Source organism: Dreissena polymorpha, chromosome 8, assembly GCF_020536995.1.
Source record: "Dreissena polymorpha isolate Duluth1 chromosome 8, UMN_Dpol_1.0, whole genome shotgun sequence".
NCBI lineage: Eukaryota > Metazoa > Mollusca > Bivalvia > Myida > Dreissenidae > Dreissena > Dreissena polymorpha.
In genome coordinates, this window is record NC_068362.1 from 33,666,081 (window position 1) to 33,729,982 (window position 63,902).

Sequence of the window (63,902 nt, forward strand, 5' to 3'; positions counted from 1 at the left end):
CATCTGTTGCTTTTAAAGATATTTGACATTGAACATTATTATTATTTATACCGAATTATGCGACTATCGACTGCTTACTCATAGATATTGTGCGTATTTATTAAACATAATTATTATTATAATTTATACCAAATTATGCGACTATCGACCGCTAACTCATAGATATTGTGCGTATTTATTGACCTGGCGTGGCGGAATTAACCTCTGACTTATGCAAGTTATGGTTATTACAAAATACGACCAACGGTGAGGTTATAATACATTATTTATCCCGTTAATGCTTGGTTACCGTTGGGAATTTCCTACACAGTAATGCGCTGGACGGTCGTGATACTCCGCCCCGCATGATCAATAAATACTCACAATACGCTGAATAATTTTAATTTTAAAAAGGTTACAATTGAATCTTCTTCAAATTTGTATATAATCTATTTCAATGCATTAAATACTTGAAACTTCTGTGTGTGTTTTTTTTTGCCATTCTGATATTTTTATTCATTTTGTCCTCAATTAAAAAAGAGATTTTAAACATTTATTATGAATAAATCTGAAGGAAAAGCCGCTCAAGAGACTAGTGTTTTGATTGGCTGTTCAGAAAATGTGTACATAGAAGTACAAACATGTATGTCGAAGTACAAATTGTACTTTGACGTACAAATATATACTTGGAAGTGTATTTTATATTTATGTTGACGTACAATTATTGTACTTCGACGTACATTTCTCTTTTTAACTTGTAGGTCTTCTTGACTTTTAACCCAAATGGTACGCCATAGTATGTCGTTAGGGTTATCTAAAGAATGCTCCCACTTAAGGGATCAATACAGAGAACTCCCAGTGACTAAGCCAGTTAGCAGACACCCCATCCACTATACCACAGACACCGAACCAGCTATAAATTCCTGTGGCTAGAAAAAAAAATAAGATGCTAGATCTTAAAGCTTGGAACATGTAACTTGTTTTAAGATTGATTTTGTTTGATGCGTTACTTTATTATTGCAACAATTATAATATTTTGAACACAATCATGTCCATATATTTATTAAAAATGCATGGTTATAAAAAAAAAACTTAAAAGCTTTTGCCCGTAAATTAGGTTAGCACCTATAACCATATTATCCTTAGTTAAGAAAAACAAATAAGATAAGATTATTTCTTTTATCCCATTTTCACCGCGACATTGACGGTATAACACGTTGTGGAATATACTTGCTTGTATTCAACACTGGAATATACCTGTCGCGTGCACGGACTACTTTTTAAATGACGTCATGCGATATGCGCTAAAATTAGGTCGATATTGTTTGGTTCATTGATCGAATTTTAAGGTCACCCATTGGAAAAAAATGTGCATTTTTTGCAGAAAAATATATATATGACATATTCACCAAAAGAAATGTTGAAATAAAATGTAAAATTACACGATTTTTGTTTTGTTATTTTTTATTTATATTTACTTTACCACTGAATGATTTTTCATTAGAAACAAAGTCGACAAAACTTAAGCTTCAAAATTATACGACCTTCAACCTTTAAATCTATTCATATGACATAATTTTTCGCCATCCGTATAATGAATCAGCTGATTGATGGCGTCATAAAATGACATACTTATTGCGTCATTTTCCCCATTTTTTTGACGATTTATTATAAGCGCGACTTATTTCACATGTTTTCTACATGTACTGTATGTCGACATATCTCAATTTATCACATTTTCCTTATTTCGTGTAATGTGCATTGTTTATAACCAAAGCATATACTTTTGACATTTAACTTAAATATTAAGAATGTACAACAAGCCATACACATATCGCACAGTACATGAATAATCTGCTATGTTTGCTTTCCTATTTAGTTCACGTTAGGCATAGAGCTGTGTAAAGTATAAGATGGTAAAAATAGCACCACACTGGAATTGGGAACGTCCCATTTTGTACACGGGTATTTTCTACTCATTTATCTGTTGTGTACTGTAATGTTTTCCATTCTTTGTGTATTTATATATTAAATTATTTTCTCGTACAATAAGGGCATTTACCATAGATAAGTAAAACATTGTGCAAGTTTAAACATAATTATGTTTGTATGCAGAAATCTGCAAATGCAACCGAGTTTACCAACGGCTATTATTAGATAAACTGCTCCGGTTCATTTGAACAGCAGTTATGTAGAGTACATGACGTAGCGTGTGACGAAGAAGAAAGTTTATCGCGTTAAACTCATTTGAATAAAGTGATAGAATGGCATAAGGGTCTTTATTTAACTATGCTAAAATAATTATTAAAGACCCTAGATGCAAAATCGTCAATTATTGAGTAAAATGGATTATTAGATGGATTTTAAAGGATAATTAAAGGTAACGATACTAGTTCTTACGTGTTTTGATTTTTGTTTGTACTTTTGTCGTTCCCTGACAGGGTCCATGTTCTCGGGGAAATGATTTTAACATGGGCGCCATTGATGCATCGGATCACACACGACATACCCATAGACATTATATAAAAAAACACGTTCTGCGCGTCCTTAAATTCGTCGTCCGAAGTCGGAAAACGTATTGCCCTGTATATTTTGTCAAATAAAGTGTCAGTCGCTGCAATTGTCTGTTTACTCGTCAAAATTGTCAAGGTCTTCGATAGCTAAAGAAACTTCAGCGTACAGTTTATTTAGAATTGACAGACCTGTACAAAGTCGCGCTAGTCAAAAATCTTAAAATCTTAAAAAGCGACATTTAAAGTTATGGTAGCCAGAACTAGGTCGTCGATGGTGTACATGTATGTTGACATCGACAGCATTTTGTCAGGAGCAATCGCCGCCATATTGGATTTTGATCATTTTCTTTCGAAAAAAAAATGAATTATAGTAAAATAAAATCTTCTTTTCGCGGTCGTAATGTGTTAAAATTCGCATACTGCGTAAAATTGAATGTAGGCATATGGTGATATTTTTACTTGTTTAACAGTTTGTGTGTGAATTTTTTAAAGACTATTTTGCGTACCAACTTTGTAACTATATAAAAAAATAATCCATACAATTGTAAGAAACCCAGTTTGGTGAAGATCGGATGAAAACTACTTGAATTAGAGAGCAGGCACGAAAAGTGTGAGGGACTGACCGACCCACGGACAGTGCGAAAACTATGTCGCCAATTGGGGGCATACAAATGAAGAATACTGTGTTTTAAATATAAAATGCCCATAATTAAAAATTCCGTTCGAGTTTTAAGTCTTATGCGTCACTGTTTTGCTGCACGAGTAACAGCTATAGCCTTTCTTTTTTTGTGCTGAAGGTCATGGAGAAGGGCCAGTTTCGATGTGAAACACCCAGTTTTTGATTTACCTGAAACAGATTGCAGTAAATGACAGAACAGTTGACAATGCACAATGCTAGAATATGCTTATGCGGAATAAAATAATATGAAATAATGTCACTAATTTACAAGTTACAACATTTTATAAGACCTAGTGATCTACATACACACAAATAATAATTAATTCAAGCCCGTTATTTTCAAAACCAATACGTATTTGACAAATTGAGAATATTTATGTTTTGTAAACTTGTAAAATTTCATATTTATTACCGGTATTAATAACTAGGACTGCAGGAAGAAAATAAACTTATGTCACTTTAAAATATACATGTTTAACTAAGGACAACCATTCACATTCTACTGTAATTGTGTTTACTGGCAGTAAATCAGACAAAATATGAACGAAAAATAGCAAGTACAATATAAAAAATGTATGCATGTAGACTACACGCGAATTACTTAGAGATAACTATCTGAATGTATTCAAAAGTATCAGTAATTTAGACAATAAATCATGATATAATGCACCAATGTACCAAAAAGACAAAGAAGTCTTACCCAAATGCAAGCTTTGTGATCATGTCATAAACTCTGCCATGTTTCCGTCCAGTAGCCACATTATTTACTGCACCACAATTGCTAAACTGTATGTCCAAAACACATGCCTGTCCGAAATCCCTGCTTTCTACAGTGTTAAGTAAATTCATGGGCACTTGACAAGCACTGCATGCTAAAAGCGATTCGGTCAATGTGTCGAGTTCAACGACACGTCTACCAATTTTATATCCAACTAGCATCGCTGTTGTCACATGTGGTCACGCTTACCGACGAACCGATAGAAAAATCGTCAAAATAACAGTGGTCATACCGGAAATCCTGATTGTCGGTGGAAATAGTCTTTCTATTGAAATCCACATTGTTCTTTTAAACGTTGTTGTTTTCAATACCTTTTAAGTTTCGTTTTGTATTCCGAATTATATCCAAATTAGACATTTTAAATGAAAATTATTAAACCAAAATCTGATTCACATTGTTGACAAATTATCGTTTCGTTATCAATAGACGCTTGTATTTGCACAGAAAATAACATCTACAGCGTTTCATCGATGTCGATCACGAAGTGACGTCAAGCAATCGAACGCTTGGTTTCAATGCAGTATATCTCGAAAATATGTAAATGCCGAAAATTTAAAGGCGCATAATCAAAACAGTAAAACTAGAATTTACACTCGTTTATTCCAACCTAATATTTGAAACCGTGAAAATATATAAAGGTTTTTAATTTTCACGATATAGTGAATCAATTACCATAAAGTGGAAACGATCGAACATCCTTAAGAAGCTACTGGAATACCACCCCTGCGGTGTTAAACTACCTTAGGTTCCTTTCAATGAAAGTGACGTCATTTGCAAAATATTCATGAATGAAAACGACGTCATATGTTTGTACAATTCAATGACGTCACTAAATAGTGAACTTTGTACTAAGAAGGGCGGAGTATTGAAAAATATAGTTCACGTCCTAAAGCTTGAACCAAATCAATCAGAATCGTGTTAGAATCGAAATAATAGTTTTCTATGATGGTTTGTTGTCGAATAACCCACAGTAAGTTGTATAGATGCGTGTTATCAAATCACTTGGCATCGCACTCGTGGTTTAATTCCTACGCATATATACTCCTTACTGTGGGTTATTCGACAACAAACCATGATAGAAAAATATTATTTCTTAAATATACCAAAATATATCCTTAACAAATTCAATGTAAAACCAACAACTTCAACGAAAAATAAAGTCAAACTTATGCGCGTAGACACCCTAATAACCATACATTTTCTTCAAGAGCATTCCAAGCCGAATTGATTTAAACAATACAAAAGATAGGTCATGTGGTATGTAAGAAATAACTTGACGCGAATCAACGATCGCTGTTTAAGGCCATTTTTTTACGGCTTTTCTCCAGTTGATGATGGTTTCCCGCCATCTGTCAAAGTCTCAAGTAGTCTTCAACCTAAAAGCAAAACACTGAATTTGTAGTGTACAGCAATGTTTTCCCTACCACATGCACACAGAAATATTCAAAAATAAAGTCATGGCAAGTGCCCATAGAGAGAATTGTGTCTTCAAATAAATGACGTTCCATTTTTTAGAGGGTATAGCATTGAACACCAAACGTATTTAGTATACTGTTACCTTAAATTACCGAAAAGTTGTAGACTGGGTTCCGGTATTATTGTTTATTCTGTCGCGTGATTTCCGGTAACTCGTAAACCCGTCAAAAACAATATGTCATCGCGCAAGGGGAGGCCGGCTTAACCGAAAGCGGATAAAAAACACTTTGTTGTCATATAAAGTCGTATAACCATCCTGACATTCAATCTGTAAACCCAGAAAAAGAAATTGTCACCCCGATATTAATGATTTGATTGCATCGGTGGCTAAAAACTTTAGAAAACACGATGGGAAACGGATCCCAAACAAAAACTGTGGAAGATTGGAAAACCAAATATGATTTGACAGTTAAATGCTAAAGCAATGATTCTTTTGAGATAGACAGAGACATTAGTGTTCATTTTCTTAGCTGACTAGTTGGCTTGTGTTATCTTGTCAAGAAAAATTAAGAAGTAGGATTTAGTCACTTGTTTTAATGTGTTGTTGTATTTGCATCATATTTCAGAATGGAAAATCTAATTAAGTAACTGTTTAAGAAGCTAAATATATTTATTATAATTGCTGCAAATGTTTCTGTAAAGTCAGTTATACACCCTTCAATATCCAAGAACACGGATAGTACAATACTACCTATACACCACGACACGAACGTTATTGCCTTTGTTGTAACGAATTTATTATTGAAGATGATTCACGTGTTCTTTGTAAATGTCCTTTATACGTTGATATAATAAGAAACTATCTAAAGAAATCGTATAAGAAACGGTCTTCAGTTTATAAATTCCACCATTTGCTTAATACAACGAATATAGTTTAACTTAAACAGTTAACCACATTTGTAAAAAGAAGCTTCTGTCTTGTCTTTATGAACCTTTTCGTTATTTTTATATACAGTTGCTTAGACTTAACACTTCTCGAGGTAAAGAATTCGCCAAAACACTAAGTAATGTATGTAAAGAAAGCAAATTCATGAATACATTAATGTACACATTATAATATAGGGAAATAACTGCTGAATCATTAAACTTCTGTCTTTTTAGAGTTCGCCCCCTTTGACTGTATTCGTAAATACATGCATTTATTAAAATGGTTACAGTACACTAAACAACCGTTTCATGTAAAAAAAATACCATAGTTGACAGGAAGGCATGTTTTACACTTTTATCTATTATTCGGGTGTTATCTTTCGGAGATAATGGTAGGGAATGAATAGGTGTTCACTACTGAATCCCTGAAATATTATAAACTTGAAGACTATAGTAAACCATCACACTAAAAAAGGTTACTTTCCACTAAGAAACGGCCGAAAAAAAAGTTGCAAAAACAGTCGATTTTGATTTGTGTCAAGTTCTTTCTTGCATTGAACATGCCATATATTTTTTATTGCATAAATCGATTCCGCTTAGAATGGCCTTTAAGAAAGGGTATGGTTATGGGGGTCTCTATGTGCAAAATGTTGCATTTATTTTGGCCTAAAGTTGTCGCTTTCACATTGAATTATATAGGGAAACTATTTAGTGTATTCTGACCAAAAGACACTATGTGAGTTGCTCGGCCCAGCTCCTGAGTTAATCCCCCTACTTTCATCTAAAACATTGACTGCCATACACACATTTGTTCAATTTATGCTTCAAAAATACGAAATAACTTATAAATTAATTTCCATAAAAAACTGCACTACATCAAACGTTTTCAAGAAATTCAATACAAAATTATTACAAGGCGTTGTATGTTATGCATGGTGATAAATATCAGAGACATCCAGTCCCGATTTGCCCTACTGGTCTTAATAATAAACGATTACATTATTTCATTTTTTGAATGAGTAATTTGTCTATAAACGTTAGTTATACATATTATACTGAAATCTGGTAATAACGAGGTTAAGATTATCTTCTCATAACATACTTACAAATTGTTAAAAAATCGGGGCATGTTTTTGAGAAATCGGTCTCATCTACAGTCCTCGACAAAATAGAATAATAGTTATTAGTGTTATAAAGTGAATCTATAAGTATGCAAACGTCATCCCAGTGTTGGGTGGTTTTCTATAGAGTTAATTAAGAAACGCGACAATGATAAACTAAGGAAAACGCACACATGATCTTCTATGGTTCTTTCATTCTTCAAAATGGGCCGTGCTTTGTGAAAAGGGGGTTTAATGCATGTGTGTACAGTGTCGTCCCAGATTAGCCTGTGTAGTCCGCACAGGCTAATCAGAGACGACACTTTCCGCTTTTATGATATTTTTCGTTTTAAAAAACCTCTTCTTAGCAAAAATCCAGTTTAGGCGGAAAGTGTCACTTTACGCACATGCATTAAACCCCCTTTTCGTAGAGCACGGCTAAAAATGTCATTTCACATTGATTTTACAAAATATTGAGACGGTAAGTATATAATTTTGGATTTCTTATTTAAACTTAAATGTGCATAGAAAATCTACTTTACTTACTGCAATATTTATAATAAGTATGCTCCTGTAACTGTTCTACTGCTTTATGTTTGACTCTTTAAATAGTGGTGTTTTGCATGTCCATAATTGCAATGCTCAATTAGAATCACTACATTTAAACATATATCACGAAGATTTGCCCAGATACTTATTTAACAGAGATAAGAAAACGAATAAAGCATTCCAAACAGAAGTTAAAATAGGGTCCGCGTCATTTAATTTGTACACATTACTTCTAGTTAGTATCTACCGAACTGAGCTATCATTACTTTGAGGACATTAGTAATTTATATCAATAACAGTTACAAATATGTTTCTCCTTCATAAATGCGGTGTAAAATCTATTGATAGAGCACAAAATCAATGTTCCATACCGTATTGTCAGAGCTTTAAAGCGAAATCAAACGGGGACAATATACAACCGAAATGACTCATCCAAAAAAACATCGCTTTGCGACTTTCACAAAGATGTCAATTTTTGGATACACCCCATTAACAAGGAATGCGAATGCCTATTGAACAAGTATTAAAACTGCAATGAAACTGTAAATGACTTTGTATTTTGGTAAATAAAATATGATAAATTCACCAGATTCGCCTTTGATATTTGAAAATCATGATCTACGTTTAACGCTCTAGGATGTCGATAATTAAACGAGATAAATTTTGGGATACGAAAACGCCCCACATAGAAATGAATTATGGATTATTTTAATCATTTGTAAAAAACATTTATCGAAATGAAATTTGTTTTATTTTAAAGTTAAATCATTAACTAATGCGTTTCTTAGGTTCAGTGGTTTCGACCCATTTGCGAAATCCATAATTGTTTAATTTGACCACCTATTGGCCGTTTAGATTTGCAAGAACATTAGGGAAAAAATAACCACCAGTTTAATAGCTATTCTGTTATCTACTTTCCCTTATCTAGAGAAATGTTAAGTTTAAAATGGCCACAGGTGATGGAAAACAAAAATCACCGTTCTTTGAGGGTTATTGCAGCACAGGCAGCGGTATCATACAAAATCGACCCCAACCCTCGGGACCTCCGTCCCCGCCCCGCTCAATTGGATTACCCTCAGAAGTTTTGGATGGTTGGTTAATGCTTATACATGTTAGGACCAATGGTCCTTATGATATTGACAACAAATTACAACGCGTAAAAAATCCCAGTGTATATTGATAATATACTAGTATCACAATATAACATACGCAGTATATGCCTGGTGCTGACAGCTTGTGGAACACCAAAATAACCTGTTGTTTTGTCGAATTTACACACAATCATTGTTGTCGCCATGCAAAAAGTATGTAAAAAACTTTAAACAAACAAGATGTGACATTTCCCCACTGTCCTGTCGATCACAACAAATAATGACACTTCTCACTGTTAGCGGAATTGTAATGTAAAATATGACTCGCATGTAGTGTGTTTTTTTTTCAAAAACGTACCGTAACCTATATTTTTAATCTTGTATAAAGACGAGAAAATGAGAGTTATAGATTTCAGAAGTTTTCCTATGTTCTATTAGGTTGAGTTTTTTTAAACTCCAATGGCTGACATAGTACGATCTTTATCATTTTAATCGGTTGTATATAATTAAAAAAAAACTCCAAATTGTAACGTGTATTTAATGTTATACATGTGATGTTTGTTTTGGTTCAGTGATAATAGTAAGGATGAAGACAGTGGGCATAAAGCCGGATTAATGCAAAAGCACATGTTGTGTAATTGCAAATAAAATCAAAACAAGACCGATTACTCTATTTTGTTTATTCCATTGCCCACATATAACTCGTATATATTATCTGTCGACATATTACATGTGTAATATTTATCCACATTTCAGAGATAAATTCACCAAAACTGGCGCAATACCCCTTTAAACAAACGTTTACAAAGCTCATGGTTCCACCGAGACTATTGTCCGCTTGTCTGGAATACTCACCAGGTCTCAAACGATAGTTGTTTTCTCTTACCAGCCCGACCCTCATATTTGGTCCAGAACCTTAATTTTTGGCTGTCCAAATGTTGGTCATGTTTGCAACATTCGATCTTATTGGCAAAAAAATAACTTTGCATAAAATAAAGGTATGCTACATTGATATTTAGATCTTTTCTGGGAATTAATTTGTGTAAAGTAACAATTAACACAAAAATATATGGCCGACCAATACCTACTTCATTTTTATTTTTTTGTGAATGATAATGGAAACTAATGGAAGCATGCGACACATTTTGGCCAAATGTGACTCGAATGCAACAGCATCAGTTTCTTATGTCCGCACATGAATCGGTGTCGATAGACATTGGACGAAGAAACCTAAAGAAGACAGCGCATATCTCATAAGAAAATCACAACGTATTTTAAACTTTTCAATTCAAGTTCAACTGCAGATAATATCAAATATATGAAGTATAATGATGTTACAAATCTTTTTTTCCGAATAAATATAACAAAAATAAGCCTCACTAGGCTAAGAAAACAATAATTCAAAGATGTGAGATTAGCTCCCTTAACGTCATCTTTGTGCTCTTAGCAAGTTTAAGCAAGGTTAGAATGATTACAACATCAATTACAAGTACAACCTTACCAAACGGAGTCTTTCACATAGGCCAATTGAATGACAATGACTTGACAAAACATATTTCATGACAATCTACGGATGGACTCAAACCAGGCATGTTGTTTGCATGATTTTATGCAATGTAATTTAAAAGGTGGTAAACAACATAAGGAACATTATAAAATGATTTTTAAATTTAAAAACAGCTGGACAGTCACAGACATTTCATTACTTAAGCACTTTCTGTTGAAATGAGAAATAATATACATGTTATACAGTTGTAACCATGGAAAGCAAAATGTGTCAAATATGTTCTTCAACATGTAAATACACTTAGCGGTTCATTCTATTTGCACACATTATTTTTCTTTTAAACAAAAATCATTTGAAATGTAATCAAATAATTGATAACATTTTATTGCATTCCTTAGCGAAAAAAGTTTTATCAAATCAAAGGCGCCTTGCAATGACTTTGTTTCAGATGAATAAGCGTTTAAACAAAACTGTAAAAATATGTACACTAGGTCGTATAAGTGACGTCATGCATTAATGGCCACCGATATAAAGCACATTGAGTCTTTGTTAATCTGCTCCGTCATGCTGTGAAATAATCAAAATATGGACTTAATACTGAATATATAATCGGACAATACGGTCATGCAGTTATTTCAGTATTTGAACTCATTTCTAAAACTAAACAGGCATATGTTTGTAAAATGAATCTTTAATCCGAACATCACAAGGTAGGGAAGAGTACTGTACAGAAAAGATACATGTAGCTGCTAAAAACAGACATTTTAATAGCTGGATCATTCTGGTGACAGTTTAATAATTCTAATTCTAAATCCAAACAATATCTCAATCTTATTGTGTATATGCAATGTCTATAAAGATAGTATTTCGTTTCTTATTTAATATATATTTGAAAAAGAATGTACAATATGAATGGTTAAATTGTGTGAACTTATGTTGAAAATTTAAAAGTATGAACTATGCCAATGTATTAGAAATAGTCGGCAAACAATTGTGATTCGAATTGAATGTGAGAAATTATTGTAGTAAATATCAGACACTATTGGATAAGAGATGTATTTAATGTTGTGTGATTTACAAAGATTCAGAAAAATAAATGTGGTTAGTAAATATGATATAGGAAGTTTATCTTTTGTCATTCGAATAACGTTCCATCATAATATTATTTTATATGGTTAAGTTCTGCGAAAAAAAAACATAACATGGTAGTAAGTGCTTGATTTTTGCTTACATATTTTGGAAACATTTAGTGTATTTCTTTTTTTATCCTCATAACCAGCGGGTCCCAATGCCTTTTTAAAGTGAAGGCCAAGTAAGTATTGAAATCAATTATTTTCCCAAAATTTGAAATTATTATTTATTTAGCTATTTCAACAATGTTTTACCAGCTTAAGGTATATCTTATTAATTATAAATCATGCTGTTTCGACAACCAAAACGCGCCGTTTCATGCGAAAAATACTTTTCTTATCGACGTCGTAATTTCGTGATCCATTGAACATTAAATTTGGTAAAACTACGTACTGTAAACACCGCATGCTCGCTGTCATTTACGTAGCGCCTTTGTTTTTTAGGGCCACATTATTGTCCAATTAAAGCATTTCTTTGCATCGTTTAGACTAGGAGACAGATCGATTGATAAAAAATATTTGTCTGTTAAAGAAATCAATGACTGATCCTATCGGACCTTAATTGAAGTAAAGAGGGCCAGAGAGGTAATGATGTCACAGAAAACGGAGGACCATTTGATGTGCGGCTCCTTCAGTCCATGAAATGGTTTATATCATTATCATGATACGAAACGCCGGCTGTAACACCGCGGTGAAAGTCATGGCTTTGTCTTTAAACACCGGTTATAGTAATTTCTAATAATCGCTTTTGAATTGGAGAAAATTTGCCTAACTGATCGATCGCATGGTACGCGAAATCATTTTTTTCGCTACGATAGCAATAAAAAAATCAAGACCGAAATAAAACTTCCCTTTAAGTACAGGGTCGCAAATCATACTTAACCCCCATATAAAAACGAACTATGAATGCAACAGTTGAACGTCTTTGTGTGTACGCCTATCTGACGACATCTGCCAAGATTCGCTTTTATACGAACTATTTTTCCAAATACGTAAGAAAAACAGCCATATATTTTTGACTGGTTTATTGCACAGTATAAATATGAATTATATCAATGGTATTAAAGTCACACAACTTATTGGCATAGTAAATTTAAGTATAAATAAGAAACATATTTTATCTATGACAATTAGAATATATTTGGTGGTTACAAAGTAGAACTCCGTCTTTTTTGCGCTATAAAACTTTAAAATAATGGCGTTTGTATAAATGGACGTATACGTCTTGAAATCTTTCGGTTTTAAAAGCGGTACCGTTTGAAAAATAATAAACTACTTGATTACTAGGCTATAGATTTAATTTTATCTATGCCAATTGGAATATATCTGGTGGTTACAAGGTAGAACTCCGTCTTTTTTGCGCTTTAAAACTTAAATATCATCGCGTTTGTCGAAATGGACGTATACGTATAGAAATCCTACTTTCGGCTTTAAAATTAAAAACAAATTAATAAATTACTTATTAACTAGACTATAGATTTAATGACAATTTTGCACATTTTCAAATTGCATCTTTATGTATAAGTTAATATGTATTTCATTTTAAGGTGTGTGGCTTTAATAGACACTAAACTTCTCCAAGTCAAACGGTTAAAAGATCTATCCTACGCAACTGATTGTACATGGACATTATTTCGCCTGAAAAAGTAATATGCCGATCCAATTTGCTAAACGATATGTGCAACAGAGAAACAGATATATCTCGTACAGCTTGACGCCTCACTTTTCCACCAAAGCAGCTATCCAGAAGAAAATCTATCTAAAAGACACTAACATAATTGTAGCAATATCAGGTCGAGCCCCCGGAGACCTTAGAAAGATGGACCTAGCCGGCATCTTCCGACAAATACCATCCTATCATATTAACAAATTTCACGGTAGGACACCCTTAAAGGCACTGGTACGGAAAATACATATTGATGTGCGATGATCGTTTGACAGAAGCAAATGGGCAGCTGTCGAGCAAAGCCATGGTGTCCCAAGGGCCCTATAAATATTATTGTCGAGGTGACGCCTGGTATAAAAATCATGTGATAAGAAGTTATGGCAATGAACATTGTTGTGCAATCTTGCGTGTGATCACTAGTCAGCATTCCGTAAAAAGTGAGAAATGTTGAAAGTCCAACCACTGTATCTACTTTTATAAAAGTGCTTGTCAAGTTTACATACGGTTAACTTGTGTAAATGAATATAAGACATACATACAGACAGAGAGACGAACAGGCAGAGAGGCAGACATATAGACATACAGACATACAGACATACAGACGGACGGACGGACGGACCGACCGACCGACAGACAGACAGACAGACAGACAGACAGACAGACAGACAGACAGACAGACAGACAGACAGACAGACAGACAGACAGACAGACAGGCAGGCAGGCAGACAGACAGACAAACAGACAGCTTATTATAAGTTCGTTTAAAAACAAAATACCGTGTAAGTTCTTATTATTTATAATATTTTTGTTCAATTATACTATGCTTGTATCCTTTGAAACGCGTCGCGGGAAAAGGTTGTATGTAATATGAAGCCAGCGTAGCTCGGATCAACATAGCACTACCTCTCCATATCCACAATAAATGCATTCACAGTTTCGTTATCTTATAAGCGGACATTATGCATTCTCATAAGAGGCATATCTTGGGCTACCAAGACCCATTTCCGAACGGTGCGGCTCATTTATTGTAAAAATAGTATTTGTGTGTAAAAACAAATAACATGGGCAATATTTAGCTTTAGTGTTTTAGTTGTGTTTTTTTGTATTCATACAACTTATAGTCTTCCCTTCGTAAATTATTTGTTATTTTATTGCTCGCTTTCATATAAAGTTATATAAGTAGTTTTCTGTTTATTCCTTGTTTAATGAGGGGCGGGGGGGGGGGGGGCAAGAAGTTAGCTCTAAACGAGATTTCTGAAACAGAACGCCGGTTTCACCCCATCTCTTTTACTAATTAAGTAGGCTTGTCGTTGTATTAAAGTCACCTTTATTCAACGGTTTGAGGACAGAACTTAACATTTTAATGTGTCTATAATAATATTGAGGAAGTCAGATATGACGACATGTTGCCTAAGTGTATTAACTGGCAGTTGACAGTCCACGTCTGTGTGCTCTATTCGCCTTAATATTATTAGATACATTATTACATGGCAGACTACAATCATACAGCCCCATCCATCATAACCCATAGTGAAGTGAATGAAATCTCACTATGGTGTCCATGATTGCAAGACACTAATATCCACAATTATTTTAGTGCCTGTAACATCTAAAGGCAAACCAACAATGCCCATAGCACGTCACCTTGCGGCACACCTTATTTGATATATAACAGCGCGGTACAGGTTAATTGATAAATAACATATTCAATTAAAGTCACCTGTAACCGTAACAATTGACAGGCTCTCGCGATGCGCGAGGTCTTCACATCAGTAACCAGAACAAGACTCTTCAATCATATCGTCGTTGTCAAATGCCTGTCACAAGTCGAACAATATTGATTTTACTAATTAATTACCTTGTTTCTAGGCTTGCGATTCCTTCGTCGCCTTTTGTGACCATTGATTATCAAAAGGTAAATGGCTCGGAAGGAATTAGGCGTGTGACAAAATTAAAAAGAACGATGAAACCGCGAATGATGGAAAAAGAAATTTCCTGTCTATAGAAAAGTGAGAAATAAAGACGCTGATTAATCCATTTTATGAGAGAGATTAAATTATCTTATCTAAAAGGTTTATTGGAAAGCATTCAATGATCCTCGTGTAAGCGACGTTCATTGCTGGTGCGAGCTTCCAGCGGGCGACTAGCTAACAAGCGAGGCCGTTCAGTCATATGATGAAGTTACCTTGAAATTTATTCTGTAATAAAATATGAGCAGTGTCGACATGTTTTTCTCTTATTTGCAATTAATTTACTTTTGAAATGGTAACTGTGCCAAGAGAATCATTAATAGATACACAGATAGACATTTGGGTATAATTTAATAATTTTTCGAAACAACTTGATGTTTAATCGTCATATTCTATCATCATCTGCCATTTAATTTCAAAATTGTGTCTTCATAAAATTGATTACATCTTTTTACATGAATGATCTTAAATATTGAATTCGTTAAAGTAGATCAGTGGTACATATGATATTTGTGGCGAATTGAAATGTTGATTTCAAATAAACATGTATTACTATTCAACAAAAGCCAACTTGTGCTCTGTAATTGTATTTAATATGTAAAAAAAAGGTTAAAAATGTCCCCAGTTTCTATTCATGATGTCAGTATTCAATAAAAGTGACACATTGATATATAGATGGTTTTGCTAGCGTTCGTCGTGAAGGCTATTTGAATGAAAACGCTGCGGTCATCAGTCAGTCAGACTAAAGTCGTCACTAAAAAAGTATTACCTAATCAAAGTTGTTCCAATTAAAAACTCGTGCAATCGAATCACGAGAATACTCGAAGTGTGTTCTAATAATCCCACCTACGTAATTTACCAGGCACAAGAAACTACTTGGAAGGGACGACTTTTGAATTATAGCTGCAAATCTATATTATTTTACACTGACAGAAATTTAATTTTAAGGTGGTGTTGTGCTGGGAGTATGTTTGTGTGTGTGTGTGTTGGAGGGGGGGGGGAGTTATCGGAGTACCGTAGGAAACCATACCAGTCTGATGACAACCCACCAAGCTTCAAACAAATCGACTTGACACGCTTGCAAGGCGTGTGTTGCATATGAATGCGTATTGTTATTGATGTTTATATATAAATAAAATAAATTAAATATTATAAATTACATATATTTTTTCGATATATAGGTGATGTAATACATTAATGGCAATCGACACTACACCACCCGGATTCCCCGTGTATCTGCTCCATCATGCTATGAAATAAAATCAATATGGAGGTCGGAATATGTTATTAAACAATACGATTAGACATTTGTTACAGTATTCGAAATCATTTCCTAATATGAACAGACCTATTTATGTTCAACAAAATTTAAATTCGAAAGCCACAATCGGTTATCTATTCGATTTTCATGTTTTGCCGAAATGTATAAATGGATTGTTGTTTTTATTTTGAGTTTTTTATATCTTTTTTCCTTCCGATCTCACTTAAATTGTAGCATGATTATTTATTTCATGATAAACCCCGCAGAAGATAAATCAAGGCACAAACAATCTCCTTAAATCGGATACTGGAAGATGAGTTTCAATTGCATGGCAATTCGTGTTTGTCTATTATGTCTATTTAGTCTTGTACTTTGAATGCTCTCAACCGATACAATCGCTTGTAGTACATTAAAATTGCAGTACACAATTGATGCTTTCAAAACAGTTTCAACTAGGTTTACATCTTAAAAACGAGCCTTTTAAGCGCTTAAGATGTGTTGACATGAAGATTGTCTGTCTGATTTATTTGCACATCATGAGCTGTTAAAACCGCATTTTACACTTGTAATTAGGTAATTGTATAATAAATAAGACAATCAATTGAATATTGAGACATGTTAAATAGTATTTAAATGATATATTCGAAAGAAGTTACATAAAGCAATGCAAAATGGATGCACCTGGTTCTGAAATTGCTTTAAATTAATTAATCACCTATTCTATTCTTCTCAAATCTTCAAACCAACACAAAACGTGAGCTATTTAAGAAGAACCACGATCCACATGAAACAAATAAAATTCCTTTGTTGTGCTGATCTATATGATTAATTATTTTGCCACTATGGAGCCTGATAACATTTTGGTTTTATTTTTATTATGACGGCACATGAATATTTAAAATGGAAAACATATTCACTATCATTGGTGTAACGTATTAGACGTTAAAAGCCTTTGAAGTTCAATTAATCAGTGTAGTAGTATAATTTCCTGTGAACAACATGTAATTGTACAGAGTATATCGTTATTCGAAAGGAATTCTTTCGCTGTATTGTCAACTTTTATTTAACAACTTTTTTTATTTTAGAATACTATACTTTGGTTGTATTGTTAACTTTTATTTAACAACTTTTTTAGTTTTAGAATGCAAACCTTGGTGTACCACATCTTCACAGTGTAGTGTTATTATGTTTTAGGCCTACAATAAGCTTCAAGTGAAATGGTCAGTTATCAAACACCTAGAATTGATCGTGAATTATTCCACATTTCGTGTGTGTGTTTTTTTTTCAATAGCTTCTCACAATTGTTATTGGGTTTGCTTTCCTGAAGCGCAGCTGCGGTAAGGTTGACCCGGAAATGACATTTTTAGAGCACGTGATCATGCTTTTTCAACAGGTCATCACCGAAGGTCGTGTCATCACTGACATTGGTCAATGGAACTATCAACAAAAATTAGGCGAAGTATTTTACGACATGCCGCACTTGAGAACTTTTTTCTCGCGTTCGTGAGAATGGGCGGAAAAAATGGTTAAAAATTAAATTTTGACAATGACAGAACCATTTTGAGCATCACGTGATCATTATTTATTATTGTTCTTAATTTGCATTGGACTTAATCAGAAAATTGTACAAAAAACTATGAACATCATGCGTCTTTTAATATTGCTCGTTGCAGTTTCATTCATTTAAACAATCAGTTAGCTTTCAATATTCAATAATGATAATTACTATTTAAACAATATTGGCCGAAATTATCGATTAACCGATTGCGTAATACCTTATAATTAGTATCATCTGAGATTGCATACAGTTAAATGGATGATGTGCATGTGTGTAATTGGTGTGCATGTGTTCTGTATGAGTAGATGTATTCTTAATCACAAATGTGTTAAATAAACTCATAACGTATCAGTAATATTATACGATAAAAACATATTTTAGAACATTAGTTCTTAGTATATGTACCATAAAAACGTAGCACAAAGAATTTGCGCAATAATAAAACTTAAAAAAATGTTTTGGTTAATATAAAACATAGTACATACATTAGATAATATTTTATATGATAAAATACTTTTTTCACAAACGGAGGTCATAAAGGTAAAAGTTATTCACGTACTCGTGTTAAAAAGCTGAATAAAAGGTTTTGTATTAAATTAAGTGAACACTAATCCAATAACAGACAAGGTTATTTTTCTAGAATACAGTAATATAGAGATGCTCTAAAACAATATGGTTTCGAATTGAGCCCAATGTGTGTGATACAGTCAGCGCGGATAAGTATCGATCTTTTCGCTTTCATGATTGGCAATAATGAAGGTTGTATACAGGTGGTAACAGCCAATACCCATTTCTGCCAATTTAACATCATAAAGAACGCAGCCGAGTCGTTAGGGCATTTTAATAACTACAAACTGTTCACCCTTAAATGATCAAATAGCCAGACCTTAGTACAAGAAATAGACCTTTAAAACTAATGCTTTAATCTTCAACAATTCATGGCTCATTATTCAACAAAGCATCACAATACGTGGAAAAACTGTGCATTGTTAATCAATCATTCCTCGTTCCTAACATATGATTTTTTTTGCAATAAAAAACTAAACATTCCTTACATGTAAGGCAACGCTTGTATGTGCATGAAGGTATCCATTTAACACCTACAACTGAGTTTTTAAACAGCTCAGAAGATAAACGGGCTCTATGTTCAACGACTGCATTGATGACTCTAAATTGTCCAAAGGAATGAAACATTGCATTTGTATAGGGGTGATTGAGGACATAATTCCTTGTCGGAAAACGCTAAATTTACTGTCACACATTAAGTTGAACATCACATTGTTGTAGGCAGTGAATTTGCGTGCAAGCCCGGAGTTTGAATTACAAATAAGGACATAAACGATCGTCTTAAGTTCTCTATGAACTATCGAAGGATTGTTCGCTGAAAGTGATACACGTACATAAATATCTTTCCTGCACCTATCTTTAAATTAATCAGCGATGCCTGCTCAGTAGGTTTGCCCAGCCTCCCTTTGCTCGGACAATGGCTCAGTTGTGAGTCACCAATGGACTGAAGTTGGGAGGACACAATTAAAGCCCAATATGCAGACAACGTGTTACCTGTTGTTTGTGTCGGGGTTTTCAGTTGATTTTAAAACCAGGAGTCAAAATGACCCAAGGTTTCAAAATTATGAGGGGTAAAAATAAAAATCATAGTGGTCAAAATACTGAAGTAACTTGAACTGTTCCTAAATGCATGTTTAAGGTTTTGTAATAGCTTATTTATCATAATAATGAAAAAAACAGCGTCACAAAAGTATTATTATGTCCATAATAGCTCATTTCTGGTACTATTGTTATTCTGGATTGAGAAAACAAATGTGTCAAAATGGTGTAGTGCTAATTTTTTGCTGGAGTCAAAAATGAGAAAATTGCAACTTGTTTGCATCAAAGTGCTGGATTCTGCTTCACTTGAAATCACTGTGTGTGTTTGTTTATGCCATCTACGGTACGTTCGCTAGGTGGCCGCATTAATCACTAGATGAAAAAAGAGGCCGATCAAATTTGGGTTTTAAAATAAAACCAAACGGTGAAAACAGTGTATCATTCGATACAGTTATATACAAGAAACGAAGCGATGGGCCCAAATGAGTGATTGAACGGCAAAATATTCAATTGAAATTATGGTGATTTTTCTCCGAACGTGAACTGTAATTACGGGGTATCGATAATAAATAGTTTATCCAAAATATACACATATGTATTTTATTGCATGTCTTTCTTTTAACATATGTATTTTATTGCATGTCTTGTAATCTGTTCTCTTCTAAGGACAACATAATTCGGTTGGATGATCACACTGCCACGGGTTCAAATCATACTTGTCGGATAGAAACCAGCTTGTTGATGTCTCCGGTACCTTTTCTTCTAAGGCCAGTATAACCTGTGGTGTACCCCAAGGCTCAATCCTTGGACCCCTTCTTTTTCTAATTTGCGTGAATGATATGTCAGCTATGGTTAAAAATAAATTGTTATTATATGCTGATGATTCTGGAATCCTTGTTTCTGGTAAAAGTGTACTTGATGTTGAAAAGGCACTAACAGATGATATGAACTTGGTTACCCAATGGTTGATCGACAATAAGTTGTCATTGCACTTAGGTAAAACTGAGTCAATTGTGTTTGGGTCCAAGCAAAAACTTAGGTCACAATCTAGCATTGATATATCTTGTAATGGTACACCCATTGCTTCTACATCATCCGTTAAGTATCTTGGAATTACCCTTGACCAAAACCTTTCTTTCTGCTCAATGGCTGAGTCTCTTTTGAAAAAGGCCAATTCTAGGTTAAAATTCCTTTATCGTAAAAAAGATTTCCTTACTTTGGATACGAAGAAACTTCTTGTAATGTCACTGATTCAGTGTCATTATGATTATGCTTGTTATGTTTGGTATAATAGTATAACTCAGTCTTTAAAAAATAAGTTACAAACCTGTCAAAATAAGTTGATTAGGTTTGTTCTTGACCTTGATTCTAGAGTTCATATTGACCAATCTCACTTTAAGTCCCTCAACTGGTTACCAGTTCACATGAGAGTAAATCAAATAATGTTATGTCATGTCTTCAAAATAAGAAATGGCCTTTTTCCAGATTACTTGAGTGAACACTTTGTTTCCCAAGATTCTATGCATAATTACAGCACTAGGCTTAGTAAAAAGGGTGGGTATTGTTTACCCAAGGTCAAATGTCATGGTTCCAAATCCTTTTCTTTTAACAGCATTAAACTCTGGAACTCTTTACCTGAGTCACTCACTGAGGTCAACAGGTTAGAAGGCTTTAAGGTTGCCATTAAAAGTCATTTAATGAATAATATTTAACTTTTTATATATGTGTATCTTTTCACTTTTAATAAGCAGATATTAACTTCGTCTTAGGTTTTTATTTTTAATAATTATTAGTTCATACTCCATAACATACATTTTAGCAATATATTTAATTTAGATAATTCATGATACCTCATATCATCAAATTACAACTGTCAAAATATCTATGTGTTGCAATAATTGATAATATTATCAATTGATCTTAGTTTCCAGCTCCTGTCATATTTTCTGAGCACTACTGTGATAATTAGTTTGATCTCTTTTGAACGGTGATATATATTTTTTATTTCATTAAATAATTATTTTACTATGAACATAGTTATGTTTAAGGTCAACATAGTTATGCTTAAGGTCTGCCTCTTTTTGTCATGCCACCAATAATAAGGACCACAATGGAAATAAGGGCTTGCTCTTTTTTTGTGTTATCCTTGGTTTGGTGAGCATGTCATAGTTTATTGTACATGATATAGTTTTTAATAATTGCTTATTATTTTATTCTATGTTATGTTGTGAACTGTGTATATGCTTCCTATGCCGAAATAAATCTATCTATCTATCTATCTATCTATCTATCTATCTAAGAACTCTATGTTGGAAATCCCACATCTAAGCAATTAAAATCTCACACCGTCCGAAAAGAAATTTCGTTGAGACATGTTTTATCTTCTTCTAAGGCAATTATGTCCGAGCACAGCTTAACCCATTTATGCCTAGTGGACTCTCCCATCCTTCTAAATTGGATCATTTTATTTCCAAAATTTCCAAAATGTCAGGTATATTTATTTCTATATTTAGAATATTACTTACTGAAATTCCTTTAAGCACACAGCGCAGACCCTGATGAGACGCCGCATTGTGCGGCGTCTCATCTGGGTCTACGTTGTTTGCCAAGGCCTTTTTTCTAGACGCTAGGCATTAATGGGTTAACACGTTCACTATACCAATAAATAAGGATACGTATTTTTAAAGCGACTTACCCCAAACTTAATAGTATTCGAAACTTTAATATGGTGGTTGTTTAATGCTTTCAATGTAAGCATTGTCTATGTTTTATTTGAAAATTTTGAAATTGTAAAATTACAAAATATACATACGATATATTAATCAAAGAAATAAAAAAGAGTTTATTCTGAGGGGTGTTTTCTGTCAATAAAGTCTGGTAAAAAGATATAAACTTATAACGACATACTGTACGCGAAATCAGACATACCGACATATCGTACATGAAATAAGCAACTTCTTCAAATGTATCTATGTACGAAATTGACAACGTTATTTTTCTTAAGCCTTGGTGACTATACTTTATAGTACAAGAAACCCGTATTTGAATAATGTGCGGACATGGCAAGTGGTATATATGAATAGTAAGAGATTCACTTCTGGAATAAAACATGAATTCGACATATTATACCAATAGTTCCATCCTCCATTGACACATACAGTTTTAAACATTATTTTAAGTATAAGCATAAAAGTGAAATATATAACATTCAGTATAACTAGAACGATATTGAAGTAGCGAACCGTTTAATAGAAAACCAACACTTTATTACCTAGGATTGAAGTAGCGAACCGTTTAATAGAAAACCAACACTTTATTACCTAGGATTGAAGTAGCGAACCGTTTAATAGAAAACCAACACTTTATTACCAAGAATTGAAGTAGCGAACCGTTTAATAGAAAACCAACACTTTATTACCAAGAATTGAAGTAGCGAACCGTTTAATAGAAAACCAACACTTTATTACCAAGAATTGAAGTAGCGAACCGTTTAATAGAAAACCAACACTTTATTACCAAGAATTGAAGTAGCGAACCGTTTAATAGAAAACCAACACTTTATTACCAAGAATTGGAGTAGCGAACCGTTTAATAGAAAACCAACACTTTATTACCAAGAATTGAAGTAGCGATCCGTTTAATAGAAAACCAACACTTTATTACCAAGAATTGAAGTAACGAACCGTTTAATAGAAAACCAACACTTTATTACCAAGAATTGAAGTAGCGAACCGTTTAATAGAAAACCAACACTTTATTACCAAGAATTGAAGTAGCGAACCGTTTAATAGAAAACCAACACTTTATTACCTAGGATTCCGTTTATGTTTAGATTATTTACATTATTTATTGATATGGATACGGTATATTCACATACAAATAGTCAATGTGATAGAAATATACCCATGCTTGGTTTGATGGAGGTGGAACCATTTAAAATATACTTTTCCAATAAAGGTAACATGTTAAGGCATTCGTACTCATATTTATGTTTTGAAACTAAGTCTGGCTTTCTGTAATGTTTGTAAACCATGACAAATTCTGCACATATTTGCTAACCTAGGGGTGCCTTATTTGTTTGCGATAGTGTATATCAAAACCATGCCAAATTCTGCACATATTTGCTAACCTAGAGATGCCTTTTTTGTTTTAGATAGTGTATATTAAACAAATAATATATAAACATATATGCATTTAATTCACGTCATGGCAAATAAATATAAACTGTTGTGTCACTCAAAACGCGATGTACTCATCGGATGTCAAAACAGATAGTTTTAGGAATACCACAATTGTAGCTGTGAACGTAAACAAATTACGGTAAACCGCAGCTGAAATTCCGTCCTTAAAACCTAGTAAGGCGAGTCACAAGTTTACTCGACTGTTAAAGCCAATCGGTGCAAAATATTAACCAAATAAATTAAATTATCAAATATTCTTATACAGAGTACGTGTGGTAGCAAATACGTACAAACTGTATAGTGTGTTCTTTAGTCGTTGTACCCATTGCATGACATGGTTTAAATATTGCCTGATACACAGATATTCTTACTGCTCTAGGCAATACCTAAATCACCCCACGTACATCGATAAACTGAACTTCCAGTATATGATGTGGGCCGTGCTGTGTGAAAGGGGGGGGGGGGGTTAATGCACGTGCGTAAAGTGTCGTCCCAGACTAGCTTGTGTAGTCCACACAGGCTAATCAGGGACGACACTTTCCGCCTAACTGGATCTTTGCAAAAAAGAGACATTCTTTAAACGAAAAATACCATAAAAGCGGAAAGTGTAGTACCTGAATAGCATGTGTACAGGCTAATCTGGGACAGCACTTTATGTAAATGCATTAAACCCCATTTTTACAGAGCATGGGTCATATACACTGTGCAAATCGGTCTCAATGTGGAGTACTATTATCAATAAGTAAACACCTTATATATTTAAAATATTTGTGGAGTCAAAATGCGCTGTTTTAATCTCTTATACGAACTAGATAAATGTAATTAATTTATTTTAAAACTGGACAAATAAAATCAAACTGTCTATATTTTAAAGATTACTCACTTATTTATTTATTTTTCAATTATACACGCTTTTTTGTTGTAACCATTCTACTATGTATAAATTTATAATGTGCTGTTAAAATGCACCATATTTACTTGGCATTTTCATTTTCCGACACACTATTACGTAAAATTATTATGGATAAAACACAAATTTAAAGGAAAGACCACACTTCTGTTATGTCATACTTTATCCACACATCCTTTGTAATACAGTTTTTTTCAAAACAAAACTGTCAACAGGGCAAACCAATGCGATAAAGAACATAACATATGAATGCCCTAGGGCAGTATATTATCCTGCTAATTCGTGTTGGTTTGGATTCGAAGGTGTGGGTAAGCATGACATAAATGCAAGGTTACCAACGCATGTTTTGCAAATTGTATAATTCCTCAATTAATGAACATTACAACTATCTGAATATCTATGTACATTAATTGTATAATAATACCACTTAAACTCTCTCATAACAAGCTATATGTGTACCTACCTCCTCATTTCAAACAGCACCGATTGGCAGTTTGTGTAATAATTTTAACCCATTTATGCCTAGTGGACTCTCCCATCCTTCTAAATTGGATCAATTTATTTCCAAAATTAGGGATGTCTTGTATATTTATTTCTATATTAGAATATTTCTTACATAAATTCCTTTAAGCAAACAGCGCAGACCCTGATGAGACGCCGCATCATGCGGCGTCTCATCTGGGTCTACGCTGTTTGCCAAGGCCCTTTTTCAGTTCAGTTTATAGACATGAGAAGTGTGAAGCTTGTTTCTCCCGTAAACATATGTTTTCTTCGTTAATTTTGTTGTTTATATCAACTTAGGGATGCAGATTAATATAATAATTGTAAACGTATTAAATAAATATATGATAAATAACTTTATACATATTCATTTAAACCATCGCATTAATATGTTTCATTGTTTTGAAGGTTGTTTCTGCAATATACACTCGTTCAGTTTCATTTATCAGCCTTCAAACGTTCTCTTTAAATTGTGGATTATATTTTCCTGTATTTGTTACTTTACGATAGACTAACAAATTCCTTGGTACGTAACATACTACTTGTGTTACAAAATTACCAACATATGAGTCGCGTTCTGAGAAAACAGGGCATAATGCATGTGCGTAAAGTGTCGTCGCAGATTAGCCTGTGCAGTCTGCACAGGCTAATCAAGGACGACAATTTCCGCCTTAATTGGATTTTTGCTAAGAAGAGACTATGTTTGAAAGAAAAATGTCATAAAAGCGGAAAGTGTCGTCCCTTATTAGCCTGTGCGAACTGCACAGGCTAACCTGGGACGACACTTAACGCACATGCATTAAGCCCAGATTTCTCAGAACGCTGCTCATATGTCTGCTATTTACATATGTGACAAATGAGGTTACGAACAATGTCTCTAGTTGCCACTCCAAAGATAAGTTTGATAAATCCTTTGAAGATTTAGTTTGCAAACATCATGTGAATCTTTAATCTATAACAGTTTCATACAATATTATCAACATGGTATTTAATCTAAAGTATTATTACTCATGTACTTTTCTTAAAACAGTATCATTTACCAAGCATGACAGTGAGGGGTAAACAGCATCGAACTGTTTTCAGATACGAACGTATATAATTTCGTGTCCCACCTACACACATTTCCTTGATTGCCTTTTCGAGTCAATGGTTTTCAATAAAGGTCACACTCCTTGCAGCGCGTGGTTTGGTGTATTGTCAATATTGTTCGGATACTCACAAAAGTCAAATCACACGTTGTTTGTAAATAAAAGAGTATTGAGTCATCGTCAGGAATTTTAAATACATTATTTTATATTATATTTAACTTTTATATAGTAAATGTTTGATTATTCGATGTTTCATGTCTTTCTCTTTGATCAGCCACGTGAAGCCGTCTTGCCCTCTTTGATAGTCACAGTCGAAATAAACAGTTTAAGCGTGACACATGTGTTCTCATGTTTGTGTTTCATGTCAAAATAAGTTTGCGAAGTACCTTCGAAAAGGAACACAAACTAAACATACATATGAGTCGTGCTCTGCGAAATAGAGGTTTAATGAATGTGCGTGAAGTGTCGTCCCATATTAGCGTATGCAGTCCGCACAAGATAATCAGGGACGACATTTTCTGCAATAAACTTGATTTTTGCTAAGAATAGACTTTATTGAAACGAAAAATATCACTAATACGGACTAGACTGCGGACTGCACAGGCTAATTTGGGACGACACTTTACGCACATTCATTAAAACCCCTTTTCACAGTGCACGGTCCATATTACTCGGTGACTAAATACGATCAACATTATTATTGCCTGCTTTCGTTTTGTACATAAACAAAGAGGCAAGAAGTATCTTATTAAGTGAATTAATATTGCAAATCTTGCTGTATTAATGCAACTGAAAAGATCTCACTAACCCAGATAAAGTCATATTGGGTTCAAGAGATTTGTAAATATAAAATACATGATGCAATGTGTGCAACAAAAGGGAATAAACTGATTAACCCTAGAGGAGAATAACTGTTAACCACGGACGAGTGATAATATAATTGAGCAATACGTTGAAAGAAGATAAATTGTCATTGGGATGATACCCTATTGTATCCCCAACAAAAGGCCGCTACACGACGTTGAAGCGAAATGGTTAATACAAGATCCTAATCAAATGATGGGCCTTTATGGTTTAATTGATGTCGCTTTGCGAGTATTTACGGAACAAAGGTAGTTACAGGGATTAGGTGACATTTATTTGACTGTATTGGAAGTTAAGGTGCTTGACACTAACGAATTGCCTCCTCTACCTAAACTGCAAGCTCTTTCCTCTGTTAACCAATAATATCACTAACTGTAAGAACGGGCTTTATTCTTTTGCTATTAAAATTACATCAGCCGTAATTATTACGTATTACAACTGTAACTTTTACTACTAACACTATTGCTGCTATTACGACTGCTATTACTACTACTATGATTTTAATTACTACTATGACTTTAACTACTTCTACTACTACTACTACTAATAGTACTACTACTACTACTACTACTACTACTACTACTACTACTACTACTACTACTACTACTACTACTACTACTACTACTACTACTACTACTACTACTACTACTACTACTACTACTACTACTACTACTACTACTACTACTACTACTACTACTACTACTACTACTACTACTACTACTACTACTACTACTACTACTACTACTACTACTACTACTACTACTACTACTACTACTACTACTACTACTACTACTACTACTACTACTACTACTACTACTACTACTACTACTACTACTACTACTACTACCACTACTACTACTAATACTACTACTACTACTACAACAACTACTGCTACTACTACTACTACTACTACTACTACTACTACTACTACTACTACTACTACTACTTCTACTACTACTACTGCTACTACTTCTACTACTACTACTACTTATAATAATAATAATAATAATAATAATAATAATAATAATAATAATAATTATTATTATTATTATTATTATTTATTTATTTTTTATTTTATTATTATTATTATTATTATTACTACTACTACTATTATCATTATTATACGACTACTTCTGCTTTACTATATTATAATATAATTATTATGATTATTTTCTTCTCCTTCTTCTTTCACTTATATGCATTATTATTATATGAAGTCGTAGAATAAGTAGAAGTATGAGTAGTATTAGTATTGTTACTATATATTATTATTGAATATCAGTCGTTTTTATTATCATGAATATTTTACCCGCCAATCAAGTGTGTTCTCTCATCTTGCTCGTTCTATGAACTCTTGACAGACATCTAAAAATGCATTGCCGTTTTAATTGAATTAATACGTGCAAATAATCACTGATCAAAGGAATAGTTTGCCTTTTTAATTTCCAGAGAACATTTCTAATAATCATATCTGTGCGTATCACTTTCTTCAGGGCATGTTGTTTAAGGGTTGACAGGTCAGACCGCCTTGGACCCGCTTATTGTCCAGTTACAAAAACGCCAAATGCAAATGAACCAACAACCCATCTGCACCCTTTTGTGTCATACCCCATCGCGACCCATTCACAAGCCTACATCTGTGAAGCGGTCTTTAAAGGGAGAAATTACAAAAAAGTATGTCTTGTTATTTATTCCCTTTTAATGCCGTTCTCGCTAATGATAAAACGATATCAGATACAGAGGGCGTCACCAACACAGAAGTGAGGACAAGCAAGCTGACCACAGGGAAATCGTTATTGATGTCCTTAATACTCCAGAAATCAAGAGTCCCTGGGTCAGCGTGATTTTTTACAAGCTGACCCATGAAATGAATACTGGCCCAAACATACCCCTAATATCCATAAATATGATTGTGTACATGGCAGTGAATAAACACGGTGTTGCACCTCTGATCTCATCACGATACATCAAGGGGGAGAGACAAAAGTGTTGCAGTGGACGCTGAAATGGCGACACATGTGATCCTTTAAAGCGAGGTGTCAATCCGGTTGGAAGTAATTTGTTCGGCTTTGTTAATAGAGAGTCTTATGAGACATGTTGACGGATCATTTACACGGAGGAAGTAACGCTAGCGTATATAGTAATTATTTTTGAAAGATTAAATAAATAATGATATTTTCGCAATTTTTAGATTTCATACAGATTATACATATGTTGCGTGGAGGACCTTACACGAATGTGTCAGTATGATTCTATAGAAGTGTTGGTTTTGTTCATCAAGACACTTTGTTCGTGTAATCACATAAAATATGCCCCAATAAACAAATTTGAATGTTTGCATAGCTAATGTTTAAGATTATTTTCTGGTTCAGATAATATTGTCCTTTTTACCGTATTTCGTATTGGTTTATCAGCGCAGACAATTATATCTAAAGTTTTGTTCTGAAGACAGGGTAAGTAAAATTGGTAATAACCATTAACGTCAACATCATCATATTTCTCATGTTTAATACACAAATAAAATCAATATATAATAGAATGAAATGTATTGACAGAACACAGGTATGTCATTGAAACGAACAATGTATAAATAACACACAATCATATAAGTCAAATCTAGCAAGAAGTATTGATACAAATGAGCACATAAGGCACATGTAGCCTATATAATAGTACACACATGATTATTTACAAGACAAATATTATTAGCACATGAGATTGAAAATAAATAAAAAATATAAAAAATAGTATTATATTGATTAAATGGAGACAAATATTTCCCTCAATAGTACGAAGATCATAGCATATTGCAAATCATTTCTTACCACTAACATTACAAAGAAAGGATGCACAAATTCAAACTTTTAAAATTATGTACACGATAAACCATAGTGTCAAATTGTTCTGTAACTAAATCAGGTTGAACACATAAGTTGTGAGGGCCCAGTGTAAGTTGGTACATTTAGACCTGCTAAACAGGTTGGTTGTGCAACTACGGTCGCATTGCATTTATTGTTCGATATAACAGTTCCATCATCATTAGCAGAGCATGTCCCATTCCTTTTAGAGTGTCGGAACAGTGTCCGTTCATCAACAAGTTCATCTGCAGAAGTCAAATTGTCGTACTCGTCATTTTCAGACACGTCAATTTCCTCGTCTTCGTCGTTCACTTCACTATCACATGTACCGTTACTTTCTTCAAACACGTCATCCATTTCGTAATCACTGTCAGTTTCGTGGGAAGGCGAGTCAATCACGTTCGGTCCGTCAGTTTCGTGTTTCTTCACATGACGGTCAAGGTTCGTTTGCTGACCAAAGCATCGATCACAGAGCGGACACCTGAACGGTTTCTCTTTGTTGTGAATGTTACGTACGTGCCTCTGAAGGTTGGAAGATATGGAGAATGATCTCTCGCAGTATTTACATTTGTACGGCTGCTCACCAGTGTGGGTTCGAAGATGTCTGGTCAGGTTTGCGCTGCGCGGAAATACCTTCCCACAGAACTTGCAGCTGTAGCGATCGCGCGGCTTGTGTATGAACTGAGATAACTGAAAATTATTGTAAGTCGAATCCGCTGAAGTTTCCCAGATGAGTGAACGGCGGCATTGGCGACATAGTTGTTCCCTGGGAAAGGTGCATGGAATATGGATTGATGAATGGGATAGAATAGTTGGAATTGAAGTACTGGATACCTGGGAATGTTGACAGTTTGGTCGACTCCGATATCATTCTTTCTAGTGAACTAGTCTCAGTACTGAAAGCGGGGTGATACTGCGGAACAACTGCCGGGCGAGTTGGAATAGGTGAAATGATTTTTGTAGGTTTAGTCGCCTTTGGGGACACGGGTATTGTCTTGGCAACAGGAGAAACCTTATTTCCTGATGACAGTTTTTGGTTGTGATAAAGCCTCTGCACAATGTCTTCCTGTTCGTCGTCAGGTCTTGCCCGTCTCAAGTCCAACGGCTGGTCACTCGTGTTTTTTGGTTTGACTGGCTCTTGTATCATAGAACATTCTTCCCTTTCAGCCATTTTGCTGATTGTGGATGATTTAGGTGGAGGTGTAAATGCATGCCCGTCTGTCTTGTCGCTATCAAAACTATTTAATCGTCTCTTTTCATCGTAGTCAGTGTCACCATCGGAGCTATGGTTTAATTCGGATTCCCCATCGCTTCCGCTCTTGTCATGAATTGTTTTCAGCTTCTTCCGAACATGATTATCCTCCTCAGCCTTTCGCAAATCGCTCATATAGCTGAGCATCGAACTGCCGCTGGAGTGAATAGAAAGAGGCGCAGCCATATACGGAGAAGGTAGATACTTGTAGTTGCCCATTTGGCTGGAGAACGGAATGCCGACACCGCCGCTGTTGATCTGAGGATATGGATATCCGGTGCGATTGCCAGTCAGTCTCAAGTATAAGGAATGGTCGAATGAAGGTAATGACCTTGATGTCTGAAAGCCGAACCCTGAAGCCATGGACTGTTTCATATCTGCGCCCATGTTCATCGTTAGTCCATTACGGAGGGCACCTTCGCAGAAGCGTTTGTGTTTGCTCAATGACGTGATAGTCGAAAAGGCTTGTCCGCAGTCGGAACATTTGATTTGCTGCCTGCAGTCAGCATGCATACGTTTATGACGACATAGATTGGAGAATTGAGTATAGGCCTTCAAGCATACTTCGCATTGGAATGGCTTCACACTGGAGTGAATATGCTGGTGTTGCTTCAAGCCGGATGATGTTGCGAACGTCTTGCCGCATTCTGGACAAGCATGGCTTCTCGCGCCCATATGCTGCGACCTTATATGACGTTGAAGATTAGACGGATCAGTGAACACTTTTTCACAATGTTCGCATGCGAATCGCCGGCTGTTCTCCGCCTGTGAATGATAAAATATTAAATCAGGCTAAAACATTTGAGACAGTTATCATTTATAACAATTATTTTGGATTTTGGGATCTTTGCTCATTTACTTCTATGTAATTAATATTCGTGATTGGTTTCTTTTTATATTAAAGGACTGGTGTCAGAAAAAGGCCAAGAGTTAACGGACGGGACATGTAATGGAGGATAAAGTGTCTGACTTCACATTAGGGTCGGTAATCACCGTGAAAATTAGAGTCTTTTAAAAGACAGATTGCTACATGAAAGGCCACAGAAATCAATTAGTACCGTAACATCTAGTGGACCGATGAAATATTATATTTTTTCAAAATGTTTCATTTGACATTTCGATGTTTAAAGAAACTACTTTAACATTAAAAATCGATTTTATTAGTTGACTAAATATTAAAACACAAAACCATTTATACATACATCAGAGAAAATAGAATCGTTTGATGTCTTTGTCCTACTTTGCACATGAATAATGCTGATAGTTTTCGATTGAAAAAGAAATTGACCAATTCATGATCATTTATCTTAACACGTAATACTTTGTGAAAAGAACACTTAATGGGCGTCGAATTAGATGTTCGAAAGTCAAGCTGTGTTGAAAATTTCGTATTCACTCTACCTTTCTCGCGCTGTCGTCCGACTTCCATCCACTGTTGCTGCCAAGGTGTCGTTTTGGACTGACGCCATCAATGCTAAAATGCAAATGTATATTCAAGAAAGCTATTCAAAAGTTATTGAGTAATTACTTGGCAGTAAATGAAAAGTCGACGCCTTTCAAAAGACATACCTTCACGTTTTTTTTATTATTTAACTGTACAAAAGCTACCAAAGATTTACCGAATATTGGACTCATATATATAAATTAGAAATTACATTTCTTTTAGTTATTTATTTTAGTTTTTTAGCTACGTCATTAAAGTTACCTTTGTGACTTATCTGTGCTGTCATGTTCGTGGAGTTCGGTCTCGTCACTGGATTGTTTCGCATCTTAAATAAGAATATAAACAATTTTTTTATGGCAATGACATTATTTTTATTACTTATATTTCAATTACTTATCTTTTATGTATTTATTTATGTATTTATTTATGTATTTATTTATGTATTTATTTATGTATTTATTTATGTAATTATTTATGTATTTATTTATGAATTTATTTATGTATTTATGGATTAATATATTTATTTAAATATTTATGTATTTACATAGTAAGTAAGTTACTTAGTTGGTTAGTTGTTTTCTTCGTTATGAAGTTAGATAGTTAGTTGGTTAATTAGTTGGTTTATTTATTTTCTTTATATTTGTGTTTGTGTAAGTGAAGTTCAATAGTATAGGTTTGCCTTCTAACTGAACGACTGACTGATGACACGACTTGCTGTTAATGGAATGAATGCCGTTATGAATGGTATGCAAAGCAAATTATGTAAAACTTGTTAATTATATAATATATCAGAAACGATAATACATTAATAAACCCCAATGAAAAATTATTAAAACATATTTAAAAATAAAATGCAATAATTGTGTTTTTTAATTTAAAATTTTAATTTCATTTTTCAATAATACGCAATAAATGTAACCATAATTAATTTCCTATCACAATACTACAAACATTATTATACCTGCAGTTGTCAAATATATTGGATTTAACAGCTTACTATGAGAATGGAATCCCTAATCGTAGAAAAATCAAAAGGCAATTACAGATGCCCCTATGACGATTCTTTGGTGTTGCGTAAGGAAGACAAATGGGAACTGGGTCGGGGTCGTTTTCAAAGAATGAAAGGGCTTATTATAGACAAACGTCATTCATGTTATCGGCGACAATTTCAACCATTGTCATCAACGCCTTTGAACCATCGACAGTACGAGAGTCTGAAACAGGGTGTTATTTTTCGCATCATGTATTCCGAAAACCCTTGAGCAAAAAAGTGGCCTTCTTTGTGATTGAAAATTACTGAGAAATTCAACAAATAATTTTGCATCAACAAAGTATTTTCTAAACAGGTCCGTATCTATGGCATGATTGAAAACATTGCTTGTGGCCCATCGATGTGATGTTGTTCCTTATCAACGCAGATATTCAGGAACCGTCAAAGAAACAAAGCATATTTAACACGAAAGGTTAATGTCATTATAATACGAAAATAAAGACTCCTTTACAATTTGCGTCGAATACAGTTGCGATGGCGTCAAAAACTGCGATAGGACAACGGCGATGTCCCAACAAAGACAATGAAAGCAAAGGTGAAACACTGCCATATCAGAATCGCAATGATGCTTGCAGCGGCCGGATTGAAAACGAAAACAATCGCGCTGAGTTAACTATGGATGCTGCTCATTATTAAAATGTTATGCCATCAACCTTTTTATGTCCTCAGCAGATGTTCATGGATAGTGCCGTGTTACGAGGTATTGTCCTGTCATTTTAACAGCCTGAGACTCTGTCACCCGTGTCTCATTTAGTGTACGTTATATCAGTTAAAACACTCGTCTCCGTAAGCCGTTGTCATCTGCCTGGCTAGTGTTTCGTGAACAACTGTTATGGACGCATCTTGTCTTTCATTGAGCAGAAAACGGTAGGCACTTGGTTTCATTTTGTATTAATCGCACTAGCGTAATCATTGTCGGGATCGCTATAGGTTGTCATGAGTTCATCAGATAATCGCCCCGCTTTTCTCACCGGTTTCTTACAATGCTTCCGTAAAATAGGACAGTTTCCTTAAGTGATTTATTTAAATGTTAATGAAATATCTGTTTCCTCAACAATGCAACAATGCATAGTCTAAAATGCATTCACCTTTGCAAGTGCGTTCTATCTAGGGGTGCACAATGATTATAAGACCCCACGCATGCTGCATCCCATTTAATGGAAATGAACTAATATTTGAACATAAGAAACTCTAATAAATACGCCTTCTTTGCCGTCATCAAAGTGTCGATGCGAACGCATGCGTAGCGTTTCCCGGACAACTGCCTGCGTTTCTACACGGATTACAGGCTTATTCGCAATCCGTATCATTGACAATGAGGTGTATTATAAACATGATTCGTAGTTTTGCTTCATCAATATTAAACATCTCAATGATCATCGATCCGATTTCATGCATCTATTGTGAAATAGTTCACATGTTTGGTATTCACAAATTACGATTTCAAGGAATGACATACCGAAATATAAATTATGTTAATTCTTCACGGGTATGTACTCTGATACGTATGGGTGGGTGGGGAAATCGCTTGCTCTCTGTCAAGTCTCACCCGCTGTCAAATGGTCCTTAGAAGAAGCAGTGCGTACAAACATCTTCAATACATTTTGCTTTTATCTGGTCCTTTTTAGTTTCGCTGTGAGAAAGGTTAAATCAGGTCTGAGGTTGATTAAGGACACTTTATTGTTGTCATTCGTGTGCTATTTTGCTCTGCACCGAATACCCTTATTGGTTCGACCCTTGAAAGTTATTGAGACTTAATTGTGTCAGGGAAAAACGATATTTTTATTGAATGAAGGAATAACTCGATTGAGGAATTTAACTCTAATTGCAGTGCTAAAAGACTGTATGTGCTACAATGTTTTAAACGTAAATATTCAGTTAAAGACTGATGCGAGTTGCGATATAAATTAAATTTATTTACTTGATTATAAAAATTTGACAGCGACGTAAAATAAATTTGAAATTATTAAAAGCGGTGAAATTTTTATATTGTATATCTTGTCTTAATCTTCTTTGGGCCCTTACAATTAAAACAACCTTTTCAAAATACAATATTTGAAGGGGGTATTTTAAAAGTGACACTAATATGTAATGGGTTATATTCAATTGCTAATAGAAAAGAACTCCCGAGTAATTTCAGATTATCTGTGCCGATTGTGTCGTTCTCAATGAGACCTTGTCAGTGAAGATAAGTGACACTTGAATTAAGAATTAAGATGTATCTTTAATTCTAGTAGATGAAAATCACAGGTATTGCAATTGCGGATATGTGTAAAATAGTGTCAGTACTCTGAATAGAGACATCCATGTTTGCTACCAAATTTTGCTTCGTCAGTGTCCTTTAGCACTGTTAAGTCATTTGCAGATAAAACAATATGAATTAAACATAAACACACACAAAATAAGTTTGACTTGTATTGTTGTTATTTTGTATTTTTATTTGATATTTCTATTAATTATTTTTTTTTTATTATTAATATTACTATTATTATTATTATTATTATTATTATTATCGTCATATTTATTATTATTATTATTATATTTTATTTTATTATTATTATAATTATATTATTATTATTACTATTATTATTATTATTACTATTATTATTATTATTATTATTATTATTATTATTGTTATTATTATTATTATTATTATTATTATTATTATTATTATAATGAGTATTATCATCATTATTGTATGTTATTAATAGTGTTATTATATATATATCATTATTCTCACTATTATTATTTGTATTAGTAGTACTATTATCATCATTATTATTTATTACATTGTTAAGTTGATGCTACATTATTATGACATTGTTGCCATTGTAGCATTGTACTCAAACAACAACTACTTTCCTAGAGCAATTATAATGGCGACATTTTCATAATTTACCATGCATGTCCATTTGCATTTCATTTCCCGTTTCTTCCGTATCGAGCAGCAGCATCTCCGACAATGTCTCTTAACGTGGCGATTTCTGAAAATAAAGAAGAATATGTAATTACCACTACTAACTTCCCAACGAAGATATATGTGGAATGATTTAACAATGAGATTGCATGCTTTCAATGGTTCTTATTTTGGTTCAGTATATTCTATATAAACTTTATTAGATGCGTTTTGTTTTATTGTGGCAAAGAGTTCTGAAAACAGTGCACAATTAAGATGATCAACATTAAATAATATTAATTGATAAATCTTGTGTGAGAACATACAGATTAGAAGCCCTTTACCATAAAAACCAATCTACGACGAATGAGCTGTAATTAAAGAATTTAAAATAGACACATTTTCGCTAAATTATACAAATATCAGATTAGGGGCTCGGACACGCCATGTCACCTCCCCCCCCAACAAGAGGAGCCAGTCATCATGGCAAAGCGCGTGGATAAGACACCCAAAACGGTTGCTGTGACCACCGATGCAAATCCGAATTGCTCTTCCTTACCACCTCCTTATGATACAGCCCGACCATAAGGCTTTGATCTAACATCATTTAGATAATTTTATAGAGTAAACAAGTTTGTCGCGTTACAAGACGGCCATGTCATTATTACTCCGCTTTGTTGAACGTTAGTCATTCTCCAGTTGAGGAATGTTGATTGCTAATTGCCTATCATTGTGTAAATGTGTAGACATCTTCAACATCTTTCACATCAACTCAGAAAGGTAAACGCTTTATTAGTGGCTACTGTATCGCGTTTTATTTGATTTTAAATGCAACAAAATAGGTCCTTACTGGAAGAAAATTACTTATAACTACTGGAATTATGATTTACCAATACAAAATCGTCTCAATTTACAAAGTTTTACAAAATAATGTTTAAAACAAATAATATTTTGTGATTACACAAATAACATTCTCATGACAATATCGATCCTAAATCGTCTTTAATTGAAAAAATAGGACATGAATTTGCAAAAGACGTAAAAGGATATTAAGTTATTTTTGTGGAAATGTTAACCTATTTATGCCTAGCGTCCTGAAAAAAGGACATTGCAAACAGCGTAGACCCAGATGAGACGCCGCATAATGCGGCGTCTCATCTGGGTCTGCGCTATTTGCTTAAGGAATTTCTTTATGTATATTCTAAATATAGAAATACATATACTTGACATCCCTAATTTTGGAAATAAATTGATCCAATTTAGAAGGATGGGCGAGTCAACTAGGCATAAATGGGTTATGAACCCTCGGCATAAATAGTCACACTATGCTTACTAGTTTAGAAAGAAGGGTGTTATTCCATGGGAACATATTTGAGTTAGTATATATTATTTTATTGTTTATATTGAACGAATAATTGTAAAAGTTTGTGTTGCTAACAAGTATTATTTGGCACGGGAAGGAAAACAAACATCATTTATGTTTTTGTTTTTTTTTATATTCGCTCTGATAAAATTAACATTGATATTAAACATGGCCAAAAATAATTTAAAAAGTATATACTCTTGACAATATGGTACACTCAATATTTTAAAGACTACTACTGTGCAAAGATATTTTTTTAATGTTCACAGATTTTTGTTAAATAAATTAATGAACGTTAGACCACATTAAGCGAAGACGTGCGTGTGTCATTCGGTAGATCGTGAGAAGGATATTTGAAACATAATGTCACAACATCCCGCTATCTGACGCCGACTGTAGAGTGAATAGTTGGTTAAAGTAGTTTAAGTAGTTAAACATATCGCATCTGGTTTGATATTACATTCAATCATCATGACTGATTTTATGTCTAATGTTTGCATTCTGAAGTAACGATGCGTCTGGCACGGGGTCGTAAAAAATATAAAAAGATATAAAGCTTCTTAGCCTATCTCTTGCTTAATAGTTTTTTTTAAAGTTGCTGAACACGATGACAGTTATCGTTCAAACGAGCTTCTAAAAAACAGCAAAGGGAAAGTTAAATTCCTCGCATGAAAAGATCGAGATGTATGTGTTCAGATCTGTCTCTGAACGGTCTTAAGTAAAAGCAATTAGATAAATGCAGTTGCATATTGTGTTTGATCCACCCCCTTTGTGGTACGAAAGGATCTAAATTGATTTGTTATCTGCTTTTAAGTGTATGTTTACATTTACTTGATGGGCTGCACAGAAGAAAATCCGCCTTGACAAAAACATTAGGCAAACATAATTCGGTATTATGAAATGATACCTTACTGCATTTTTGTTTGCAGTTCATATAAATATTGATTCATCTTGATTTAGGCCGGTTATATATTTTTATATATCATGTAACGCATTAAACATTATTAAAACGAAATCAGTTGATACTCGTACGCCAATCGTAATGAATGGTCGTTAATATTTATTATGTATCAATCTTATACTATATGACACACATTAATTTAATTGTAATTACATAAGTTTTATGTTCAATCAATGTCATGTTTATGAAATTCTATACTGTTTATATTGTTATAATATTGTGTAAGACTACCCGTCGTATATTTGATACATTTTATATAATTCATGTTTGCTTTATTTAAAATGTAGATGATAATTTAACAATCACATTTTCTTAATATTTACGGTTCATACAAACTTAATAATTTAACATAAGGAGTTACTACATATCCATTAACGAAATAACGTGTTTTTTAATCGAGTTCATATTTTTTCGAATCGTCGAAAGTTATCATTTTCAACACAAAATTCAATCAAACAGTTGTATGTTTATCTATTGGCATTAGCTCACATGTTTGCCTCCTAATAGGCATATGTAATGTAAATACGGGCATGCCTTTAACATCGAATCAGGCAAATAATTAACTTACATTCATTATTATGATCAAAGCTTAATTAATGCAGACTTGGTTTAATTCAATTTGTAATTCCGATACATAAGAATGTACGTGTGTGGCAATACATTACGGTTAGTAATGTGTGATGAAGCAGACACTATTTTCACGTCATGTTCCAAAACATGATTCGTCGATGCCATACTGTTATAATAATTAATATAGTTCGGACTATTATAAGTACATTCAATTTTAAATACAAATAAATATACTAAATTTTCGCTAATTAATTATCTAATGATATGATATAATATTGATTTTGCTGATTACATTACAACCATATTTTAAGGTGAACACGTGTATAAGAAATCGCATTTTATACAACAATCATACTGCAACTCTACTTCAAAACATATGCAGTGAATAATCGTTAACATAACTCACCTTAATTCGTTTATCAAAACTTGTCAGGTTTATCTGCAAATAAACTGTGTTTATGTCTATGTCACGTTACAAAAAACTAAAAACATTAATCCGATGTCACTGATTTAAAATGTTATTATTAATCTCGTCAAAAGCTCAGATTGTAATGAGTCGAAATGAATAAGGTGTTGCAAATTATAATCGATTGAGACTACTAGTTTATTCAAAAGGACAAAATTGATATTTCAAAACGCGCCGGGTCCAATCAATAACTCACTACCGCGTTTAACTCCACCTTCGTGCCGGACCCACCCACCAATCGGGTGCTTATAGCGAGAGGCTGGGACAAGCAAACGGGTAGATTGGTACGACAATTGTTGGATTTAAATGACTAATAACTGAAAATATGTTTTCATGCGAGTGTACTGCGCTATGTTGTATTTGTAGTGGTTGTTTTATAAACCGTCATGGCATGTTATAATTCTTATTCAAATTCACATCATGGTTATATAGATTAAGTCGTATCAAAATGTTAAACGATGCTGTCGAATTCTTCTACCGAAATTCGAAGCAGAACCCCGTAAAAATATTCAAATACTGTGTATGAGCGTCACTTAAACTAGTTTTTATAGTAACTATGTTATTATCTAATTTTTGTTTTAATGTTTACTGCTCAAAGACTTAACGGAACACCAACAGTATATAAGTAATATCAACAAAACACTAATTCAATGAAGCATCATCTGCTGTGAGCGATTCGTGACAGAATAATCAATTTCTGAAGGAAGTAGAATTGATTTTTTAGTATAAAAAAACGAACAGTGAACATAAATCACGAACGTGACTCTGCACGTTGAGTAGAGGACAGGTGACCATCATTTCAAATGTCTTCTTTAACTAAATTGTAATTAAAAAAAAAAATTATGTGTTCGTTCAATACTTTATATATACATTTATTCCAATTGTCGTTTTGTAAACGATGATTTTAACATAAATAAGGAAGATTATGTTGATTCTCGTAAGGAAATATTTGATTAAAAACAAATGAGGCAATCGTAAGATATGGTAAGAATGTATACCCGTATTTTAATCTGATTTTACAAACAGGCTTTTCTTAAATTAACGTAAAATATAGCATGAATGGTTGTCTTTTTAAAGAAAATTAGATATGTTTTACAACTAAGACTCAATTGTATAATATCTGTAACTGTAATTGTAATACAGTAAAAGCAGATGGTATGTTTTGTATTTATTCAAATGCACAATCGAAGTTGAAAGATATTACATTTTAAAAGATTGGTTTTGTTATCTCAATATTATAGTGTTTACTGAAAGTTTACGACAACGTAAACAATTAAATATCATTACAAATATCAATATGTCAACCCCAAAGTTCGTCGATAACGAGAATTAAATCTTCCGTGCGCTAATCTATCGCACCGCCGAATGACAGACCCTACAATGGAATGAGTAAAATGGCAAATTTGTTAACTGTCATACAGTCAATGAATAACAAATGAACGATTCAGTATCGCAAAAAACCAAGGTCCCGAGGTACACCCTTGTTTAACACCTAGGTTCTTCATTAGCGCTATCGCTTAGATCTGACACCATGACATTTTGAATATAGAGAATGCCTTCAATTCGATTATCTTCCTTAATCTTAAAAAGGAAGATCAACAAAGTAAATCAAAATTATCATTACTCGTAGAGCAGATTTGCTTTTTTCAGTGGTGAATCAAATGCTTTGTTGAAGTCTGTTACAAGTCCGAATGAGCAGAACAATTTGCTAGGGGTATAGAACAGTGGCATGCAAGCGCTGTCAATGGTGAACGTATTGCTAAATGATTTGACTTAAGGTTACGAACTACTTTAACCACCCAGTTTGTGGAGCGAAATATTTGATATGTCAATGTTCATTCTATAATTGTTTTAGTCAATTAACTGTGGTTTCTGACACTGAATTAACACATAATTCTACTAACTAAGCTCGATTGTTGCATGCTGAAAAATGTGGCTTATTGTCCACACATTAGCAAGTGTTATAATTCGCAATTATTTATCATCTGGGGATAATCGCACAATGCACTTGAGTTGACGTGAGCGGAACACAAACAGCTTTGTCCATCTGTACATGGCCAATGAATCGAACGTAGATTAAAAAGGAACGACACGAGAACTAACTGTTACTTTCCACTTGCATGCAAACAAGACTGGGTGACTAAGAGAGGAAGAATTTAAAATTAAAGAGAGATAAAATACAGTTAACGAGATGCCAAGGCTTGGACAGGTGTCATGCGAGCAAGAGCCCTCAGTAATTAAAACCCGTTCTACACGCAAGCATAAACTATGCGTTTAAAACACGAATGCTATTGCTTAAACAAGGAAATTCTAGTGTCTGTCGTTATGAAATAAGTTAATAATTTACTAGTTGTTAAACAATGAATACATTAAGTTTTCATTAATTATTATTTATTGGACTTTTCGTGAAAATTTACATACATTGGTTTTACCTAATATTCAATTAACGTTACAGTCAATTAAGTTACGAGGTTCCACATATAATTGGAATGATTGTTCTTGATTTAAAAACAACAACACTAAAACTCAGCCCAATGCGGCCGTAAGTATAGCGATGCGATTCAGTGACAATTATTTATTTAAAAGAATATATTGATAAAAATCATTTTCAGACTCGTGATCACACGCATTCCTATGTGGATACGGGGAGCTACTTTCGCTGACCCTTGACAAATAAACTTCTCCGAGCAATTAAAGGTCCTGGCATGACTGCCGGCCATGGGGCTTCATAAGTTTTATGGGGTCTTATAATTATGTCTTGTTCACAGTATATGTGTTGTGTGTAATTAGAGTTTTTAGCCAACTTGTAAACGTAAAACTACGGATTGCCATTTACTTCATCAATTTTAAATACTTGTTTTTAGTATTGAGTTTTTTTGTATTGTTTGTGTATTTGTTAATTAATTTCAAGTGATATAACGTGGTTTTTATATATACACCTGATATATATCGCATGACTCTCCCTGTCAGTGTTCCAAAAATAACTTTTACTATTTCGTACTTTTGTTAAACAAAATCAGCAAAGGAAGTACAGGGGCATAATATATGATGTGCATAGTCGTACATCTCACAACTACATGTATTTGCACTTATAATAATACAAGACCACACTAATAGTAATGTTAACAATATGTTACTATGTCAAAAAGCTGGTTGAAGATAATCATGCTATGTAAAATTAAGAACAAGACATGGCCAAGACAATTGCACTGTAGATATATACCCTATACATTTTAGTATATACACACGAATGTAAATCAAAATAAAAATGAACAAAAATGTCTCCAAAACAGACGATTGACATTGAAATATATATATATATATTTATGGTATTCCATAAATAAAGAAGAACATGAACAAGATTATTGGTAGCATCATTCCTCGGGCCAAATAGACTAAATACAATGCGATACAATTTCGACTTATTTAGAGACTTCATTACCTTCATATTTACTTAATGAAAAGATACCAAACGACATTTTAAATTACAATAGTAATATTTCTCGAGAAGTTGTAAATAAGGTACAATTTTACCCAAGTCTTGATAAAATACAACCACAAAAGCAATAGTAATATACAGAAAGAACTTACATTTTTAATAGGTGCCCATGTATTACAATTACTTGTTCTTATGATTCTTTGTTTGTTAATGTTAAAACGCTTTGGTAAGAATACACATATTGATTTAACGTTACCGCACGCTTTTAATAGAAATCTAATAAATTCACGGAAGCTGAGTGTTGTAGAACATGAACTATTAGTTTAGCATAGGTTTAATACAAAAGTAAGCATGATCTCCATTGATGTTTCTGTTCCTAGTACGCCTATTCATTAGAATTACAGAAATGTACAACTTAAGAGTGTGCTCTTCTAAGAAATAAACAGTGTACTACAACTGAGAGGCAATCGTCCACCACTGACAGGCAATCGTGAGCGCGTTGTGCAATGATAGTTATGATCGACGTGAGCTCCTCCTGAAGAATCGTCATTATAATTTGTACTGCGTGTATGTATGGGTCATATAAAATACTTTTTTCAGTATATTCTTATATAATTGCATTGCATTCTAATTTTAACATACAATCAGGAAAATTATACAAAGTAATGATCAGTTCTATATTGAAGGTAATTAATATTCACATAACTTCAATTTAATCCGATATTTAAATAAGTTTATAAATTAAGAAGTCTACAAATATACATAAAGTTTAAATGTACCTTCAGTACCTGCTGTATGTTTGCATTTTCTAATTATAGAAAAGTTGCGCTATTCGATTGGCGTTAATGCTGGCGCTGCATAAATTGTTCCATGAGATCTAATTCAAAAGTGAGATTTGTCTGCTTCTTCCGAAAACTTTGCTTCGCATCAACATAAACTATTCTGGACATCATTACAGTGGACACGAGAACAGTGCATTGTAAATACTGTACTTTGCGTGAATACAGTATGAAACGAGTTGTAACATTTTGTTCTTAGTACAAGGTCAATTGTAAAAAAAAAGATACTTGAAAACATTTATTTGCAAAAAGATTTTATCTCGTATATACATGCTGTGTTCGTAATGAACACAGATTATTTAAGAGTGTGCACTTCCAAGCTATGGAAATTGTTCGATGCCGTGAATACGCTTGATGTTCAAGCACTTATAAGTGATAACTACTCGTCAACAATTGATACCTTCAACTACTAACATCTTATTGTATGAATTTATTATTTGTTATGGATAGATACCCACACCAAACGTTGCAAATCGCGTTCCCACAGGGTATTGATAATATACGTGGTGAATACAATAAAAAGATACATCAAGTCAACTGTAACAAATTTACATACATAAACTATGAGTAAGGGCTTACATCTTTTTGGATTATATGTACAGAATGTTGAGCTGCTCGATGGCGTTTATTCGTGCGTAGCATACAGCATGTAACATACGCAGTTATCATATTTTGAATCAAGGATATTAACGTATTATTCATACAAACGCATTTAGTTCGGTATTTTGTAATGATGCATGACATTGACATTTCATTGCAGTAAAGATGATGAAAACTATAGGATAATAACGTTCATGATGGGTTCAAATAGTGGCTTTTGTTTCGTTTTCGTTGGTTTATTTCGCTTGTTTTACTTTTGAAAATAAGTCGTGTGTATTATATGTTCGAAATAAATTTTACAATAATACATTAGATAAAAAAATGTTGTTCTGTTGTTTAGTATTGTGTTTACTTTTGAACAAAGGTATATTCGTACAGTGCCAATTTGTTAAAATGTTACTAATACTTCAATGGTTGGATAATCGTCCTTCATGTTGATTCCAATGTGAAAGCAGAAATTCTCTAGTTCACATAGACGTTTTGTAAGTCGACACAGGATGTCTCATCACGTTACCTATCACCATCCATATCCTACAAACAGCACACTATCCCTACACTGTCATATTATAGATCTCCAAAACGTAGGAGGTAGGCGGTAGTACAATAACGTATCACCTTGCATGAGAATACAATATTGCTTATTGTTCTTCTTCAGTTTATGTCACACCATTTGAATCTCCCTTTATCGGGTATGTTTCTAACCAGCGTCCTTTGCACCGGTCACTGACAAACCAATTTGCAGTTTTCAGAAGGTCAACGAGCGAATGATACGTGTGGGAGATACTAGCAATTGTCAGTCATCGCCGTTGCGTCAACACATTAGACAAGAAGCAAACAGATTGCTCACTGTAGTACGCCCATGGTTGCATGTCCTAAATTGCATCGTCATCTTTTGTTTGGATAACTCCTAGTATGAGGACGACCAATGACTGTCCGAATAAACATAGACAGTTTATTGTATGACGGAACATTACATTTAAACTTGTGTTCGGTTAATGTTATGTTGTTGTTGTTGTTTTTTTCAAATATATTGCGGTCATAATTTGCACGTTGAAATCAAACAAGTATTTATATGTTCTGACTTCATATTTTGCATTACTTCCTAAACTTTCTTCAGAATATCCGAATTTAATTTGGGTCAGTTTGTCTATTCGGACCAAAAATCTTATTATTCCGCTTACAAAAGATACCGATAAACGGACAAAATAACAACATAATATTAACAACACTTTTTCCCGCTCGATTTTATTACTTATATAACATACGTACTTTTTCATCTCATCTTTAACAAGCCGGTATTACCAAAGGATATACAGGTGAGGCCAGACCTGCACAACTTATGTGTAGTAACTTTGGGTATCCGAGTGTACGTGTCAAAGATACAAAAGGTAATTTTAATATTATGTATAGTATATGGATGTTTGTACTTGTTTTCGGGTGTGTTATTTGTTTCATGAGGATCATCCATAGTTATGTTATTGCTAGAATTCGTGTTCATTCAGGTTTCGTATTTATGTATCCAATACTTTTATATGCAGCAAATCCATGTCAATACTTGTAACATTCGACAGAACAAACCATTTGATGCATATGTGCACTGCAATTATCTTGTATAACAAATGTTCACGTCGTTTGTTTTGATCTACTTTATTTGGTTTCTTTTATCAAGAAACAACTAAATGTGCGAAAGCATTAGCGTTATGCCAACAAGTTACTTCATTTGTCGTTACAATCGTAAAGCCTTTAAAATGCGATGCGTATACATCTGCTCCTATTACATGTTAACACCTCGGTAACCTTTAGATATCACATCGCATAATGCATTATGATTGTCAGTTACCATAGTAATAGAAGTGGGACTCTTTTATACGGCGCCGTCGTGAAGGCTAGACATCGGTTACTATCGCTAAGTGAAACCACAAAATTGTCTACTATACATGGTATCTTCGTCTGAGTTTCACTTCTCCTCTCTGCATTCTGTAGAAATTGGAACCTCAGATGCCACGCATACTTGAAACTGATGCGTGTGCATGGCGCCACACAACATGACATGCAATCTTCACGTGAAATGCCAGTCACTGTTATGTAGGTCATGCAATGCCCCAAATAAGTTCCCGTTTCGGGGCGATCAGTTGGTGTCCATTTTAGACAGCAAAGTCATCATATATTGCAAACTGCATAAAGTACTAGTATTCAAGACAACGGGTTTTGTCTTTATCCTAGCATTAAAATATGTTATCTATGTGTGATGAAACAGTATGCATTATATTAGAAATGGGCAATCTGATCAACCCGTGGGATAACCCCCATTCTATCTTGTCGGAGAAGACCACTATGCAAGAAATGCTCTTTGGTAGTCTTTAGAACCTTTCAGTTCACGCCAACCTATGCAAAGAGCCGGTGTGTCCATCTGATTTATCGACAAGATAAAGAACAAGAAGAACTTCCATTATAACATCGCTCTTGCTAGGAGTAGATCCTTGGCTTAGTGGTAACACACATATGCCAAGACCAACAGTCACCAAATAATTATTGGATTTGGAAGAATGAAGAAAATACTTAGAAACACATTACGGAATGACGAACTTTAAGACCCAAGGTCGTCTCTGTCGTCTCCCCCATATCTCCACTGTGACTCAACTACCAACTCTCCTAAGGCGATAGCCATATTGAAAATTCTCAATTCAGTCGATAAAACCCTACCTCACACACTTTCCGTTTGTTTTTTTTTTTGCTAATCACCATCGATTTTAAGGTTATATGAAACAGAACTCAAATGTGTTTGAGTGATGGCCAATAAGAAATGATCAATCTAAACAGATGTATAAAATGCATTTCGGCTGAAATTAAAAAGATATCCGTCTATATTCTTCTGTATACCTGTATGAATCTGAGTAGAAAGCCTTCGTCACTTACCGGCCATCATCAAATCATCACGTGCCACATGTACTCTCTGCTGCTTAGTGTGCTTGATCCACCCGCCTTCCCCTTGGAGATTCGGTTACCAGTGTTGTGGTTTTCTTTCAAGGATGTGATTTCGCTCATTTGCGAGCCTCTTGTGACCTAGCCAGTAATGCTGCTCTGCTATCGTTCATCAAGATCTTGTTATCACCATATATCTGTTACACATTACGAAACATGTGTGTTTCGGGTCAAGGGTGTATCTGAACAACGTAAAGAGTACATCTACGATGTCTGTCGTACATGCTTTCGGTGCCGTTACGAACGCCCATGACGATCGTCATACTCTTATCATATTGACATTATTTCTTCATGGGATTTTACATTATTTGCTCCTGTCAACCTGATTCTAATCATGCAATGGATGAAGGTTAACTAATGCAAACTTTCATAGGGCAAAATCGGATATAAAAAAACAAAACCATAATATTATTATGCGTTTAAATCCGACGCGCTCAATCATCCTGCGCGATAATGGTGTACAGAACTAAAAATGTTCATTGAAAAGTATATGTATAGATGCAGAAAACACATGAGTTCAGCCAACACATACACGTGAACACATTTACGTTTCGCATCTACTTATACATACTGTGAACGGATTGGTACTGTGGAAACATAAGCGAAAATCACGAAAATGTACACGGTTTACTTAAATTCGAGACCACTAAACATCATTTGTTTGTTTGTGATTGTTTGGCCTGTAAAAAACTGAAACTATTTTGCCGTAAGATGGCTTGAATGTTTAAAGACATTATTTGTTTTCAATTACGTGTATTTTAAACAAACACGAATTAAGGATATTTCAAAATATATTTGATATGTGTAATAGCTTCAAATAAAGGACGAAGCTACTTGATATTTCAAACATAATATTTTGTATGGGTTTTAAATATTAAATATAAAATCCGCAAACGCGAGTTTATATTCAATTCGTCTACTACAAGAAGTCGGTCCATTCCTTATTTTTTTTAATTTAATGCATTGCATTTTCGCATCTATCATCAAACACTGGTTACTTAAATCAACGAGGAATTGTCTAAGTATAAACAAAACCAGCTTGAAAACAAACACATTATGACAAATGTCGTTTAATGTCAGAACAAAAACACGAAGGCACATCCACAACCATTTTTGAGACACGCCCTGTTGGTCAAATAACCCTTTACAATTTAGATACGTATTTTCACGCATGTGTAGTCCTTTAGAAAGTTATATATAATTGAAGTACTTTTCTTACTAGGTTCAAGTTTTTAAGGCTTAATCTCCAAACCTTAGGTACTGATGAGCAACAAACAGCACAAACATTAACAGAATGCGAGTTACTCGCATGCTGTTCTGGTTTTATGCTGTTTGCATTTAGCTACTTTTACTTTGCTCCTAGGTAAGAAAGGGATAAACCATTAAAATATTCGCTGGTATATTTTTAACCTATCCTGAAGCGAAACTGGTTGCAAGGATTCACTGGCAATGACTGACGATGATGTGTGATCAATAGAGTAGAGATCCTTAGGAAGGTGTACAGTGGAACTCTTACATGGCATTGTCGACCATTGGCTCAGTTAAGGAAACGCAATCGTTTGGTTCAAGCAGTACAAGATTACTGGTTACTCTCTGACTGTCCAATCTGACACCTATTGACGAACGGATCTTTGACCGTTACATTGTTCAAAAATCTTAGCTAGTGTGTCTAATTACAGTTTTAATTTTCAGCTGAGGGCAATAAAGGTCCTCATAATGCTACTCGACGCGATGGTGATATTACAAAATAATCTGAAAGTCAAATGACCCTTGGTCGCTTTAGAATTCTCAATGTGACATATACAGGCTCCGTGACGAAACGCCCTCATGTGACACAATATTGGTCGACTACTTTTACTTTCGTTGTCTTCTATCATCATCACTTGTCATGTATAAAAGTAAAGGTGTCGCTTATACAATAGACGTGAAAGTTACGCATAATATCCAATTTAATGGCGAACGGTAGTTGCCAATCGTTGCCAGGATAAAGCCAGCTGACTACAGGCAGGTTCAACAGACAAGGAGTCTAATTCACTCATGGTGCTCATTAAGAACTTAAATACTGGAAATGTCTGTTTTATATCGCTGGATACGTTGCGTCCTCGTGTTACATATCAACAGAAGAAACGGAAGAAGTAAGACTATCGGTCTTTGTAGCTGTGGAAGGTAGTAGTACAAGCAACAGAAATAATAATAAATGAATATGCACGAGTTGTAGGTAGTAGTCGCAGCAGTTAAAGTAGTTAAAATAGTAGTATAAGTAGAACCAGCAGCAGCGGCAGGGCTACAGAAGCAGCGAAAAGTAAAAGTAAATGTACAATGCAGTTGATAAAGTATTCATACTAATTGGCCCCCCGGTAAAAACCATGTTATAATTTATTTAATGGGTTTAAAGCTCTCAGCATTATAGTGACAGACATTTTGAACTTGACGGTAGATCAAAGACAGATGCCTGGTGTTAGCGCCGTAATGCGAGTCTGTTGTGACAAGAATGGAACTCGTAACAAAAGCTAACGGCGCTCGGACATTGCATAACAATAGAAAATGAAAGTTGTGTGATTCGTCTCGCGGAAAATATAATCCGCCCCGAGCTAAATGAGCCCATCATTAAAGATACCCAACAACAGCTGTGTATAAATGAGAATTTAATTATCATGGCGAGGCCAGAAAAAAATTCGCATAAAGATCATATTTAGTGATCGTGTTGACGGCTTTATCAACGGCTTCAGAAAATCAGAGAAAATTCGTCTTAAGACGAACGGTAGGGTTGGTTGAACATGCGTGCTAAGTTTGTGAGTCGCATGGAGAAAGGTTGAAGCTTTTCTGAGTTCTTATTTGAAATATTAATGAGACGATATTAATACAATACTTAATCTTAATATTTCAAGATGTGAAAGATAAGTTAAATATTGGAAACATCAAACTTTGTACAAAAGTACCACACAAAAATATCGACCTTGTTTTAAAGTTTTTGGTAATAGTATTTGAATTGCTGATTGTTTGCCTAAAATGTAATATGTGCCTAATAAATAAACGACTCTCACAACGCCGAATGCTTTAAAATGGAGTCAATTTTTTAGAAATCTCTTAATTGTTGATCTTTCTTGGTACTGTAACACAAAATTACATAAACATCATAAAATCACCGAAATATTGGCTGATACACTTATACTAGTATTATTAATGTAGCACTGCTTCTGTATTACGAAGTATTTCGACACAGCGTATACCATACCATTTTACAACACACGAAGAATACAAATGCGGCATAAAGGCAGGTTAGATGACAGTGAATGAGAATTTAAGAGCCAAAACTGTATTAAATCATTTTACCTACAGGGTTGAAACATTGTAACAAAATTGATGACACGAGTCTACTCGAGTTGCAAATGTCACTGACATGAAAACAAATATGTGTTAAAGACAACCCATCATTTGCAACCAAAGACAAGATCGTCTGTAACGATAGTGTATATAGATTTCGGACAAATGGGACACAATTGCTTTGACAGTTCACAACGGGCAAGACCTGTAATCACCTGTCAGGTTAGCCTTTGAAAGAATTCAAAAAGGCAAGCGAGATTTGGAACGAAAGCCCCCATGCATTCAATGACAATAGATTAACAGAAGATCGCATGTGAGCGGCATGTTAAAGATGTAATTAATACATGTAATAAACTAGCCCGGGTGGTACAAGAGACAGTTGATATGCGCAGAATGGAGGTATACAGACGTATTAGTGTGCTTTGAATGCGATACATACATTGTTCTGCCTTGTTTAGACCCGTCAGTGTAACCCGTGCATGTGGTTGCGAGTTGGTACTGTAAGTAATAGTTATGGGAGAATCGGCATGTGTGCTGTAGAAAGCGGATTATTTTACATTAATTTCATTGTCATTTCGAAATATGCGACGTGTAATGCTGGAACATCTTGCAACAGTTTAACGCTACTTTTATAGATGGTTTGCTTCAACTCGGACCAGACGACTTAAATCAATTCATCCAAAGTGGATATGCTTTGATAGATCCTGTGGCAGCCACAAATTCACGGCAAAGATTCATTAAAATCGAACATGGCCCTGGGTTGTTTATGTCTAAATCTAATAACTACAATACTTGTATTTTTTTTTAATAGAACATATCATTTCTCAGTAAATTGTGTAAAAACACATGTTATAAATCTGAGAATCTGAGAATCTGATAAAACTGATTTTAAACTAACAGTTAACCCCACCACCCACCCCACCGAGAGCAAACAATCATAGATTCATCTTTGTTGTTTTTGATGTTATCGCTATAGCATTAAATGTTATATAATTATAGATTCTTAGTTTTGTAATAAAAAAATTCTTTTTCTAGACCTTATCATGTATTGATCATTTATAAAACAACTTATGAACTTCATTACTGATCATATTTCATGCCTTTATATAGGTTACTATGTTTTGATAATGTATATCCATGGACTGTATGTGTATTGTATATATTGAATAAACCATATTTTCGCGAGCAATTGCGTTAGGATATAATGATCGTACACTAAGCTCTTAGACCCTAATTACAGATATTTAAACTGTTTAATTTACAAACAATAGAAACTTCTCATAATAATATTTATCTGACACATTCCATTCAATATATTACAGGACCGGTTAAGAATAAATACTAACCCAAATTCGTGTTCCTTTTTCAATTTCAGCATTTGAGCGATTTTGAAGACTCAGCCAAATGAAGTTAATTATCTCGTACACGAAATGCTCTTGCTACCCGTGTAGAATCGTACCGCTAATGCACCCGGTTGAAAATGAGGACGCACAAAGCGGCTTTGAAAAGAGATATAAGTGTGTTCAATGGATTATCCACAGCTGTCTATTCTGTGTTAGCCTTAAATAGAGTATTAGCGAGGTTAAGAAGTGCGAGGATGGGATATGCACATTCATGGATTTCATCTTCAATTTGGGACATTGTGAGCGTGTCGAGGGTCTAGTATCTACTCCGCCCTGGCATTATCTTGTACGGTTTATTAATGGCATTGAATAAGAGCCTTTTTGGACATTCTTTCTTATAAATAATTATTGACATGCATAAACTGGTCTTGACATCTCTCCAGAGTCGAAAGCATTTCATGCGCATGTTTAATTATCTATACGTGCCATTATAACATGCACTTTACGAACATCATTGTCGCTATTGCAGACATGTATGCAGAAACAGTTCGCGGATTTGAAGGAGGCTTGCATGAGTGCCGTGCAATTGATTAAACTAGTGTATATACCTTATGAAAATAAAGAGGCGAATATAGACCGTATACAGAAGAAAAAAATACGTTTCGAAATGACTCATGCCGCAATTATGGAGAATAAACATCTGCACACAATTTTGTTTACAAAAGCAAATTTAACAAAACATCTGTGCAGTAAATAGACCGATATTGAAACATGTATTTGCACTGGACGAAGACATGTCGTTCAGATACAAGTTCTATTTATAGTTTTACATTTCTTTAGGTACAAGCGAATATAGACGAACCTAAATGATTCTCGTCACAAAAAAAGCACAATTGAGAAACAATGACCCTGCAAAATTGTTTGTCTTTAATGGTTCATTGTAAACAATAGTTTTTAAATTTGATGTTTAAAGGTTGGTTCCCACTGCCGATCCGATCAACTCGATCACCCCGATCACCAAAATTTCCCGACCAAACCCGACCAAGCTCGACTAAAAAGGGTATACACGACTTTTTCTATATCTCTTGTCGATACCCCCACACGACTCATTCACGACGTCCACTCAACCATCTTTCCGATTACTGCTCGATCATCTTGACCTATACGCGAACCCTATACGATCTCAGCTCGACCAAGTGGACCTTAGCTCGATCGCCACCAGATCTTCACTCGACCAGATCGTGATGGTCGTACTACAGTCGTACAAAGTCGCGAACGGTCGTTTATTGAAACTTTGAGAATAAAACCGTCAAACATTGTTGTTCACTAATCACTTCAATCATCATGGATTTTTTTACTAGTTTTAGCAGTATCGGTCGCCTTTTTGCCATTTCTTGGCGTCTTTGGATGTTTACTCGTGTGATTCTAAGAAGGTTATGAGAGACAAGCACGACGTTTTGCATGTGAGTTTTGTTTAAGTGACATGAGGTCGTGTATGGTCGAATAGCAATCGAGAAGTGATCGTGTACGGTCGTGTAGCCGTCGGGTAGCAGTCTAGTAAATATGTACATACAATCGAATAGAGCTCGAGTGGGTCGTGTTGCAATCTAAAATAACTCGGGTAGAGGTCGAGCGGATCGGGTAGAGATCGTGTAAAAGATGTCAATCCGATCCCCACACGATTGCTTCACGATCAACTCGATCTTCTACTCGACTTATACACGACCACTTGCCGAGCTCTTCTCGATCCATTTCCTACTCGACCGTTACTCGATATTTTTTGACATGTCAAAAATATCGGGTAGGAGGCCCGACCAATGCCGATCTACCCGACCGCCCCTGATTACTCATGCCGACCGAACCAGACCAGTACCCGACCGCTTGGTCGGGCTTGATCGAGTTGATCTGATCGGCAGTGGGAACCTAGCTTAACAAATTTTACTATTGCCTTCAAATGACTCTCAATATGTATCAATGGTTAACAAGACATGAAAGACGGGACCATTAAACACACTTTTGCCATAAATATACTTTGTCCATGTCGTTTTGTTTGCAGGTTTGAAATAAATTCGATTTAAACCAAATATCGAACTGACTTACATCTGCATTAACCGCATCGGGTTTAATGGCTACCATGAATCCTTCCAAATGCAAAAAAGCTGAATGCGTGGGGCCTTGGCGAGACAGACTTAAGAGTAGAGATGAAATATTGCTCACAAAGATACCCCGCAAAGTGGACCGATAGGATTGAAATCATATGCATTTTAACAAAAGGAATCCACGCCTTGGTAATTGAATTAATGACTATATATCAAGAATTATGTGTAATTATTTTCTTTGATAGGGTAGTTCGTATAAAGGAATAGCCTCTTTCCGGCCCCGCTGTGTTCCGCTTTCACTGACCGATCAAATGCGGAAAGTTTGCATGTATTATTGAGGAGCGTGAAAAGAATTAAGCAAATAATTCAACAAATAAGATGATATGAGGGCATGCTGAATGCTCTTGAAGAGAATAAACCAAATTAGAAATCTACGCACACCTGAAATACTGAACCCTTGTTCATGATGCGTTCTGATAGTAAACATGTTATACAATATTGACATCAAAGTATACAAGTATACGATGCTGGAATAATTGGTGAAACTTATGCGATTGTGATAGTATTGGTATGTGCCGACACTTTTCTTTCAGGACGCAAAAAAAGTAATCAATTGTTTAACAAGTTAAGACTTGAAATATGCACATTAAAAGACGATGGAAGATAATTAAAAACAATAGATTTATCCCAGCAGGCCTGTATATATGTTAGTTCATGTCCTGCCGGCGGTAATTTGCATGTTTCTGTGCTTGTTCATACTTATAGCAAATTAAGAGTCACTGAAATACCAAACGACGTAAGTTTCCAAAAATACTGCCGTGGCGGATACTTTTGTTGAGCTTAATGCCGCCACAAGTTTGTGTTTATCTGTATTGTTCGCTCCTTTCGATTGAGAAAACACACGAAAACACTCGTTTGACAGAGGCCAGTCAACATCTGTCCGGTCGAAAAAAAGAGAACTGACCAGCTACTGACCAGTGCAAACTTGAGGCAAATCAAATTATACAAAAATCACCGGAGACGCATTTTGGGCGTCAATAATAGCCCGTGTTAAGAGTAGGCTCAATATTTACGACATGGTTTAGCATTCAGTGGAAATTAACGGTGGACAATGGTTTTAAACTGGTCATTTCAACTTTATGGTCAGACTGACTCCGTCGTTTGACAAATGATAACGGGTTCGGTACTGATTTTTTACGAGAGCGGCCATTGTCTTGGAGAATCCCCATATAGTTCCGGTTCAGAGGTCACGTGACAGAGGTTATTAGGGGTCACGTGTCAGTGACTATTTCGAGTGTCAGGACGACTATGGGACGAGTATACGCGTTCTATCAAAATGTGTTCATGTGTTCGGGAATTCCCGAATCGCAATGTTTGCAAAATGATATGTTTGGTGATAACATTTTTGCGAAGTAATTAGCACCCTGGTGTGGACTTGAATATTTAGTTACGAATTTCGACGGCCTCTTCCGGTGTCAGAATATCACGGCGTAATAATCGCGTTAAACATTTTACGGACTTGGTGAATACATTAAGAACACATTTAGACGTTGAAACCGGCAATTATCCGTCATTAGATCATCTGTGAAAACTGGTGGTTATTTGCCACCTTTCCAGGGTTGCCCATTGTTTAAGCAACACGGGTATTGTTTCAGGGAAATTTTAGTAAGGTGTGCTTTAAATAACATTTGCAGAAGGCTTACAAACGTTTAACCAATCAGGACACGTATAAATCACGTAAACGATTTCATTAAAAGTTATGCTTCTAATTCGTCTTAGTATTGAATGGTTTTCTGGTAAACGCACTTAGTGAGTAAAAACATTTTTTTAGACTCTTTTTTTTAAATTATTTTTCTTAAGCCGATTTTTTCGACCGATGCATTGATATTGAATTGAGGTAGCGACAAATATATCAAAAATATTATTAACAAGGTTTTTTTTTTACGGCTTCATTAAAACTATGTAAATATTGAATTATTTTATAAGAGTATAAGGTCATTTAGGCAAAGAATTTAATTTTAATGTTACATTTAATTAAATATCATTCGTATTGAATTGTACACAAAAATTATGATGATGCTGATGATGATGCTGATGATGATGCTGATGATGCTGATGCTGCTGCTAATGCTGCTGCTGCTGCTGATGCTGATGCTGCTGCTTCTGCTGCTGCTGCTGCTGCTGCTGATGATGATGATGATGATGATGATTATGATGATTATGATCATCATCATCATGACGATGATGATGATGATGATGATGATGATGATGATGATGATGATGATGATGATGATGATGATGATGATGATGATGATGATGATGATGATGATGATGATGATGATGATGATGATGATGATCATGATGATGATGATCATGATGATGATGATGATGATTATGATGATCATGATGTTGATCATGATGATGATGATCATCATCATCATGATGTTGATGATGATGATGATCATCATCATCATGATGATGATGATGATCATGATGATCATGATGATCATGATGATGATGATGATGAGCGCAACGGTTTCGGAGTACAACGAGAACAAACAACCTTAACCAATTTCTTCATTAGTCTCTTGTGGGAGTCATTGAAAAGTTTTTATTTTGAAATACATTTACGTCTCAATTTGATATCGATTATATATTAATATACCACCAAGAAACAATATAAATAGATCAAATGGGAATTAGTTGACATTATATACCGCAGCAATGAAAATAACTTGTTTGAAGTTAAAGTCGTATTTTAATAGCATTTGTTTCGCTAATTTAAGCATCTTTCATAAATAAAAGACTATTCAGATCTGGGCTTCGCAGCTGACATGAATTATAGAACACCAGTCATATCTTAGCAATATCTTATTGAACCAGCCTCACTAAAGAGTGCACTTTTTATCCTCCAGGGTTTTGCATAGGACGCCTATTAATTTGAAAGGACGAACAATGGCGCCCTAATATTTCATTGTTGGCGAATTATTATTTCTATTGCCTTCAACTGAAAGGAATTCATAATTTCATTGAGAGCTTGTCATTTGCCAAGGAAACAATGCAGAGTAATATTCGCCATTGTTGACCTTTTGAAGGTCAAAACTGACCAGTCCGGATTCTCCCATGCCATCACGTGACCTCACGTGACCTAACCGGACATTGATACCGCGTTGAATGTGAAAAGACAATTAATTAAACAGATTTTTGTTTCTTTTTTAGAGGACAACTGACACTGATACTTTTGCTTAATTTAACACATGATTTGGCGGATAAATAAAAGTTCCAATACCACAACGTCGAAAACAGAATAAGACGGAAAAACTATGTTTCTTTAAATATTTGTTCAGACCTGTTAACGTTGTTTGCGCATGTTTGCTTAATTATTATTATTTTCATTTTAATTATTATAAGTAACTTCAGTAGAAGTGGCGGCGATTGTGGTGGTGGTGGTGGTGGTGGTGGTGGTGGTGATGGTGGTGGTGGTGGTGGTGGTGGTGGTGGTGGTGGTGGTGGTGGTGGTGGTGGTGGTGGTGGTGGTGGTGGTGGTGGTGGTGGTGGTGGTGGTGGTGGTGGTGGTGGTGGTGGTGGTGGTGGTGGTGGTGGTGGTGGTGGTGGTGGTGGTGGTGGTGGTGGTGGTGGTGGTGGTGGTGGTGGTGGTGGTGGTGGTGGTGGTGGTGGTGGTGGTGGTGGTGGTGGTGGTGGAGGTGGAGGTGGCGGCCGTGGCGGTGGCGAAAACAGTTGCTGTGGCGGTGGCGATGGCGGTGGTAATAGTAGTAGTAGTAGTAGTAGTAGTAGTAGTAGTAGTAGTAGTAGTAGTAGTAGTAGTAGTAGTAGTAGTAGTAGTAGTAGTAGTAGTAGTAGTAGTCGTGAACTCTTCTTGACACAGATACATGGACACGTAGCATTTATGCGTATGTGACTCACTTTACAAAAACGTGAATGCGTATCTTTGTTGGCCAATTAGTATGTCATATTTCAAAATTCTTAATAAATAAACATCAATTTCTGTATCAAACCATAATCAAATCAACCCAGATGTTCACTATGCGTCCGTTTATTGCGATAAAATCGTAAAATTATATACATTGATAAGAAAGTCAAATGATACGGAATATTAAATGACTTTTGTTGATTCTTAAGTGCTTTTGATATGTGAAATAATGCAAAATAGTGGTAGGATATATGTTCTAATCGCCAACTGTGATCAATTTTCAGAACTCAAATAATCGATTAAAGTAGATAAATAACTTTCGAATGTCAGTGTGCGTCAAACGTGAATTCACGGATTTTCGAATTATGAGTTAACAACATATATGTAGATGCCGTAAATTAAAATCTTAAGACACTGTTTAGTGTTACTAGTAAGCTTATCGAGTGATATATTTATATGCATGGGTCATACATTTTAAAGGAATAACCACCCCAGCGAAAAGTCGAAATTTTCGAATAGAGTTGAACGAAAGATGTTCACTAGTTGATAGGGAATATTACCGACCTCTAAAATAATTTGAACGACTGATATCCAATGTCACTTTAGTAAACGTTGCTACTTTGAATACAAGCATAAACAAAATGTTTTAACGCATATACAAATGACGAAAATTATGCACAAAATGGCTTGTGTTGTTTGTTGTTTTTTCTGTTGTCGGTGGTGGTTGCACATTGTGGAATAAACTACCATCTTTTATAACCCAGAAGGCAGTATTGTCTGTTTTAAATCTGCTATAAAACAACATCTTTTAAATAGAGTAGTTTAATCTATCTTAAGTTACTATGCTTTGCTGTTAAATGTTTTTAATTTTCCTTTACCCAATGACTTACTAGTTCGGATTAATAATACATGCATACTTTATGTGACTTTTTAATTGTTGTTTGTTGTAGGAACCTTTACATTTGTAATCCATCCAAATTTAATCTGTGATATGATGATCATAATTGATACATTTGATGTTTTCTGCTTTAAGGTGATACTTAATTATACTGTGATAGTACATGTCTGCAAAGCTACAATGTGATATTAATGTTGTGTTCATTGATCTGAATCTCAGTATTATAGTTCATGTATTTATTATTATTAATATAGTATTTAGTATTTTTTTATTTACTAGTGCCTCTCTATGTCGTGCCACCAACAACAAGGACCACAATGGAAATAAGGGATATTGCTCTTTTTTATGTAATCCTTGGCGTTGGTGTGCATGCCATTGTGCATTCTATGCATGTACTTTTCAATTATGATTAGTTTGTACTTCATATTGTTTAATGTACATGTTGTTTTAATACATTGTGTGTATGTATGCTATCTCCGAAATCAATCAATCAATCAAGTGGTGTTGTATGTGAGTTGCATTCAGTCTATGCACATAGGTCCATAACTTTCGCCGCCCTTCTTCGATATCGTGACGGCTGTTTATTTGCACAGAATCGCAGTTGCCCATCAAGTACATTTAGATGTTCACCATAGATGTTTGATTAAAAAATGCGTTATGGGCAACAGCATGGAACCTGGCTCTGTATTCGACTTTATTATTTTTTCATAGACCTTGTGTGTCCATTCGGGTATGATAAGTAATTTAATTATCCCGAATAGTATAATGTACCGATACCAATTGTCCGACTGCAATAAAATTTCAATTAGAGCTTCGTGCGTATGCGGTCGCGATATGGTAGCTATAAAACTTAAATACCACGCATTCTTGTAGGTTCTTCATCACACGCATATCAAAGAAGACATTTATATCGCCAAGATCACTGATTTCGGACAATAATACAAATTCGAATATTTTCCAAGCGTTCGATAGAGACATCCTCTAGACAGCGCTGTATTGTCTGAACGCTTGCTCCGCTGCTGTAAAAATGACCAATTTCCAAGATGCGTCTCAGAGATATGGATCGGGTCAATTTTAAAACGGCTTGTTTCGTCCCCTCTAACTGATTCTTTTCTACTGTAAACAATACCATATTGGAGTTTATTAAAATTATTTTATGGCCATATTTCCATTCGAATTTATGATAAAGAATGATATGAATCTTTTTTTCCCAATGGATCGCATTTGAAGTTTCTCCGCAAGTGACCAAAGTTGATCTTTTTGTGTGTGCGCTTTGACCTTTCGGGTCACGGTAAGGTACGGTGTAAAAGGTACCAAGATCGTTGTGGGCTCAGAAGCGTTGTCCACTCGAGCAATTTTAAGCTCCACTTAGATTTCGATGATGGCCAAACAATGATACAAAAAGATAATAAGGTTTTGGACGTTCATTACTTTGAGGGAAATTAACTTGTAATGCATTTTATGTTGTCTTTTGTGCCAAATCCACCATGTCCCGTTGAAATGTCATTTCGTTTCAAAGATGTCGGCTTTATATCTATATAAGGACATCTCTTAAGGTCTCTAAAATTTAATTTGCTTAAGAGGAATAGGTCATTTTGTACCAGTCATAAAGAAACGCGGAGATTATCTTCGCTATCACAGTTTGTTTATTTCTAAAAAAAGTAAAACCCAAATGCTGTTGCCATAGGATCAAAGAGTAGAAATGCAGATCAAAGAAGTTGCAGATGCAGATATATGGAAATATATTAAGCGCAGAAATGACTCACTTATTTCGTGCAAAACGCGTTAGACACAGGACCGGCGCCAAAAAGGCAACTATCATTTTATGTCATTAACATTTATTAACTTCGTTCTGTAAGCGCCAAACCGCACTTGTGATCAAACTATTGATATAACAGTCGCCAAGGCATTCCATTTGTACTGTTTGCATATTGTGTGCCATACATGATTGATCCTACAGTTGAAGTTTTGTCTTGACTAACCTTCGCTCAGTGCCACTTATATAACGAGCCCACCTCGACATTTCTCAGCAAGTGTTTGCACGAATAATAATTAAAGATTTAACGTTATCTAAATGTGTATATTGATGGTTTAAACGACTTTATAATTACAAAAAAACAATATTTTAATTCATCAATTAGGTACTAAACATTAAACATGTATTTCTATAAATATGAAAACCTGTACCCGTGCGTATTCTATATACTTTTTAAAAATAATTTTATCTATAGAATATTGTTATAAGATAAAACTTTATCGAAAAATATGGAATTATATTGTATTAAAAACTGTCTACATGCCGCTTTAAGTAACGACCACAAGCATTATCCGTCTGTATTTAAGGTTATGTTTACCCCTAATTATTCCAGAATTAACGTAAACAATGAAGCTAAATATAAAAATACGCTTTTTCATTACTTTAAGGTAAACATTGACATGCTAGCGACTAATAATTGGAGATATAACGTTGCGATTCTAGCTTAAATCATAAGAATTCTTCGTCTCTATTTTCAATTTATTCATAATTAAAAATTACACGCAACAGTTTATGCGAAGGTGTTTAGTATTCTAAGATACGTATGTACATTGTACTTAAGTAACAAATGAAGATATAACTTAACAATACTGCTAAGGCAAAACGTATTTTCCGTCAGTTATTTTAAGTTAACGTATGAATACCAGGCCGGCTCAGTTGGTAGGTCTTTGGATACACCTCCGGGGATCGAGGTCTCTGGCTAGGCCATGACAAATATTACCTCTACTGCGATACGCCCGATACCCTCGAATTAAGTACGACGATTGCTGTCCGATTCTCGCAAAGGTATTGAAGTGATGGTGTTGTTTCTGTTAAACATTAAATTATATTACTGTGTATTCCATGGTTCCTTTTTTGCTCCGTAAAATAAAAAAAAACTTTTGCGTATAGAGACCCTCATAACCATACCTTTTCTCGAGGAGCATTCCAATCCGGATTGATTTAAACAAGTAAACAATACAAAAGATAGGTCACGCGATATGTAAGAAAGAACTCGACACTAATCAAAGGTCACTGTTTTTCGGCTTTTTGTCGGCTTCTCTCCAGTTGATGAGGGTTTCCCGCCATCTGTCAAAGTCTTATGTAGTCTCCAACCATCAAGCAAAAGAGTGAATTTCTAGTAAAAAAACAATGTTTTCCCTACCGCATGCACAGAGCAATATTCTAAAATAAAGTCATGGCAAGTGACCCTACAGAGAATTGTGTCTTCAAATAAATGATGGTCATGTTTTTAGAGAATATAGCATTGCACACCAAGGCATTTAGTATACTGCAGCGTTGAACGGCGTTCTTAAATTTTGTCAGAGCGCAGTGTGATTGCCACGATTAAAACAAATTAAATTTGCGTTTTGTCACACACACACACACAGCATCCCTAGTTCGTTCTTATGTCGTCACGATTGCGTTCGTATTTAAGAATTATAGTGCGCCCAAGGCAGCTACTCGTAAATTAAGTTCGAACATAAATATTTAAAATTATAAGAATAATTTAAGATACACTTAAATTGCAAAGAACACTACAGTTAAATTAGAACTAAACACATATTCGTGAAACTGATTAATCAATACAATTATTAACAAATATATAAATGTGTGTATGTTTTCTAAAATTAATATGATATAAACAATATACCTTGTCTTCTTTAATTATAATTAAATAAACTGTAATGTATTAAATATCATCGAAGTTATTCATGAAATATAAGTACGTATATACGTGTGTCTGTATATACACGAGTAAACATGGCAATACACTTCGAAAAACTCGTGAATCGAGGAATTCGATAGTATGTTTGCGATTATTTTGACGCGAACATCATGAATGTATATACACTTATTCCAAGTTACAAGAGCTAACAGTTCCGACGGATTTTTTAAATCATACCTTCATTTCGGTGCGTGGAAACGACCGCATTTTCCATACGACGCTGACAAAAAAGGGGTGCGTGAAAATTCGTCATCGGTCGACTGTTAATGACCTATCTTTGGGATTTACCTCTTTAAAGCATTTAAAACGCGATGACTCGATAAATGGAGCAATCTGTTAATCAATTAACCCATTGCATGCTGGGAAATTTGTCGTCTGCTAAAATGTCGTCTGCTGAATTTCTAAAATTAGTATTTTCTTCGATTTTTTTCCAAAGAATACTATCAGAATAGCAAACAGTTTGGATCCAGATGAGACGCCACGTTCTGTGGCGTCTCATCTGGATCCTAACTGTTTGCAAAGGCCTTCAAAATTCGGTTCCCGCACTGAAAGAATTAAACGACGTGTCAA

The 63,902-nt window shown here is 34.6% G+C and overlaps 1 protein-coding gene across 1 annotated transcript; it reads right to left on the minus strand.

The window, feature by feature from the left end:
* Positions 1–29,836: 29,836 nt before the first annotated feature.
* LOC127842057 (MDS1 and EVI1 complex locus protein EVI1-B-like) lies at positions 29,837–40,220 on the minus strand. The gene is given in 6 exon segments (XM_052371387.1): positions 29,837–30,927; positions 30,929–32,148; positions 32,785–32,857; positions 33,089–33,152; positions 36,778–36,862; positions 40,075–40,220. Coding segments are annotated over 5 exon segments (2,151 nt in total). The 5' UTR covers positions 36,833–36,862; positions 40,075–40,220; the 3' UTR covers positions 29,837–30,188.
* Positions 40,221–63,902: the final 23,682 nt, after the last annotated feature.